Below are 72089 nucleotides of genomic sequence, written 5' to 3'. Positions count from 1 at the left end.
ATTTGAAACAAATACACTAAAAATGTAAAATAAGTCTAATTTAGGTTATATATGTAGTTCTGATTATATTATTTTAGCACTTATTTGTATATTTGGCTTATTTTGTAATTAAATAATACCTGTAAGACACAAAAGAAAGAACACTGGGTATAGAAGCAAACCAGTGTGCTTGTACCATGACATTTCCACTTTTAGCCAAAAAATTTTTATGAGATAACCTCTTTGGTCCTTTCCACCTCTGGCATTTATAGTTTAAAGGTGAGAAGGACCCAGAGTAGGAAGATGCCAGGGTCCCTTGGCTGAACAGAGTAAGACAGGTAACACTTCTCTAAGGGTGACTTCCCTCAGAGAAAAGTCTTGCTGGGCTCTACCCATTCTAACTAGAGGTGTAGACTCCAAATTCTGCCAAAGATATACAAAAAACTAAGATACTTTAATTGCACTTTCCTTGCAAGGCCTAAGAAGCTGGTTCTCTAAATATTTTATTATAAAAATAGAAACCAGGGACAAAATAGGGCTGCAAGTCCTCAGGTCATAGCAACAAAGGTAGAGTCTGGAGTTTTGCTACCATTAGAGGATTTTTCTTTTTTCTAGTGTTTCTTCCACTTGTGGCAGCTGATTTAGACTCAGCTCGCTGTTTAGACTCAAAGCTCCTCTGAGATCACTATCTTAGTCCATGCACCTCTCAGTAAAGCTCACGTAGGGTCAGAATATCCAGTTCTTTCTGGCCTACTCCAGAGAACCTGATTCAATCAGTCTATGGGGATATCCAGAAGCAGTATTTTTTTAAGTTCCCAGGTGGTTCTAATGTGCAGCCAGAGTTGAGAAGCTAGTTGAAGAGTGAGCTGGATGAGAGAATGCCCCACATCTTTGTTACCAAATAGAACATTCCCCGGGGCCATCCCTAAATGGAATACTTTCCAATACATTTCCTGTCTCAGCTTCTCTTTGGTAATTTTGTTTTGCCACCACCTTGAGTGACAGATTAGGAGAGTTGCTACTCCAAAGATCACGGTCCTGAGATGTGTAACTGTCCCTTTTTCTGGCTTCTCCACCAGAACAGCAAAATATACTCAAGGTACCTTCAGATGGGAGTGAATCTCAGGATATTACCACCAACTAGCTGTATTACTCTAAACAAGTAGTGGCCTCTCTAAGCCTCAGTTTCTTTATTTGTAACACAAGAGAGTTAGACTACATCACTGGTTTATGTACTGTGTCCTGAGAAGCTATGGCATTCTGTGGAGTAGGTCTCTGCCAGAGAGGTTGTTTTGAAAAGTTGCTGGATCAAATGATTCAGAAGATCTTTCCTAGAACAAACATTCAACAATTCTAAATACTACAAGAACAGATTTTCCAAAGTCTACCATAACCCACATGCTTTGAAACTTGTTGAAGATCAGATTTACCAATCTTGGATTAAAACAGATATTACCAACTATTTGCAAGGCAAATTCAGTGCACAGACCTGTTTTGTTTTTGCCTGAAAAGTACTTTTTTCTTTCCTTGATATCCTTTTTTAAACTTTCCAAATTTGAAGTGTAAGGCAATTCTGAACCTGCACAGATCAGAGGTGTATGGCTCAATGAACTATCACGTCGTAAACACACCTTTTCAACCACCACTCTGGGTAAGTTACAGAACAGTATCACCATTTCAGAGGCTCTCCCTCATAACTCTATTTAATCATTCCCTCCTTTCTCTTCTTCAAAGATAACCACTATCTTAACTTCTTACATTATAGATTGATTTTGCCTCTTTTAACTTATATAAAAGAAATAATGTAGTATATAGTTTTGGAGTTTGTCTCTTTTGTTCAGTATTACAGTAGTTAATTTTATTTATGGCTTTGCATGTATCTATAGTTTATTAATTTTTACTTCTAAATGGTATTCCATTATTAGAATATATCACAATTTATTAATATTTCTATTGATAGATATTTTATTTGATTCTGTTATTTGACTAGTATGACTAATGATCCTATAAATGTTCTTGTAAATATCTGGGGAGTCACACACCTACCCACTTTTGTTTTTATAACACAGGATAAAAGTGTTTGGTCATAAGGTATGGGTAGTGATGGCAGTATATGTCCATAAATTACTTGACCTTTCTCCCTTCAAAAGAGGGTGCTTAAATTAGTGACCCTCAAGTGTAGGCTGGACTTAGTGACTCACTTCTCACAAATGGAACAGCAGAAATGACAGTACAGTACTTCTGAGACTGGGTCATAAAAGGTATCATAGCTTCTTCCTTGCCCACTCTGGAGGAAGCCAGCTGCAGTATCATGAGGAGACTCAGGCAGTCCAATGGAGAGGTCCACTGCCAATAATCACGTGAGTCAGCCATCTTGGAAGGAACTTCTCTAGCTGCAGTCAAGCTTTCAGAAGAGCTGACACCTTGACTACAAACTCATGAGATATCCTGACCCAAAAACCATACAGCTAACCTACTTTAAAATTCCAGACCCATGGAAAGAGTCAGAGAACATGTTTATTGTTTTAAGCCACTAAAACAGTATTGCTGTTATGCAATAATAGATTACCAGTACAGTAAGTATATGTTCAACCTTAGTAGAAGATGCCAAAGATTTTTCCAAACTTACCTACAAACCACCAGTGCATGAAAGTTGTAGTTGTTCCACGTCCTTGGTGATAATTGGAATCAATAGTCTTTTCAATTATAACTCTACTGGTGGGCATGTAATGGTGTTACACTGTAGTTTAATTTACATTTCCCTGATGAGGAATGAAGTTGAGCACTTTTTCATATGTTTATTGGCCTTTGTGACTTTTAGATATCCTTTTTTATGGCTTTGGTGGAATCTTTTGCTAATTTTTCTATTTAGTTTTCTATTTGTTTTTGATTTGTAGGTGTTTCTTATGTATCCTGGATATGGTCTTTTTTGTGGTTATATAGATTAAATATATCTCTCAAATTGTGACTTGCCTTTTTGCTCTCTTAATAATATTGTTTAATGAACAGATAATTTTATTATTTTTTTAATGAAGTTTATCAATCGTTTACTTTAATGCCCATATGGTTTTAGTGTCTTATTTAAGAAATACTTGCCTTCCATAAAGTCATTAAGATATTCTCAATAATCTCCAATCAGCATCATATTTTGCTTTTTACATTTATATCTACAATCTTTACATTTAGATCAGTCCACACAGAACTTAGTGTGAAGTAGGGAGTTAAGTTCCATTTTTTTTCATATGAATTTCCAATTGAATAGGCCCAGTTGTTGAAAATTCCTTTCCCCATTGCTTAGCTTTTCCTGCTCAGTTTCAGCTTTTCCAAAATCAAGCATCCATACATGTGTATATCTAATTCTGGATTCTATGTTTCCTTCTTTGGTCTATTTATTTGCCTACCCTTATGTCAATACCACACTCTTTTAATGATCATAGCTGTATGACAAGTCTTGATATCCACTAGAACAAGTTCTTCCACTTCATTTTCTTAAGAACAACTTGACTATTCTTAGACCCTTGCATTTCACAAACATTTTAGAATCAGCTTGCTAATTTACAAAAACTCTGCTAGGATCTTAACTGAGATTACCTTACCCCAGTAGATCAATTTTTAGGAAATGGCCATTTTTATATTAGTGAGCCTTCCAATTTATGAACTTAGTGTCTACCTCCATTTATTTTTGTATTCTTCAATCTCCATTTTTTTTAGTCTTTTGGGTGGAAATGTCACACATTTTCACAAGGTTTGTTTCTAGGTGTCAATATAGATTGATAGTACATTGCATCATTTAAAGGTTTTTTTATTTTCTATTGTTTGTGCTGGTATATAGACATTCAGGTGATTTTGTACACTGACCTTGTATTCAGCAAACTTGTGTGTATGGCTATTTTTGCTGAGTACCAGAAATAGTCTATGAGAAATTATAGAGATTAACTCTGATTTCACCTCAGAGATGTAAAGAGCTGTAAAGAGAGCTCTTCCTGCCCTTATAACAAGAAAATTCTGGACAAACTGCAAACTCATGAAGCTTCTTGAACGCTTCAGAGAATGATGTCCCAGGACAAAAATGTAAACCAAAACTGGGGGACAGACAAGCTCCAAATGGAAAAATAGGACCAGAGCATTTGATTACCTGGGACAGATACCTCCAAGTTACCAATATAAACCAGTGATAAGAATCAGCTAGAAAATCGTGCTAACTTGCTGAGATTGGACTAGTGTGATACAGTGAAGCCTCTGACAGTGCACACCTTCTTGCAGGGCTTTCCTGTGAGAATTTCACAGAGAGTTCACAAGCAAAACTGGAGAAAATCCTGAGAAAATTTTCCTCACAGGGATAGCTGGCTGAGAGGGACTGGGACTCCGCTGCTCCCCCTCTATCCTCTCTCCCCTACTGAACAAGAGGCTTAATCTGCAGGGATAACGGGAACAAAACTGTATCCTTAGGGCACTGCTGGAAGCCTATAGCCACTGAGGAAGGAAAACAGGAAAAAAAGTTCGCCCCTGGGAGACAGTCAAGAATAGGTTCAAGGAGGAGGGGCAGGAACAGTACTGAAGGCCCAAAAGAAGCAGGTTCACAATGTCTGACTATAACTGAAGCAATTAGAGTGTCAGAGATGCCTTCCTCAGTCCACTCCCACATACCACTCTAATAAGCATCAAGTAAAAATGAGAATGGAATACAGCTAGGAGAGCTGCAAAAGACAGAGTCTTTCTGGGGAGCAGTTTGAAGGGAAGACTCAAAACAAAGCAGAGAGACATGAAGCCAAATGTAAAATAGACACTGAAAGAAACACTCCAGCAAATAGCCTACACATGGCATCACAAGAGAAATCTGAAGCCTATGGTGCACTGAGGCTTGTTAACGTACAGCAACAAATTTCAGACCCAACTGAACTCAAGGCAAAATTGACACAAATCCCCACATTTACTAACAGCCTAGCAGAAGAAAAGGCTTGCTTATCTCTAAGCATAAAACATGTTTGCCTCAGTATCTTTTATCTTATATAACACATCTGACCTTGAACAAAAAATTATGAGGCTGACTCAGTCTGCTCAGGCTGTCAGAACAAAATACCAGAGACTTAAACGGCAGAAGTTAATTTCTCACAGTTCTAGAGACTGGGAAGTCCAAGATCAGGGTGCCTGGTTGGAGTCTGGTGACTGCTTTCTAGGTTCCAGGTGGCTGCCTTCTCACTGCGTCCTCATACCGTACAGAGAGAAAGCGGCAAGCTCACTGGTGTCCCTTCTCTGTGAGCACCAATCCCATCATGAGGGCCCCACCCTCATGACCTAATCACCTCCCAAAGACCTGTCTCCAAATACCATCACACTGGGGATTGGGGCCTCAACACACAAAAACTTCAGGCAGAAGGAATATGATAATAGGTCAGAAAATTAGATACACACAAAAAATGTCAATGGAATAACAGAGTAAATGAAATGGAATAAATGTATAAAAACTAAATGTATTTTTTCCTTAATTTAAATGTGATAAAAGATAACATTGTTTAAAGCAAAATAATAACAATGCATTATATTTATAGCATGTGTAAAACAGATCATAAAAATAGCACAATTACAAAATTTACTGATAAGTTCTTAAACAACTTAAAGAAGGATTTCTTTTTTTTTTTTTTTTTTTTTTTAGGAGAGCAAGGCAGAGGCTTTTATTTAGAAAAAAGGCGAGAGGACAGAGCTCCCGGCTCAGGCCAGGAGGGGACAAGGGAGCCCTAGAAGGATTTCTTTTTAAACTGTAACAAAATTACTCCAGCATGTAAATAGAATAATGACTATAATTTTTGAAGATTTTGAAAAAAGTAATGAAAGATATAGTCTTAACAGACACTAAAAGTATTTGTTATGGACTGAATTGTGTGATTACAAATTTCATATATTGAAACCCTAAATCCCAATGTGACTGTACACCTGACCCTTAAACAAAGTGAGAGTTAGGGGCACTGACCCCCTGCAGTTGAAAATCCGCATATAATAATTGACTCCCCCCAAACTGAACTAACAGCCTACTGGTGACCAGAAGTTTTCCTGATAATATAAACAGTTGATTGACACATATTTTGTATGTCATATGTGTTATATATTATACTCTTATAATAAAGTAAGCTAGAGAAAAGATATTTTTTCAAATTATCACAAATCTCAAAAAAAATTCTCAATATATTTATTGAAAAAATGTATATAAATAGATCTGCAAGGTTTTAATTTGTACTGTTCAAGGGTGAGCTGTATTTGGAGATAAGGCCTTTAAGCAGGTAATTAAGTTTAACTGGGTTCATAAGGGTGAGGCCCTAATCTAATAGGACTGGTGTCCTTTTAAGAAGAGTGAGAGACACCAGTGGTCTCTCTCTTTTCCAACACACACACAGAAGAAAGGCCATGTGAGCATACATTAAAAAGGCAGTTGTCTACAAGCCTGGAAGAGAGGTCTCACCAGAAATCAAGGAACCCAGATAGCACCTTTATCCTGGACATCCCCCCTCCAAAACTTTGAGAAAATATATTTCTGTCATTTAAGCCACCCAGTCTTTAACATTGTTATGGCAGCCTGAGCGCATGAATACAGTACTATAAAACTGTGTTAATTAAAAAAAGCATAGAACACAATCATCTTCAAACTGTACCTTACTTCACACATATGTAAAATTTTAATACATTATTAGGGAAGCTTCACAAATCAATTGAGGAGTGAACCAGAATTAAATGATATTGAAATGACCAATTAAAAATTTGGAAGAGATTTTAGATTTTCAAATCACAGCACTTAGAAAAGTTGATTCAACATGAATTGAAATTACATTCAAAACCATAGTCTCAAAAACTGGAAAAAGAGGTTATTTTTCTAATTGAAAAGATTTTCTCAGCTTAAGAGAAGTGGAAGAAATCACATGAAAAGGTCTACAATTTTTACTACAAAATGTGTAAAACATTTGTATTTCAAAAAATGTTTTTAATGTAAACATGGAAAAACAAAATGTAAAAGTCAATGTCTTTAATATATAAAAAGCATACACAAATTAGTAAGAAGTATATCAGGTAATGAAAGTCATAAAAAGACAATTCATAAAAGAGAAAATTTTCCTCACCTGTGAAATTGATTAACTTTCATTTTGGTCATGAAAGCATAACTTGATACAATCCTTTTGAATATCAGTTTGGCAAAAGGATGTATTCATGTCTATATTTCCCTGTAACTCTAGTTCTGGAAATGTATCTCTTCCTGCAGTGGCTTTAAATACTCCTGTTCACACATTTTTCAATACTCCTGCCTTAAAAAGATGGTATCTAATGCTTCTCCCATGGAATATGGTCTAGACTTAGTGGCTTGCTTCTAATGAAAAGTAGGATGGCCAGTTTGTAACTTTGGAGAATAGATCATAAAATGCAATGTAGTTTAATCTCTTTTTCTTGGATAATTTCTTCTAGGGGGTGGGGTTAGGTACCAAGTTCTAAGAAGTACAGAGGATGAGGAACTGAGGACTCCTGCCAACAGCCAGCAAGAAACAGAGGTCTCCAGTGAGCAACAATCTGAGTGAGCCGCCTTGAGGCAGCTCTTCTTGCTCCAGTCCTTCAGAGGACCACATAGAGCCCATGCTGACATCTCGACTGTAAGCTCATGAGAGTCCCTGAGTCAGAATCACCAACTAAGTCTCTCCAGAACCCCTGACCTACAGAAACTGAAATAAAAAGTGTCTTTTAAAATTGTGGTGTTATATACTATTATGTTCCCCTGGTATTCATATGATGAAGCACTAACCCTCAACATGACTATATTTGGAGATAGGGCCTTTAAAGAGATAAGTAAGGTTCAACAGTATCATAAAAGTGTGGCCCTAATCCAATAGGACTACTGTCCTTATAAGAAAAGGAAGAGGCATCAGGGGTGAGCATACACAGAAGAAGGGCCATGTGAAGACACAGTAAAATCATAGTCATTTGCAAGCCAAGAGAAGCCTCAAGAGAAACCAAACCTCTCAATACCTTGAACTGTGAGAAAATTAATTCCTGCTGCTCGCCACCCAATCTGTGGCATATTGTTATGGTAACAATATATACATAACATAAAATTTACCATATTTAGCCATTTTTATTTACAATTCTTTGGTATTCACATTCTCATTTTTGTGCAACCATCACCATCATCTTCAGAACTCTTTAATCTTTCCTAACTGCAACTGTGTACCCGTTAAACACTAAATCCCCATGCTGCCCTTCCACCAGCCTCCGGCAATCACCATTCTACTGTATGTCTCTATGAATCTGACTCTTCTAGGAACCTCATATAGAATGATCATATGTACCCTTTTTTGACTGGCTTATTTTAATTATCATCATATCTTAAAGGTTCATCCATGTTGTAGCACATGTCAAAGTTTCCTTTCTTCTTAATCTGAATAATATTCCATTGCATTTGTATTCCACATTTTGATTATCCACTCATCCATCAATGGTCATTTGGGTTGCTCTAATTTATTGTGAATGATGCTATGAACATGGGGGCAGAAATATCTCTTCAAGACTGTTTTAATTCTTTTGAGTATATACCCAGAGTGGAATTTCTGGATTATAAAAACATTTTATGTATAATTTTTTTGAAGAAATGCCATACCTACAGCTATGCCATTTTATATTCCTACTAGCAATACATAAGGGTGCCAATTTCTCTGCAACCTCACCAATACTTGTTATTTTCTGGGGGGACAACTTTTTTTCTTTTTTGATAATAGCCACCCTAATGGCTGTAAAGTGGTATCTCACTGTAGTTTTAATTTGGATTTACCTAATTATTAGTTATGCTGAGTATCTTTTAATGTGCTTGCCACTTGTACATCTTCTTTGGAGAAATGCTTAATCAAATCCTTTGCACATTTTTGAATTGGGTTGTTTGGTTTTGTTGTTGATGAGTTTGCTAAATATTCTAGATATAATCCCTTATCAGATATATGATTTGAAAATGTTTTCTTCCATTCTGTGGATGGCTTTTTTACTCTACTCAGTTGTCTTTTCATGCACAACATTTAACATTTTCATGATGTCCAATTTGTATATTTTTTTCCTTTGTTGCCTGTACCTTTGGTGTCATATCTAAGAAATCATTGCCGAATTCAATGTCATAAAGATTTTGCCCTATGTTTTCTTCTAAGAGTTTTAGAGTTTCAGGTCTTACATTTAGGTCTTTGGTCCATTTTGAGTTAATTTTTAGATATGGTGTTAGGTAAAGGTTGAATTTCGGTCTTTTGCATGTGAACTTTCAGTTTTTCCCAGCCACTTGTTGAAAAGCTGTCCTTTCTCCATTGAATGGTACTGACACCTTTGTCAAAAATCATTTGACCATTTATATGAGGGTTTATTCCTGGGCTCTCTATTTTATTCCATTATTGTGTATGCCTGCCTTCATGCCAGTACTAAACAGCTCTGATTACTATAGCTTTGTAGTAAGTTTTAAAATGAGGAAGTATAAGTACTTCGTTGTTGTTCTTTTTCAAGATTGTTTGGGCTATTTCAAGACTCCATATGAATTTTAAGATTTTTTTTTATTTCTGTAAAAAAATGTCATTGAGATTTTTGTGGATTACAATTAATAGGCAGATCACTTTGGATGGTATTGATATCTTAATACTAAACCTTCCAATCCATGAATACGGGATATATTTCCATTTATTTATTTCTTCTTTAATCTCTTTAAGGAATATTTTGTAGTTCTCCTTGTACAAATCTTTCACCTTTGTTAAATTAATTTCCAAGTACTTAATTATTTTTGATGCTATTGTAAATGTAATTGTTCTTGTAATTTCCTTTAAATTAAAACATTTCCCAAGGTTTATTGAGGTAAAATTGTCAACAAAAATTGTATGTATTTAGATTGTAAAAAGTGATTTTTTAAATGTGTACAACATGATGATTTAATATACATATACATTGTGAAATGATTAGCACATTCAAGTTAATTAACACATTCACCACCTCACAGTTACTTTCTTTCATGATGATGAGAACACTTTTAACATATACTCTCTTAGTATATTTCAACTGTTCACAGTATTAACTGTAATTACCATGCTGTACATTACATACCCAGAATTTACTCATCTTATAACTGAAAATTTATACCCTTTGACCAGTATCTCTGAATTTCTCCTATCCTCCAGTCCTTGGCAACCAGTGTTCTACTCTCTGGTTCTAGGAGTTTGAAGTTTTTAGATTCCACATATAAGTGAAATCATACAGCATTTACCTTCTGTGTCTGATTTATTTGACTAAACATAATGTCTTCTATGTTGTCACCAATGGCAGGATTTCCTGCTTTTTTTATGGCTGAAAAATATTTCATTTTATGTATTTTTATATCTCATTTTCTTCAATGTGTTTAATGTCATTTAATTCACTCATTAATTATGGACATTTAGGTCATTTCCATATTTTGTCTATTATGAATAAACAGAGTGCAATTATAAAAAGAGTGCTACAATAAACAGAGTGCAGTTATCTCTTAGAGATACTGATTTCATTTCCTTTGTATCTCCAGAAGTGAGATTGCTGGATCACTTCAGTTTTATTTTTAATTTTTTGAGGCACCTCCATACTCTTTTTTATAATGGCCGTATTAATTTGCATTTCCAACAACAGTGACTAAGAATTCCCTTTTCTCCACATCATTTTGAACACTTGTTATTTTTTGTCTTTTTTTCTATATAACAGCCATTCTGACAGGTATGAGGCTTTATCTCATTGTGGTTTTGATTTGCATTTCTGTGATGATTAGTGATGCTGAGCACCCTTTCATTTACTTGTTGGCCATTTCTATGTCTTCTTTGAAAAAATATCTCTCCAGGTCCTTTGTCCATTTTTTAATCAGGTGTTTTGTGTTTTTTTTTTTTTGCTATTGGGTTATATAAGTTCCTTATATATTTTGGATAGCAACTTTTTATAAAATATATGGTTTGCAAATATTCTCTCTTATTCCATAGATTGCCTTTTCATTTTGTTGATTGTTTGCTTTGTTGCACAGAAACTCTTTAGTTGGATATGGTCCCACTTGTTTATTTTTGCTTTTGTTGCCTGTGTTTTTGGTGTCATATTCAAAAACCACTGCCATGACCAATGTTAAGGAACTTAATACACATCTTTTTTTTAAGGAGTATTACAGTTTCAGGTCTTACATTCAAGTGTTTAATCCATTGCAAGTTAATTTTTGTGTGTGTCATAAGGATCTGATTTCATTTTTTCTATGTGGAGATCCAGTTTTCCCAACATCATTTCTTCATCATCATGAAGAGACTATCATTTCCACACTGTGTATTCTTGGTGCCCTTGTCAAATATTTGTTGACCATATATGTGTGGGTTTATTTCTATGTTCTCTATTCTATTCCACTGATCTGTTTATTCATTTCTGTACCAGAAACATCCTGTTTGGATTACTATAGTTTTGTAGTATAATTTGAAATCAGGAAGTGTGATACCTCCATCTTTGTTTCTTTCTCAAAATTACTTTGGCTGTTTGGGGTCTTTTATAATTACACACCAATTTTAAGATTTGGTGAGAGTGGGCATCTTTGTCTTCCTGATCTTAGAGGAAAAGCATTCAGCTTTTCACTGCTGAGTATGTTAGCTATGGGCTTGTCGTATACGGTCTTTATTATGTTATGGTACATTTCTTGTATACTAATTTGTCTAGAATTCTATTTTTTTAATCAAGAAAGGATGCCAAATTTTGTCAGATGCTTTTACTGCATCTATTTAGATGACCTGTATTTATCCTTCATTCTGTTAATGTGATAAGTTATCATTCATCCTGTTTATTGAATTATCCTTGCACCCCAGGAATAAATTCCATGTGATCATGGTGTATGACCTATTTAATGTGCTGCTGAATTTGGTTTGCTAACATTTTGTTAAGGATTTTTCCATCTATGTTCATCAGGAATACCAGCCTGTAATTGTCATGTCTTGCAGTGTCCTTAACTGGATTTGCAATGAAGGTAAGGCTGGCCTCACAAAATGAGTTTGGAATTGTTTCTTAATTTTTTTAAAGAGTTTGAGGAGGAGTGACATTAATTCCTCTTAAATGTTTGGTAGAACTCATCTGTGAATCCATCAGGTCCTATGATTTTGTTTGTTTGCCTGAGAGGTCTTTAATTACTTCTGTGGCCGTCTAGCCTCCAAAGTTACTGATGAGAAATACTGTAATTTATTACAAGTGATCCTTGGTATATGGCAAGTCACTTCTCTCCTGCTGCTTTCAAGATTCTCTGTCTTTAGTTCTCAGAAGTTTCATTACATGTCTCAGTTTGAGTCTGCTTGGCTTTGTCTTACTTGGAGTTTATTGAGCTTCTTGAATGTTCACATGCAAGTCTTTCACCAAATTTGTAAAGTTTTCTCTTTGCCCCTTTCTTTCTTTCTCTCTCTCTCTCTCTCTCTCTCTCTCTCTCTCTCTCTCTCTCTCTCTCTCTCTCTCTCTCTCCTCCTTATGGGATTCCCACTATGAGAATGTTGGTGGATATGATGATGTCTCATGGTATCCATAGTCTCTGACCATTTTTCTTCAATCTTTTTTTCCTTTCTGTTCCTCAGACACAATAATTTCCTTTGTCACATTTTAAAGTTCACTGATTTTTTTCATCTGCCTGCTCAAATTTTCCTTTGGTTCCCTCTATTGTATTTTTCATTTCGGTTATTATATTTTTCATCTCTAGAATTTCTTTTGGGTTTCTTTTTAGGTTTTCTATCTCTTTACTGAAATTTCCATTTTGTTCATACATTATTTTATTGACTTCTTCCACATCTTCAATTCCTTGAGCACCTTTAGTACAGATGTTTTAAGATCTTTTCTAGTAGATATGCCATCAAGTCTTTATGAGAGTTTCTGTTGGTTTATTTTTTTCCTTTCAATGGGCTATACTTTCCCATTTATTTGTATACCTTGTGATGTTTTGTTGTAAAATGGATATTTCAATCTAATAATGTAGTAACTTTGAAAATCAGGTTATCCACCTTCTCTAGTGTTTTCTAATTTTTTTATTTGATTGTTGTAGGCTATCTCTGTGCCAAGGACCAGACTGAGATATAAACTTAAGGTCTTCTCAGGTCTTTTCTGAGACTGTTCCTTTCCCTGGGCATGCATGGTCACTTTCTAAATTTCACCATATATGCAATGAATATCCTTGTCTTTAATGTCTGGCTCCATAAAAAAGGAAAAAGAAAAAATGAAGCGAAAAGGAGCACACCAGCTCTTTTAAATCCCCCACAAGTCACTTCTGCTTGGGCGGGGCTGCTTATAAAGGTGGGATCAGGTGCAACAAAAATGGCTGCCCATCTCTTTGTCTGCACTTATGTATCAGAAGAAGCAATCAGGGATCAGAGCATAGTTTCCAGATACTTGGAGGACAAGATATTTTTTGGCCCACCCTGACTCCTGCAAGTATCTCCAGGAACATGTGCACAACTTCCTGCAGTGAAGCAGGGAGTGGAGGATGGGTAGCTGCTAACTGTGCTAAGGGCTCAAATTGACTGAAATTACCACAGTTTATAGTCCAAGCCTTCCCCTGAAACTGAAACTCCAGAGTTCCAAAAAGGTCACATCAGACAGATTCTGCCAGTGCAATTGTCTAGGTGGGAAGACAGATTCCTAGTGTTTCCTACTCTGCAACGGCCCCAGAATCCTTTCTATCACCTGTTATTTTCAAACATCATTAAAAATAATGTAGGTAATTTATTTCTAGTAATTCTTAAACTTTTGGTATTCTAAACTGATTTACAATTGTTTAGCCTTATTTCTATGTGTTTAACTGGCTTTCAAGCTCACCATGTTTTTCAATCATAGCTTCTTCATTCTTAGGCTTTTAAAATAAATTTTAATTCATTTTTTACTATTCTGGAGCATCTCTTTAAGTAATTTATTTAGGAATGTTATCTCGGTGATGGTATTTTTGTTGTTCTTGGTTTTTCTGTCTGCTTGGTAGTATAGTTCTATTGACTTCACACCTAATTGGCATTTTATTGGGGCAGAGAATGCTACCTCAAAACTCTATACATATTGTCCTGTGGTTTTCTGACATTTAGGGTTGAGTAAGAAGCCAAGTTGGTTTATCTTTCTCTGCAGTCATCCTACATTTTCATTTGATTTTAGTTTTCGTTGTCTTTGGAATTTAAAATGCTCACAGTGATTTATCCAGATTAAAATCCATTTCTTACAATTTTTTTTGACAGTTGGAACCCTGTGAGTTCCTTAATAGTACCCTCCTTAATCATGTGCAGAATTTTCTTTAATTCTTATAATAGTTTCTGCTTGATAAATTTTGTTCCTCTCTAAGTACAGCTCTAAATTTTAGTCCTTATTTTTCTCAAGCTTCTATTTCAAGAACCTTCTCTGACCAATTTAACCTTTGGTTATAGAAGGAATGAAGTAATAAAAGCAGTAGTTTTCATTTGCTCTTCTTGGTCATACAGCTCTCACAGGAGGACATCCCCACGTCCCCAGAGGTCAGTGAAATCCTCCATCATTTTGGTAGTGGAAATCACAGGGGAAGACCACTCCCAATCTACATCCATAACAAATCACACTTTTTACCATCTTACCAAAATCTGTAGAACGTTCTTTCATAGATGCAAAGATTTTCTGCTCTTTTTAATTATATTATTTCCTAGGTTTTTCACGGGAATTTCAAGAGGGGAATTTTTAGTCAGCCTCCTCTTGATGTCATGTCTGGAACTCAAGTCACTAAATTAGTTTTTAAAAATATATTTAGACCTAGGCCAACACATTCAAGTGGAAGGAAAGGGTTAAATTTCTTCCACAAGTGTTGGCAAAATCTGTAGAAAAAAAAGAGGAACAGCCTTTATTAAAGAAAGTTACAGGATATGCAGTCATTGACGAGGAAGGCTCTCACAGACGTAGAAGTGTTGCTCCTCCTTTCACTGTAGCGTGGAAAATCACAGACAGACAAGCAGGGTCATCCCAAGACATTAGCCCAACAGCAAAAGCAGCCAAGATGGATTTCAGATGGTGAGTGATCGTTCTTATTATTCTCGGAAGGCAGTTATGCGTTAAGTGACCTCAGTGGCAGTCTGAAGTTGAGGATGGTGGTCTGTTTTCTGTCCTTTCTGCCCAAGAATGCTTATATGTATTAAAGGCATATTTATGCAGAAGCCAAATGCAGAATTACCTGGGAGAAAGAGTGGTTGTTGCTGTGAAAGGTTAACTAAAGTCTGGAAGCCATTTTCCCCTTCTTGAAGCATCTACTCTAGATTGATTCCATTGCTCCTGAATAGCGAAGTTTTGAAAAAAATTTATACCAAAGACATTTGACTGCCATACAAAGGTGAGAATTATTTGAGGTGCCAAAAAATGTACTGGCTGTTGTTTTTTTTAAGTGATGAATTTTTATTTTTTAAATTAATTTTTCTATATTTAAATGTTGTGGTTGTTGATTTTAAGAGTCAGAAAAATGTTAAATGTCTCTATAAGTATTACAAATAATAGGGAGTAAATTTTGTGTATTCCAGGTCAGTTTGGCCTAGGGATGGGGAATGAGATGAGAAGGTAGAAGGACAGAAGCCAAGGAAAAGGAAAAGGAAGAAAAGGTATAAGAAAATGCAGAACCCAGAAAATGAGTCACCCACAAACAGGCCATGGGAGATTCTGAGCAGAGTGAGGTAGTGGAAAGGGGCAGAGTAATTCAATTAGTTCCCGGGTATTACACACACACGATATGCTGTGTACCTTATGAGTGTTATCTCACTGAATTTTAATCTTCGCCATGGTTCTCGGACAGATAATACCATATTTCTTTTTTGTAGATGAGATAACTGTGCCTTGAAGAGGTTAAATAACTTGTTGAGGTCACCGTGCTCATAAGGACTAGAAAGAACTAAAATCTTTCTTGCCCCTTTGCTCTGCACCGCAAGGTCTCTCCTTGTGTGGCAGGCCCCAGGGTGGTGATTTACTGAAAGAAGTCACACCCACCCTTCTCTTGGATGGTGGCAGCTAGGGGTCCGTCATTATTCATCACTATTCTTTCAAAATCTCAGTAATACCCATTAGCCAGTGCTCAATGGGAAACAGCTTTGCTGCTTTTATTTCAGAAGATTAGATTAATTTCCAAGTAAAGATTCTTTTCCCTTCCAGTGGAATTTTGAAATGTTACACATGTATGAAAAAAACTTCAGAATTTATAATTTTTGTGGAGCCCTAGGGGTGCTACCATTAAACTATGCTAACCCTGTCTACAGATGTCTACAGAACCACAATGTATATTGTATATTGTTCTTATTGAAATTTTCCTTGGTTCATGCACCCTGAAAACTGATCACAAGCAGGAAATTTTAAAATTTAAATGGCCAGTAAATAATATTTAGTCTCATCAGAAATAAAACACATGCATATTAAAATAGGAAAATATCACTTTTCTTTTATCAAAGTGGCAAATCTTTTTTTTTAAAGCAAGCAAGAATCCTGCATGTTTCCAAAGATGGCAGAATATCTATATCCTTATTATCTACTGATGGTAATAATATAACCTTTCTGGACAATAATCTGGTGATACATATCAAAAGCCCTTAAAATGTAGATGCCATTTAACCAACCAGTTCAACATTTAGGGGTTTGTTGTAAGGACATATAGTATATGATTGTCAAGTTTTAGTGATATAGATATTTTTCTTGCCATTGTTTCTAATAGGGGAAATCTTAGAAAGAACTTAAATGTCTAATAATAGATAATTGGTTCATAATGGAATACCAGACAGTCATTAGAAACTTTATTGTAGAAAAATCATTAACATGCTTAGCTTAAGGCAAAAAAGCAGAATGCACAGTGCTACTACATATCTATATGATACCTATACACACACAAATGATTTTTATCCTCTACTTTGTGCTTTTGAACTTGGAAACATATGCGGGCAAAGAAATAAAGCTAGGTATTTAAGAAAAAGAAACCAATAGCTGGCTTCCCTCAGAAAAGCAGACATCTGTTTAGCGGATGTGATTGCTCATCATTAGTGGAATTCCATTTTTAGGGCTTTGGCCCTTTGTGTTTAACCTTTTTGTCTCTCGAGCCTTCTTCAAAATATACTCATTCTACTCATAACTCACAGGACCCTAATAGGCTCGTTTCCATAGAATGTTCTACGTGGAAGAGTTCAGAACACTCGTTTCCTTATTTTATGGATGTGATGGCATAGCTCTAGAGTGAACTGCATAGTGGGAGGAAGAACAGTACGGGGGTTCAGCAACTATGCTTTGGAACCAGAGGACTGGGGTCTTAATCCCAGCTTCTCCCACTTTCTAGCTGTGTTTCCTTGGACAAGTTGTGTTAATAGTTGTGATCCTTCATTTCTTATCTGTGTAATGGGGATAATTGTGATATGACGTAAGGTGGTAGTGAGATTTTAATGAGATAATCCATCTAAAGAGCTTAGAACTTTGCTCTGATAAGTACTCAGTGATTATTGTTATTAGTTGTTTTTATTACCATTACTGTTAAGATTAAGAAATAGAGGGGAAGTGATTTGTCTAGGACTACATAACTACTCGATGGCAATGTTAGGACTAGAATTCAGGAATACTTTTTCCCCAGAACTATGTAGCAGCCTCGAGACTAGCAGAACAACCCTGGTCTGGGCATCCCAAGGGAGCTGACCTGAAATGAGCAGAGCTCAAGGACAAGGCCAGCCACTTCCAGCGAGTGACTCTAAGCACGACAGGAAACCAAATGCTGTGAAGGAGGGTGAAGCTAAGGGAGCTGAGGGCCAAACTAGGCGCGTGGATGAGGCCAGGGGCAAAGAGCTTGTGCCGCAGATGAGAAGTGACTCAGGGACCCTGCTGAGGCTTTTACACACTGTCAGCTGGGAGCTCCATAGGGGTTCAGTGTAGTTGGGAGGCTCAAGGCCTGGGTGAGAAAATAGACAAATGAGGTGCCTGGGGGAATTGCAAGTATAGCTGAGAGAAGATGCCTCAAAGGTATAAAGAATACAGAAACTGGGAGGGACCTGTAAAGGAGCCCTTGGAGCCCAGGCGTCCAGTTGTGATTATCCTGAAGTCACAGCCTAAATTTAAAGAATCAGCAACAAAGATATGATAAAATTTACTTAAAAAATTCCTCTGAGAGCAGAATGCAGAAATGATTTGGGGTGACAAAGAGATCATTTGGGACACTATTGGAATAATCCAAGCAGAGGTGTTGAGGACATGAAGCCAGGGTGGTTATGATGGGATCAGAGAGGAGAGAGTGTATTTAGGAAATGTTTAAGTACTAGAATTGATAGGATTTGGTTTCGGACAGATACAGAGCTTGCAAGGAAAGATCTAAGTACACAGTGGCAACTTTCACAAAATGGGGAATATAGGAAGTAGACTGGGTTTGGGCCAGGGAGAAAGAGAGGATAGAAGGTGAATTCATTTTTTGACATATTGAATTTGAGATCCTGTGGAAAAGCTGGGTGGTGATGTCCAAGTAGACAAGTAGATATACAAGTGCAAATCTCAAGAAAGAGGTATGGGCTGAAGTAAACATTAAGTCTTCAGCATAAGTTCTGGTGACAGCTGGAAATCTCTAGTAAGATCACTAGGGAGCAGGGATGGTGGAGTGAAAAGAAGCCAAGGATGGAACCTGGACAACTTTGACATTTAAGGAGAGTGGTAAGGATGAAGAATCCACAGTAGCCACCAAGGAGGGACTAGAAACATTGGAGCCAAGCGGGAGAAGGGTGACACCACAGCAACCAAGGGAGGAGAGAGAGACGACGAAGAAGAGGATGTTGTCTGTGGAGAGACAAGATGTGGTTACTAGACTTCTGCACTGAGCACATGAAATACGACAGAAGACGTGACTCCAGGGACTAAGTGTTAAGGGTTGAATTGTATCCGCCCAAATTTATATGTTGAAGTCTTATCCCCTAGTATTTGGAGGTAGAATCTTTACAGAGAAAAGCAAGTTAAAATGAGGTCACTAGGGTGGGCGCTTTCCCAAGATGACTGGTGTACTTGTAAGGAAGAGGAAATGTGGACACAGAAACATGCATAGAGAGATGATGTGAAGGAACATGGAGAAGACATGTTTCTCAAGTCAAACCAAGGAGAGAGGCCTAGAGCAGATCCTTGACCCTTCTCTCACAGCCTGCTGACATCTTCAGTTTGGACTTAAGCCTTCCAGAACTGTGAGAGAATAAATGTCTGTTGTTTAAGCCACTTTGTGGTACTTTGTTGCTACAGCCCTAGCCTCATACACTTGGTGAGGGTGCATACTACCTTGTGCACATATGGCCAGAGAAAGAAGCTGTGAGTAAGTCATCAGAGAGGTGGTGGTGGGGAACCAAAAAGGATTAGGTCACCTAAACTAAAAGGAGAAAAACATTTACAGAGCAGGGCATAGGCACAGTGTCGAATTCCGAAGAAAGGTGAAGTAGGAGAATGTCTGAAAATGTCAGTCCAAAGGCTGCAGTGACCTTTGCAGCGCACTCCCAGTTGAGTAAAGGGAGTAAATCCCACAGAGCTGAGAACATGGAGACAGCAGATAGGGCATTCTGCAAAATATTTGGTGGTGAAAGGGGACCTCTTCTCTGGGTCAAACTCGCCAAGGCTGTCTGTGAGGAGCCATGTGGAAACAACGTAGGGTCGAGCCAGCCAGACCTGGAGTCTTTCCTCCTCTGCTTTAATAGCTAAACTTCTTTGTCCACCCCTAACTGATTCGGGAAGGATTTCAGGAAGAAAGGATTTTTGCAGCTGTCATTTTACATGTTAGGGTTTTGGTACTGACACAGATTCCATTTGTTAAGACATAAGGAAGTGTTCTTTGAGGCTTTTCAGAGATGAAGCCTGTGGTGAATCTTGTGATGTAAAGAAAACAAGTCCAAGTGGAATTCTGGGGTCACTTAGAATTTACGTCAATAAGCAGAAACAAAAAATATGTTAGAATTGGAATAGAGAAGTATTAAAGCATTTTCTTAGAAAGCTTTGAAGTCAACATGTATTTAAGTTTTATTTTTTATAATATCAGGGATATTATTGGCCAAACAATCCAAATGTCAGAGTTCTATATTATTGGGGATAAATTAATCAGATTTGACTATACTATAAGATTTCATTAAAATTAAAAAGAATGAACATTTTATTAAGAAAACCAATTAATCTATACCAACCAGAAACTAACCATGGAGTAAAGTCTTAGATAAATAAATAACCAAAAGATAAACCTAGATCATCATCCCCATCTTACAACTATTTTCAACCAACTAAACAATAAATCTTTAACAAGAACCTGATAATTTTAAGCCACTGTGGAGAATAAAGAGGAAATTAATTTTATTTTTCACTTGGGAACATGTATTTATTTATTTATTTTTAAGGTATCATTGATATACACTCTTATGAAGGTTTCACAAGAAAAACAATGTGGTTATTACATTCACCTCCATTATCGAGTTCCCCCCATACCCCATTGCAGTCACTGCCCATCAGTGTAGTAAGATGCCATAGAGCCCCTATTTGTCTTCTCTGAGCTACACTGTCTTCCCCGTGACCCCACACACACCATGTGCACCAATCATGATACCCCAAGGAAATGTAATTTTTATAGTCTAATTGAGAATAGAAACCAACAATTATGACATGACAAAAGCAGTCCAATAAAGTTAATAATTAAGTGATTTTTGAAAGATAAATATAGACGACAAAAACTGTTCTTTCTCACTAGCTACTGAAATGACATTTCAAACACCAATGAGTTATTTTCATTTATCAGGTTAAACAGTAAACAAACAAATTATTCAATTAGAGAATGGGCAAAAGATATAGAAAGATATTTCCCCAGAGAAGATATTTAGATGACAAGCAGGCACATGAAAAGATGCTCAACATCATTAGCCATTATGGGAATGAAAATTAAAATCTCAGTGAGATAACACTACACACCTATCAGAATGGCTAACATAAAAAATACTAGTAATACCAAATGCCAGCAGGATGCCGAGAAACTAGATCACTCATACATTGCTGTTGGGAATGTACAATGGTATAGTCACTCTGGAAAACAGTTTGGCAGTTTCTTATTAAACTAAACAGACTCTTATTTATGGCCCAGCAACTGCATTCTTGGGCACTGATCCCAGAGAAATGAAAACTTATGTTCACACAAAAACCTGTACATGATTATTCATACTAACTTTATTCACAATAGTCAAAAACTTGGGGGGAAAAATGTCCTTCAGTGGGTGAGTGGAAACTGTAGGACATATATACCATGGAATACTACACATCAATAAAAGAAAATAACTATTGATACACACAAAAACATGGATGAATCTCCAGGGAATCATGCTAACTGCAAATGCCAATCTCAGAATGTTTCCCACTTATGATTCCATTTATATGACATTCTTGATAGAACAAAATCATAGAGACAAGAGAGCAGACTGGAGGCTGCCACTGTTAAGGCTGTTGGAGAAAGGAGGAGGTAGGCAGCTACCAAGGGATAGCGCAAGGGAACCTTGTGGTCATAGAACAGTTCTGTGTCTCAATAATTGCATGAATCTTTGCATAGAAACACACACAGATGAGTCCACATAAAACTGGTGAAATGTAAATAAGCTCTGTGGATTATACCAATGTCAAGGTCCCAGTTTTGACATTGTACTGCAGTTATGCAAGACATTACCATTGGGGGAAACTGGATGATGGGTACAAAGGACCTCCCTATACATTTCTTTCAACTTCATTTCAATTCTAACTAATTTCAAAATAGTTTAAACAGTAACTTTTTAAAGAAACCCCAAAATGCTCATCTTCACTAAATATTACAGAAATGCCAATGCAAACTCCAGTGAGATATTTCAATTGATCAAATTAACAAGTTTTATTATGTTAAGGATTGAGAATAATAATGCTAACAAATGTACATGAAGAATGGTACTTTCATATGTTATTGGTTATGGGATTATGAATGGCTATACCTTTCTGGAAAGCAATTTGTCAACTGTATAAAGAGTCTTTAAAATGCTTACACAACACACACCTCCTCGCCGAGGTTGCCCACACTCCCCTTTCTTGGAGTGTGTACTTTGCCTTAAATAAAGTCTTCTCGCTGCTCAAAAAAAAAAAAGAAAAAAAAATGCTTACACAAGCGAACACCCATTCTGGCCACTGCCTGTTTCTCTGTGTTCCTAGTAATTTTTCAGTTGATTCAGCACCTTTGTACCAGGCACTGTGCTACACATTAAAAATGCACCAAATGAACAAATATGATTTATATTCATAAGGAGTCCAGTTTAGTGGTAAATATACCAAACGTAATTTTTTTTTTAACAACAGTGAAGTGTGAGAGGTTGCACAGGAGCACACAAGCAGCTGTTTTCCATTTATCTGTAGGCAGTATTGCATCTTGAGTAAGCACACAGAGTTTTGAGTCAGTTGGGCTGGTGTCAAATAATAAGTAGTAAGCAGTTCTGTACTTACTAGCAGTATCATCTTGGGGAAGCTATCCAGCAACCTGAACTTCAGGGCCTTCATCTGTAAAATGTAGCTACTGGTATGGAATCAATGCCATGAGGTTTATAAGAATTTATAATAGATGTGAAATCTTGTGGAAAAAAATATTTTAGGCTTCACATTCTTTTTTAGAATCTATTATTTCCCATAGTTTACGAAGTCTTAAATGTCATTAGTTCTACCTTTCATGATTCAGTTCTAGCAAATGGATTCTTATCTGTAACCCAGAAATGGCTGTAGTAGTCCTCCTAATTATAGATACAAAAAGCGCAGGCTCAGTGCAAGTGAGTGAAGTGAAAGACAAGCAATAAAGCCTAAAATATACGTTACATAAGGGAGGATGCCAAAAACATTACAATAAAATTCTGTCCTATAATTGGCATCATGTGGGTGTCTTCATGAAGTTGTATGCGAGACTCCCTTTTTAGCCTTCTGGTCTTCAAATATGTTATTTCACCATTAGGGATCTAGATACTTAAATAATAAGAAACCTCAAAACAAATTGGTGCACGGAAATGTTTATTACAGTGTTATTTAACACAATGAAAAATAAGAACCGACCTAAATTTTTCATAGTAGGTGAAGGTTAACTAAATTAAAAATGAAGTTGATGATGACTTTTTAATGATAGAAGAAAACACAAGGCTATGAAATTATAAAGAAAAGAATGCATAGAAATAAGACGGCAAGCAAATATGTCAAAATAGTCACAGTTGTTACCTCAAGACTGGCGGGATTTTTTTCTTTGAGGGTTATTGCTAAATCTACAGTCAATTTACATTGCTCTGCTAAGCAGGATGAAATCAAGTTAAAAAGTTGAAAAATAATCTAGTGGTGCAGTACAGGCTGTAAGTCAGGATGGCAAACTTAAAATGCCCATGGAGACCTCCAGATAACAGAAGTGAGTGATGCAGGCCTGTGGTTTATTAAACCGTCATGACGTCTGAACAGTGGAAGCTGCATTACACCAGTAGACAAGCCCCATCTTCCATTCTGTTGTTATGTGTGTGGGAGTATAATCGAGTACAACCTAGTCTACTTTTTAAAAAGAGGTCAGAAACCTTATAGGTGACACCTCCTGATTTTTACATAATAACTCAATGTCTAGTTTGGCCCAAGTCACCAGTTTTTACCTCTGACCTTTAAGTACAACAGAGGTTCAGAGGAGAATAAGATCATTGTGGATGGAGTGGTTTAGGAGTGTATTATATTCCAGGTTATAATGGATCAGGGCTAGAAAGGAGGAGGCTGGGATGTTTTTTTATTAATGTATTCAATAAAGTTTTATTGGATGTTGAGAAAATGAATATGAATCAAATAGAGATCCCATGTAGAAGCTACTGAGAGAAGAGGTTTCTCCATAGCTAACATTTCTCACCATAAAACAGGCCCTGTGGGGTGCTGTGTTATACCATCATTAATCCTCACAACTCCAGGAGGTGGGTACTATTATTATCCCCCATTTTCCACAAGTGAACATGGAGTCCTAGAGATGTCAAATAACTTGCCCAGGTCTCATAACTGGTAATAGAGCCAGGATTCCAGACCCCAGTCTGATTCTAGACCAAAGCTTTAAACAAGGATACCTCAGATTATGGGAGATCTGGGGAGGAAGAAATGACTCTTAGCAGCAAGCAAGATTTACAGATGAAGTATTGAAACTCGGAGAGAGCTATGTTGGGTCTGGGTGCACAATAAGCTCAGCAACCATGATGAAGGTAAGAGCTGGGGAGCCAGTGGTCTGTGGCAAAGATTGACAACTAAAGGCTGGGAGACCAAAACTGGCATACAGACAGACAGTAGTCCTTAAAATTTTTAAAATACATATAATTAGTAAAAAATCTGGAGATTTCACCTAAATTTGGATTTCCAGCTCCTCTGGGAAATCCGCATACCTAGTAACACTGGGCCCACATTCCCATAAGGTAATGACTGGTGAATCTGGCAGAGGCTGCTTCACTTCTTATTGGGTATAAGCTCTTCTTTCCCACGTGGCTTGTTTTGCTCATTTACATGACCTGCCAAGACCCTGAAGCCACTTGACTCTACAAGCCTTCGTCTAGAAAGTGAGGCATCAGCAGATGGGAGAGAATAACCAAAAGGAACAAGGCAGGTGAGAGCTGGAATATGGAAGCCAAGTGTGTTTGGAAGTGTGGGCCCAGCAAGACATTTCCCTAAGGACGCCAGATCCTCAGGCAGGGGCCGTTTACCTTCCGCCCTTCTGACTGCGTTGGAAATGGCCCCAAGATCTTTGCTTGAGGGTTGGCAGGAAGTGAATTGAGGGGAGAGGGGAATTTGATTAAGGCCTTAATGGAGAAGGTAGAAATTTGAGGGCCATGGAGAATTTAGACAGCAGGGAGTAGAAAAGTTACTGTGTCTTGGCTCACCCAACATTCTAGTTCCAAGAGAATTCTCTGGTTTGTTAAGTGTTCATGGTTGCTGGGGAAAGGGTCAGAAAAAAGGAAAACAAATCCAAATTCAGTCTCTTTAATGCCTCTAGTTGTATTTTCACACAATTAGGCAGAGTGATCCCTTTACAAAGGGCTATTGATCTGAGGGGTCAATTGATGTCTGGGGGACCTTCGGAAAAACATTTCCTCTAAATTAAAGGAATTTGGGACACTTTACTCACTTCTCGATGCCTCAGTTTCTTCATCTGTTGTACAGTTTAATAGTTTCCAATTTCCAAAAGGTAAAGATTAACTGAGGAAATGGAGGAGTGTGAAGTGCATGGCTCGGGAGGTAGGAAGCGCCGGACAAGCAGGGACAGGCTGGGAACTTCACAGAGGTGTCGTCCCTGAATCCTTACAGGGACCATGTGAATTAGCTATTACTTTACCCACTGGGGGAAAAAATGAGGAAATTGAGGTTTAACAGGTTTAGTTACTTATTCAAGGTCACATAATTAGTAAGAGGCAGAGTAGACTTACTCAAAAAGTGCCAAACCACACTGAAAAAGTACACTGACAGCTATCTGACATTCTTATGATAGTTATGTAGCATTATGTGCTAGAAATTAAAATAGGTTCAATTCTATATTCTACTAAAATGTTGAGGTCATCAGCTGTGTGTCCCTGAGCAAGTGGCCTACCCTCTCTGAAACTCAGTTTCCTCATCTATAAAATTTTGTATGTTTACTATCTAGATTAAACAAAGTGATGCATTTAAGGTACTTAGCAGAATACCTAGCTTATAAGCAATTACTTAACAGCTATTAAGTTTAATAACATTTACTGGACCTGTTACTGTGCTAAGTACCAGGAATACAAAGGGGACTGTAACAGGTTCCCTGTACTTACAGAACTCAGGACACAAGAGCCATATGAAAAGTGAAATTTTAACACAATGAAGAAACTGTGATAAAGGAAGAATCAACAATGGAATCTGAGAGGGAGGATGATACAGATATGATAAAAAGAGGAGGGAAGGCAGGCAGAAAAGCTTTCAAATGTGAACTGCAGAGTGATCTGGATCTCAAAGGAAGAGCAGAGTTTTGCAGAAAGGGAAGTCAGGAAGGGCACCTCAGACAGAAGGAACAGCTTGTGCAAAGGCAAAGAGGACACAAGTCCTGAAAGGATCTGGGAGGGTCAGGGAATAGCAAACGGTTGAAGTGTGAGTAGAGGCTAAGTGACATGGGTCGACTGATAAAAGCGGAACAGAAGTTAAATTCAGGCTGTGAAGGGCCTTGTGTGTCCTGCGAAGAGGTGTGACCGCGAGCCCAGGAGGAACAGGGAACAAGTCTTTAAAGCAAGGAAGTTTCATAATCAGATTTTTTTTGACAAAGGAAAATGATAGGGTAAAGAAGAGAGAAAGGGAAGCCGCCAGAAGGCTGTTGCAGCCATTCAGTCAAGAGGTGGCAAGGACCCCAGAACTAGCTGCCTATAAATTGGAAGTGGGTGGTGAGGAAGAGGAAGCGAAGGGTGACATAAACACAATGTGTGCTATCCAAGGTATGAAAATGGCTTGGGCCTTTCTTATTTACCACAGTCATCCCAAAGGACCAAAACAAAAACAGAGTCCCTCTTTTAAAAATAATCTCTTTTGTTTGTATGCAAATGAGTCATGCATAGTGAAAATGCAACTCAAGTGTGATGACAAATGTAATATTTTGTCTCCATTGCACGAAATGCAAATAGCAAATTACAAATGCTGTCTTTCTTAAAAATGCCAACTTGTCACATTAAAACAGCAGCCAACCAATGCAAGGCTTATTTGAGATTATTTTCCATTTTAAACCAAGTTGAGGAAAGCAATGGAAGGCACTCTTAAAAAGAGGCCGTCCCTTACTCACATTGCTGAAGAGTAGGAAGAACGACGTTTGTTTGACTGGAAAATTTCTTTCAAATAGAAGCACCTCTGTGTGAACGTGGACCTTTAGAATCTTCCAGATAAAGGTGTGAAGAAGGAGCTGCAAAAATTATACCTCTATGGTTCTGCACATCTAATTTGAAAATTGTAAATCAAGGGTGATAGATGCATATTTTAAGCATTCACAGAAGTCTTCTGCACATTGCTTTTGGTTTTAAAGATGCCACAGGGAAGTGAGCCTATGGGTGTGAAATGCCTCCCCCCTCAATTCTGTTGTGAAATGGAAGCTTTAAAAAATCCACTGGTTTTTTTTTTCCAACAAGCTTAGTCATATTAGCTGTGTTCTGTATGCCCCAATCTATTTCATTTTTACCTTGTAGTGCACATTTTATTTATACTCTTATATAAATATTTTGCATAAAAAGGTGCTTTCCCAGATCTTCATGCTTCCCTAAATTTGAAATATGCTGCCATTTGTTAAAATGTGTTAGTTCTGTTATGTATTATATTCCTTCCTCTGCACAAATAGGAAAAATATATGGACTAAACTCTCCAAGCAACTTTTACATTTCATTTAGAATATTACATAATTTTATTTCTTCTGAGATTGTAAAGAAAATGTCAAATCTCAGATGTTTTGTGAAAGCAATGACAGTTTCTCAGAATGTGTAAGTGCCTACCTTCAATTAAGCAAATGAGCCACTTTAAATTCTGAGTTTGGGTTTAATATTCCCAGGTCACACTAAAGATTGAAAGGGTATTAAGTTTGGAATCAGATATTAATTTTATTGAATTCTGAGAAGTACTATCACCAATGTTGGTAGTTTATTGGTATCAATTTTTAAACATGTGTGTATTTCATTCATCTTGGAAAGAGTTCATGTGCTTTCGTTGTTTGTTAACTAATAGGCCGTCTCTTGTGTAAACTATCAGAGGAAGTCCTGAGATTGTCAGATTATGCTGTAAACCTTCCTGAATAGATAGAATATAGACTTATTAAATTAGAAGTTAAGGATCACTTAATCTATCCTTCCCTCAAGTGAGTTCTCGCTACCCTACCATCCATGACTGATAGTCATGCAGACCCCAGGACGATTTAAAATAAGAACTGAAGAAGAACCAGTAACTCTTGGAGTAGCCTATTCCTGAGACAGAGGGCTTGGGGAAATTTTTCTTAATTGTGACCTCTCTGACCTTGTTAGAATCTACCTGGTATGCTTAAGATGTATTTAATGCCTAGGACATTATACATAACTGAAGTTGTTTATGCTGAAAATCACTTGGTGGCAAGTACCTTAACATTATTAGATTGGTGTAGGTCTCCTGAACTCACCCGCAGCTCTGGGAGGGCAGGCACCCTCTGCTTTTGCTCACCTAGGATCCCAGGACCAGCCCAGGGCCTGAACTTATTCAGAGCTGGTTAACCATCTGTTGAATGAACGAAAGCAAACTAGGAAGTAAAAATGCCCAATAGTGCAGTTACTTCTGTAGACTTTAAGATATTATTGGAAAATGGGAAATACTACTGCCATACAAAGATGGGTCAGAACAAAGGTTAAGCATACAGAATGTGTGTGTGTGTGTGTGTGTGTGTGTGTGTGTGTGTGTGTGTGTGTGTGTGTGTGTGGTAGAGTCTCTGGTTACAACCAATTGCTGTGGATGCCCAGGCACCACCCCCAAAGTTCTGCCCAGCACCTTTCAGGAGGTGATGGTACACGAGACAGGCAGGCATGGCGAAAGGGGTGCTCAGGATGTGGTCTTGCTATTGTAGGTCTCTAGTGTCTGTGGAGTGAGCTGTGAGTCCCTCAGTTCCCCAAATTGTAGTCCTTGTCTGGCTTAGCCTTGTTTCCTGACCTGGGGGCCAGTTCCCCAGCGATGCGCCTAGTTCCACGGGGAGAAATAATGAAGTGTCTCCACCTACCACACTGTAGATATCACACTTCCCAGAGACTCCTGATTTCCAGAAGCCCCACCCCACTCTGCCGCAGCTCCAGCCAGTCCACCGATCTCTCTCAAACCCTGGGGGTGAGATGGCTGGCTCCTCACCTGCAAGGCTTGTTGTCGCTAGCCTGAGCTCTACCCAGCCCTGCCTTCCTCACCTTCCCCACTCAGCCAACTGCTGTAGGTACAGCTTATCTGAAGGCCACACCATCTCAGTACATCAGGACTTTTTCTAGAAAGCATGCCTCCTGCTGCTTATCCTTTAGACAATTTTTCCTTAGCCTACCTTATACTATCTGCTAAGTGATCTTCAATCCAAATAAATGTATTTTGCTGCTGAAGTTCAGGTATGTTTTATTAAGTCACCATGTGACATTAAGAGAAGGTGCAGACAATAATTTTTTGTACTCACTTGACAGAATCTTGAAAATAACTCTTGTTGTGCCTTGCCTTTCTGACTTCTCCTTAGAGGACTTCTAGGCAAAAGTGTGTTACTGGGTCCTAGAGTCTGTATTCAGAAGTTGATCGAATACAAGTAAAGAAACATACATATTGCCTCTTGTGTAGCATGCATGAATGATGGGTGTGAATTTGCATCATGAGAAAGTGAATAAAAGAAATTACCCCCCAGGCATCTAGGGAGACTGAACCAAGCCAGCTGAGGACATAAAGGGAGCCTGCGCTAGAGGCTATAAGGAAGGGTCTCTCCCTAAATTGGCAACCCACTTGTAGGGTATAAATACTGAGGCTGTAAAAATTTGGCTCAGACAAAGGAAAAAGTCAACTTCTAATGCTTAATTGTATAAAATTTGCTTTTAAGCATAGGTCAAGATTGTATCTCCCCCTCAAAGAAAAAAGAAACTTTTCTACATTTCTAAGAATGTTCCTCCTGAAACATGGAACTGAAAGCTATTTTTTATTGATCTGGCCCTTAGAAAACAATGGGGCTTTTTCTTTAATTCACCTAAGGAACAGACATAAAAATCTATAGTTCTGCGCCAGAAAGATGCAGAAAATGTCCATATAGAAGGTATAAATAAAAAATTGGAGATTTTTCACAGTAACGTTTTATGTATGACATTTAATTACAAGCGTGCAACATGAAGAAGTGAACCTTTGAACTGTGAAATTGATGCTAATTTTCCTACCCACTAGTCTAGAAGCCCTCTAAAATGTCGCATCATTAATTTAGTTGCTTTACCAGGAATCAGCGCATGTGGTAAATGTGTGTGTGCATGTGTTTTAAAGTACCAGATTTTATTTTTACAACAGCTTTAGATTTATAGAAAAATTAAGCAGATGATACAGAGAACTCCTGTATACCTGCTCCCCTCTTATCATCTTACATCAGTGTGGTAAATTTGTTACAACTAATAAATCAATACTGACACATTATTACTAGCTAAAATTCATACTTACATTGTTTCCCTCCTTGCTTTCTACAGTTTGATGGGTTTTAACAAGTTTATAAGAACGGATATCCACCATTACAGTATCATACAGAACAGTTTCATGGCCTAAAAATCCCATGTTCTACCTATTCATCCCTCCTCATGTGCCCTAGCAACCACTGATCTTTTTTACTATCTCCATGGTTTGACCTTTTCAAGGATGTGATCTAGGTGGAATCATATATAGGTATGTGAAAGAGTCTCAAGTCTCTAGTCTGTCCTGGTTGCCATTAGCAACCTCACTAAGTAACCCACAGTGGTCTGTGAAGTCTGGCAGCTCTCTGCCCCCTGTGCCACAGTAGGGAATGAGATTGTCTACAGAGGCTGGGCCCCCTGAGTCAAGGGCACTGCCTCCCTCGGTATGAGCCATCATCCCTGAGGTTGTTCACCCCCTGGAAGCACTGAAAGTGAGGGGGTTGTGTTTGGGTTCCACTACTGATGGGATCCACATACCTCTTCCCTTCCCTCCCTTCCTCTTGCATTTCAAAAGCACTCTCTTTTTTCTCTCCCCTCTGAGACACACCTATATTGTCTCTTCCATGAGCTTTCACAAAAGTCTAGAAGTGCCTTTGACTTCAAGTCTCTTATGCTTTCTCCCCTGCAAAAATCTCTGTGACAAGAAAGCTCCAAAAACAAATGCTAATTAACATTTCAATAAATAATGCTACAATTATTTGCGGAAACTATTTTGTCCTATAGTGGAACCACCACCACCACTTCCACCTGGAATGCTTTTAAGATTGCCTCTTGACCACGGCCACAGGAAGCCATTTATCTAGAGCAACAATTCAGCTAAGTGTGTTTGGATGTTTCTAAAGCCCACAGGTTTCTAGCTTTGCCTCCTACAGTAGATCCTAACTATGTGGTCCCAGGGGACTATATCTTGGGCAAAGCTGAGCAAGGACATCAGCAAGGTGACTGTTCCCACCCAGCTACCATCTGCAGCCACTCCCCTCCTGCTGCTTTTCCTTGTAGCCTGGGCCTCCACAGATCTGAGAACATCCGGGAGTGGGGCAGTGGAGGAAGCAGCCCCACACAGAAAGCAGCTTTCTGAGGTTGATATCCACTTCCTCCTCACTAAACGCAAAGAGCTGATCTTCATTCTGCTCAGCCTCCTCTCAGCAGGTGGGATTGTTGACCACCATCACTGTTGGCTCCTCTTCATCCTTGGCTCTGATGACCCTTGTGCATGGCCTCCTTATTATATGTTCAGTGGCACAAGACTGGGAGGGACAGCTAATATACTGGATGACTATATGGGATTCAGAGTAATTTTGATTGCCTGAATCTGACCCCAAACACTGACATACAAACAAGATGGGGCCAGGGGGCCATCTACCTTGACATGTGAGAAAAAGAAAAAAAATTCATGGTCAGCCAACCTCCAGTGCAACTGCTTACAGGCTGATTTGATCTCTGACTCGTTAATGAAAGTTATCTGGTCACTGCCCACTCCACTCTGTGAGCCTGCCTGCAAGGAGGTGTGTTAACAAACTCAGGGAGATGGTTGCCAGTGGGAGACCCAAGTTACCTAGGGTTCTTCAGACCACCTCATATGAGAAAGAGTTGAGGACACTGGTAGTATTTAGCTGAGAGAAGAAAACTATTAAGGAAATTTTAAAAATCTGCTTCCAACTGTTTGGGGAGATTTTTAATAACAGAATAAAAAACAAATATTCTGATAGTTCTAGAAAACATGTCAGGGACAACTAGATGGTAATTATGGGGCTGGGGAGTTAGGGGTGAGAGATTTGGGATTATTACAAAGAAGACTTTTCTTGTATAACTGTTTTATCAGACAGTGAGTTTTCAAAAAGCAAAGACTGGACATTCATCTGTCAGAGAGGACATCAAGGGGGCCTTTGCCTGGGTAAGAGCTTGGAATGACTGCTGAGCTCCCTTAAACAACCCTGCAAGTCTAAGTCACAGAGTAAGAGAATTCCATGACACCATATTGTCCTTTATTTCTGCTGCCTGCCTCACTACTTGTCTCCCTTTACTTCTTTGTTACAGTGTTTGAGGAGGCTGCTCAAACAGGAACTGAAGTAAGTAAGTGAGAGAAGCAATACGGAAAAGAGAAAACAATAAAGAACCTACTATATGCCAGGATCTGCAGCAGGCACCATAAAGATGTCCTTCTATTTTAATCCTCACAACAACCTTATGAGATCATTAGCATTATTTCTATAAGGAAACCAAGGCTCAGAGAGGTTAACTAACTTCTCCAAGAGAACACAGGTATAAACTAATGGACCTGGAGTTTGAACACAGGCCTCTGTGATGTGTTATTTTTACTCATCCTTTATTTATGGCAAATAATACTGTTTGAAAAAATTTCTTATTGTTGACATAAAGATTCTCTTTTAAATAAATTTACTTAAAGCAAGTTTAAAAGTAGTACAGATTTTACATGGATATGAGGTTAGAGTCACTGAAGTTTGGGAAATACTATTCCAAATATTTTGATAACAGGACTTTCCAATTTAGTCTGTCTTTTATTTCAACTGCTAAGTACAAGAAAAAGCAGGAAACTTGAAAACTAAATAGAATGTGAATTAATTCTCCTGTGCTCTGATAAGTGGGTGATTTTATGTGTTACAATAAGGAAACCAAATGGACCCATTCAAATAAAAAAGCTATATGATTGTAAAATCCAGAGGAAAACCCCAGGTGGGGCCTATCCAAATAAAGGATGAAGTTTCCAAGGTATGCACGTGGAATGGCTGAGGGGAAGTGAAGGCCCGGTGAGTCAGGGCTCAGGACCCACAGAGGAGCCCTATGGGTTTAATGGGCCCTGGATGGAAGGTGAAGGGGTTTACAGACCTGTTTGGGAATGAATGAGCATCACCTTTGCAGTGACAGAAGGAAGATCTCTGTGGAAAGGTCAAAGTGAGAACTGGAAAGTCCAGAAGGAAAACAGGAAGGTGATAATGAAGACGAAATAGGCACATGGCATTCTCTACACCAGTTGATTTACATGCAAGATTGCATTTGTTTTTCACAACAATGCAGCATAGAAGCTATTACAATACTAATCACATTTTACAGGTGAGAAGACTGAAACTGGGAGATACTCAATAACTTGCCAGCTTCCAGTGTCAAGCCAGGATTTGACCTTGGGCCACCAGTTCTGAAGCCCCACTACTTTCCCTGCACCAGCATCCTTTGGTGGGTCTCCTCAGTCAGGGCAATACAACCTTCACTTCATCACTTTTAATTTCTGCAGCCCTGCAGGGCACAGCTAGCTCCAAGACTGTGGGGGTGGCATGCTCAGAAGAGCCTGCCTCTCTCTTGAGCTCAAATGCTGCAGACTCAGAGGCACGTACATACCCCCCACATTGAGCACAGGGCTTAGCAGGGCCTGATCAGGCCAAAAAAAGAAGCCATGCACTTGGGGCAGGAGTATATATGTGAAGCCCATCCCTGCCTAAGCGCTGAAAGGTTTGGGAAGATCCCTTTGGCATTTACAAACCTTTCACACTTCTGGGTGTGACTTGTCCCCCAAACTCCAGAGGACCACCCATTTCCAGGAATATCAGGCAGAGGTAACAGCAACATTCTAGATTAGGGCAATTAGGATTAGATTAGAATAATTTGAAAATAAGGGCTATGTATGTTCATCAGTGCTAACAGGATGCAGGGAGAGGTATTCAGTAACTGATGTGCAGGGAGGTGAGAGGGGAAACACCCTGTCTTTTGGCGCATTCTGATTGAGGGTGGTCTGCTATCGCCCCACCAAGCCAGACACATAGTGCCTGCCCAGGAAAACATTTTTTGAACTGGACTGAATGTTTACCGATGGACCTCAAAGGCTGCACCCCTGGATTTTTGTCAGGGAATGTGTCTCTGTCCTATTTGTGGTGGGGGCTGTCTTTGGGGGGTTTCCTGAGGGCTTTACATTCACTCACTCTCCGACACTGCATCTGTAGTCATTTCCATCAGTGGAAATGCCCACCTGTCAGCAGAAGTTATCTGGAACCAGTGAGAGCACTGCTGCTGTCTGCGGTGGTGTTTCTCTCTCACCAGTTCCCCTTTCGGCACTTGAGTTCTAGCCTCAGCCCTGACATTCTTTCTTTCTCTACAAGGAGTGTTAGGAAGTATGGGGAGCTCACAAAGGCTCTTCTTCATCTTTTCTTAATGCCTCGCTTCCGTGTTCCTCGGGAATGCCGCTGGGCTTATGCATCTGGTCTCTGGGAGCTGCTGCGGATGGGCATGTGTGACAGGTATGTTCTTATGAAACTCATATGCCTGAGGAGTGTGGTCAAAAGATAAAGCTGCATCTGGGCCAGGTGTTCAGTGGTGGGGCTGATGGCTGGCAAGGGAGTGGGTTAGAAGGAGTGTGGAGTACATTCGTAAAACCTTTGGCCATCCGGCTGGATTCTCAGAGTGGCTACATTGGAGGTGGGACGATACAGAAATATGTTTCTACCAGCCAGATCCCCTTGACTGCGTTGATGAGCTAAGAGAAAGAACAGGCAGCAAATAGAAGGGGCCACTTACCAAAGAATCAGCAGCCACTCTTGGCCCTGGAGTGTTGGGGGCTCCAGTAACTCCAGGAGGAGCTGCTCCAAGGCTGCTGGCCCTGCCTGAGCCCCTGTGCCAGTGGGAAGTCCAGAGGGTGGGGGCAAAACCCACAGTCTGCAGTGGCCCCTTTTTTCTTACTTGGCCTTTCCCTTCTGTCCAGAAACTTTTCCCCATTTCTTCCCATCTAAGTGCTCCATCCCAGTATTGGCCCCTCCTGGCACCAGAGACCAATAGCTCATTTGGGAAGAAATAAGTTTTAGGTCAAAATAGAGCCCAGGCAGTGGTTTATCGTGTTCTGTATACCATGAACATATTTGCATTTTGCAAATAGGCTTAAAATAGTGCCTCCACTAATAGTTAAGGTTCTGGAGAGACAGGTGAAAATAATTTTTGGCTAAGGGAACTTCTCACTTCCCTCAAATTGTAATAACTAAGGACATGGCCTATTCCTCTTATGTGCAACTTCAATCTTGGGACTAAGGCTCTGGACTAAAATAAGTCTATTTAATTATGTGCACAAGTTTATAGTTCTGTATTAGATCTTCTGTTCACTGCTGCAGGCACCATTAATGCTATGTATGTGCACTGTCCTGTGTATGATGGAAGCTTTCATGAATATTCATTCATGTGTTCTGATGTATAAATCTCTGTTCAATCATGTGTGCTATGTGCTTACTATATCCCAGTCACTGGGTTTTTTACAGGGATCATCAAAGACATGGTTCCTACACTAGAATCTTCTAGCCTAGTAGAAAAACAGTATTAAGTAGTCACACTAATAATGACCATATAGCAAGTGCTTTGGAGGGAAGGAAGTGGTTCTTTGTGATTGTGCTCAGTATTTAATAGCTATGTCTTTGAGCTTGATATTTTGGTTACTCTCAAATCCCTGGATATTAGATGTCCCCTCCTGGAGGGGGTGGGGATTGGAGGTTATGGAGCTGAGGCTAGGGTGGGAAGAGAAAAACATACAAGATGAAAAGATGAGCCAAGCCAGAATCTTTAGGAGAAAATCAAGGTTCAATACAATGAGTTGGGTTGAATTTAAGAGTCTGGGGCAGGAGATTGAAGCTGTGAAGAGATAGAACTAGAACAATACCTGTCTGAAACAAGCAAGAGGGTAGTGGGGAGGCTCCTGGGAAGTTATCTAGAGTCCAGGCAAGTGCCAACAAGTCACCTTTCATTTTCAGGCAGGTTAGCAGTGTGGGAGGAGCAGGAAGGAAGGATGGGCCGTAGACTGGGAGCACAACCCTGTATTGGATGCAGTCCTCAACTCTAACCTAATATAGACACTTGTTTCCAAACTATACACAGGCTTACCCCCAGGCTGAAGTTTCTGAAATAAACACCATTTTGGATATGTGTATAGGAAGAAAAGCGAGTCTTCGGCGCATCCCATCTCCCTATCAAGATGAGAAACATCCCATTCCCTGTTCTCCCACCTTTCGTGAGCATGATTCCTTTCTGAGTTCCATTACCTATTTAGAAAAATCAACTTGAAGTTAGCTCGTAAAAGCTAAAAACAGAAAAGCATTCCTCCCTTCTAGCCACCATTTGCATTTTCACAGGGGCTTTCAAAAATGCCTCAGCCAAGGGATGAGTAACTGGGGATTCCAAGCACTAGCACAGGGCCAGGAGGCAGACGGGGACAGGGGGACATCCCCTCCAACTGCACCCTTGAAACATTGAAACATGGCCTTGAAGCCTTGCCCTTTCTCTCTTTGACCACTATTCTGGTTCTGAGAGAACAGGAAGGGGCTCCATTAGGGGCCAGGATCAGCATAGATGCCTTTTAGTGAGTCTTGTGTGTGATCTGTGGCAGGTAGAGAGCCCTTGACCAGATGCGCACAGACTCACAGAGAGGTACGTGTCAAATTTTGCAGTATGCTTACCTGTAGGCACTTTTCAGCAATAAGGTTAAAAATGGTTTCCAAGACCATTGATAATTTGAAAAGGGGGTGCTCCTTGACTCAGAAAGATCCAATTCTAGATATGAAGAACCAGGCATCTGTCTTGTACACAAACTTGCTATCGGGAGAATGGAAAGCTAAATGCTATCGCCATGCTGTGCTCCTTCTTTCTTGTGACTGAGGGGAATAGACTCTTATTTTAACACTATGGTTAACCTACAATATCAGGGAGTGAATAAAAGCATCCTTTTCCTCCTATGAATCTGGATAGACATTCCTTCTTTGTAGCTATGTATCTAACAGTTGTTAGTTTAAAACTGAAGTAGAGATCTTTACACTCACCTCATGAGATTATTCATGTTGGTATCAGATTCTCTTGTCAGGCTTTATGAATATTAATTCAGCTGACCAACTGACCAATAGCTGTCTGGTTTATATTTGTGTCATTTGCACATTTGAAAGAAAAAGTAGCCTCTTGCTTTCATTCATGGTTTTACTAAATATGTGAAAGTGAAAAAGTAAAAATCAGAGCCCTGTAGCATCTACCATCTATTAAGTAAGAACAATTTCTGACACTCAGTTGTTGAATGAATCAATCAAATGAATCAATTAGTCAATACTTTGTCCTCATCTCCTATATTTAATCCATCACCATATCCTGTTGATTATAATCCTAAATTGCTTGAATTTATTCACCTCTTGCTACTTCCACCACCACCATGCTGCCCCAAACAGCAATCTTTTTTTCATTTGAGTGACTGCAGTAGCCAACTGATTGGTCTTCCAGCATCTGTTCTGTCCTCCCTACTATCCATTTGGTATACAACAGCCAAAGTCATCTTTTCAAAACACAAACCTGATTATGTCCCTCGTCTAATTCCTTCAGCAGTTCATGTTGATCTCAGAATAAAGACCAAAATCCTTAACTGACCCATAAGAAAGGCATGGTCTGGCCCCCGCTGACCTCTCCAGCCTTGTCTCCCACCTCTCTATTATTTTTAGCCACACCCACCTTCTCTCATGTGCTCTCCTGCCTCAGTGCCTTTGTACATGTGCGTGACCTTCTAGGCTACTTCTTTCACCTACTGAGCACCTATCAAGCCAGTCTGTTTACCTATGGGTGTGTGACCCCAAACTCAGTAGCTTAAAATAGTGACTATTTCTGTTGGGGGTCAGACATTCGAGCAGGTTTCTGAGTGGTTTTTCCTTTCTCCATGGCATCAACTGAGCTGACTTGGTGTTAGCTAGTGAATGGAGTTGATCTGGAGTTGCATTGTCCAACTCGGTAGCCACTAGCCATACTGACTACCAATAACTTGAAATGTAGCTGTCTTGAATGAGATGTGCTGTGAGTGTAAACTACCCAAAAGATTTTGAAGATTTAGTATGGAAAAAAGAATGCAAAATAGCCATTAATAATTTTGATACTGACTACATGTTTGAGATGATAATAATTTAGATATATTGACTAAATCAAATATATTATTAAAATTAACATCACCTATTTCTTTTAAATTTTTAAAGTTCTAATTTTTAATGTGGCTACTAAAAATGTTCAAATTACATATGTGGCTTGCATTATATTTCTATTGGACAGTGCTGATCTAGAGCAAGGATCAGTATTTTTTTTTTAATAAAAGGCCAGATAGAAAATATTTTCAGATTTGCAGATCATACGATCCTGTCCCAGTTACTTATCTCTACCATTGTAATACAGAAGCAGCCATGGACAGTAATTAAATAAATGAGTATGGCTGCATCCCAATAAAACTTTATTTGTAAAAATAGATGGTGGCGAGATTTGGTCTGCAGGTTGCAGTTGGCTGACTTCTGATCTCGAGGATCCAAGATTTTACTCACATATCTGGTGACTTGGTAGAGATGGCTGGAAGGCTGGGCCCAGCTGGGACTGTTGACCCAAATAGCTACACCTGGTCTCTCTGGTGTGGTGGTCTCAGAGCAGCTCTTACCTGGTGGCTCAGCATCCCAGAAAGAGAATTCCAAGAAAGACAGAAGCTGCAAGGTTTCTTATGATTTCACCTCAGAAATCCCAAACATCCTTTCTACTGCATTCTATTGGTCAAATATATCTCTAAGTCCAGCTCAGATTCAAGGACAGGAGAAGAGACTCTACCTCTTCATGGGAGAAGCAGCAAAGAATATGTGTCCATCTTTATTCTACCACATCACTCTTCAAGCCTCTGTTTAGACTACTTCTACTACAGCCTCCCAAAGCACAACGAACCTCTCTGCTGTGGCACTTGTCATTGTTATAATTGTACGTTTATTTGTGTGATTATTTGATCATTATCTTGCTCCTCTACTGAAATGTAAGCAATCACATCAAGAGGAGCTGCTTCTGGGTTTGCTCATCCTTACATTCCCAGCACCTCGTATAAGGCCTGACTCAGTAAGCAAAGGAATGAATGAATGAGTGAATGGTATAAGGGCAGAGATTTTCAGCCAAGTAACTAATATCCATCGCACCTTTGTCCATATTGTCTCAAGCATATCATGAGACATCCTGTCAGAAGCCTTGTTAAAATTCAGATACATTCAATTCCCAACACCTCCTTACTTTGCAGTTCAGATACTTTGTTAGATGGAAATCAGCCTACCCTCTTCCTCCCAGTACCTCACAGGTAATAATAGTTGCTCTAAAGGTATAGCTTCAGGTTTTAGTGCTCTGAGAAGTAATTCATGCCACATGTCACACGAAAGGCAGGCCACGGCCTCAGGCAGCTTGTGTTCCCCTGGGACTTCATTCTCTCCCCCAGCAGACAGTGCAAGGCCAGCATGCCTGGCTTGTCCAGGCACAGTCTGAGCTGGTACAAGGCAAACGGCTGGGCCCTGAGCCTGGGCTAAGGCTGGCCTAGTCCCTCCATGGAGGTTGTGGCGCCTCCTCTTTGCTTGGAGCACAGTTTTTCTCTGTGCCTGGAGGAGGTAAGCATTGACGCCTTCCGGTCCTGGAGTGTGCATTGTAGTTACATGTGGACACTCTTTCTGCTTAAGACTGGGTGAGGGATGAAGGCTTACACATCTTTATATCTCCACAACCTCTGGAAGAAGCCTGACACTGAGTAAATTCCATGAATGTTTGCATGAGAGATGGTCTCAATGAACAACCTTTCATAGACACCAGTAAACTTTTAAGCATTTTTCCTGGTATCCTGATCACTACTAATATTCTAGACTATGTTTCCCTTTTGCTCCCCAATTTCTGCCTTAGTACCCTTTTCTTACTTTCTGTGTCATCATATCTGCACTCCCCTGTCCCACCCCTTTGCTGGCCATGACCCCACATGCCCTCATACTGCCTTTGTCTGAATTAGATCTCACATACTCCTGCAGAACTGAGACACAAAAATCCCTTTTTTACCCCCTCCTTTTTCTGTTCTGAATGTGAACACAGTAAGGTGTGCCTGAAGCTAAGCCCAGGCCAGGAAATGGATGCCCAGTCCAGGGCTGGAGTGGTAAGGAATATTATCTTCCTAATACATAATGGGTGCTCAAGCAGTAATTCTGGAATGAGTGGACACTCAGGACAGGAAGTCCCCTGATGCAAAGGGACACTTTTGGCCCCCTCCAACCCCATCCCAGCCTGTCTCCCTGAGCATCAATCTCTGATTCTAGGAGCCACCATCATACCTGGCCCTGGGGATGTGCCCCAAGAGTGGGTAGGATCGGAATCCTTTCTACTTGTTTCCACAGCATAGCTGAAACTGGCTGGAACTTTCAAAGGAATTACACCAGTGTTAAAAAGAATGCAGCCAAGGCTGCATGGGTTTAAATCTCAACTCTACCATTTACTAGCCAGGTGGCTAGAGCAAGTTCCTTAACCTCTCTGAGACTCCATTTCTCCGTCTGTAACATGAGGGCAACAATTCCCCCTTGTGAGTAACGTTAGTAGCACTAGTCCTTCAGCTGTTGCTCGCTCACCATCTTCGTCAGTCCCTGCAGTGCTCTTCCTTGGTTCTGAAGTGAACCTCCAGCTCCACGGAGGCTACTCATTTCAGGTCTTTGACTGGCTCTCCTACCTACAGACCTTATTCTGCTCAGAGCTGACAGAAGCCTCCTCTCAGGATGCCCCCGTAAATACTTAGGTTCTTTCCTCTTCCATTCCCCTTCTTGCTCGCTCCCTCCAAAAACAAGAGTTTCTGCTTCTCAGGCCCTCTGGAGAAAGCAGTGACTCGTGGTTGTGGTTGAGCGCTCATTCCTGAGGGGGTGGTGACATTTCTGTTCTTCTTCAGAGCCAACAACATTGAAGAAATTGACTTTTTGACCCAACCCACTGTCCTCATACTTACACCATGGCTGGTATTGAAAGAAATTCTTTACATGGTGCCTTTATAGTTTATTATAAAAAAGGATCGTATCAATCTCAAGTATTTAGCACTATATTTGAATAGGACCTCTGACAAACTGAGTGGTGTCCAGTTTGTCCAGGATGGCCTACACTCCCCAGATTAATGCTAGTGAGGCCTAGGACTGTCGTGGCTTAGCTGTGACTGTGAGAAGGGATGGGATCATTGCCCCCAGATCTTGAAGGGCTTCGGCAGAAGTGTGTTGGGCTCGCTTTGGGTAGTTCCAGAGAACACTAGTATTGATGATAGGCAGTTAAGGAGAGGCAGCGTCTCACTCAGGGGAAGAGAGAGTTTCCAAACAGAGAAGTCAAAAACGGTATTGACTTCCTCAGGTTACCCAGGGCTCCTCCCCACTGCGTGAATTACAAGGACCATTTGTCCGAGATTTCCCGGGGCCATAGTGATTTCATCTGATTATTTGAATTAAAGGTTATTTGTTAAATTTATAGCAACATATAATTTGATTTTGTGTTCCTGCCCTATACATCATTCCAGGGGGAATAAACAAAACAAAACTGTGGTCAGGTCAAGCATACTGATTTTTAGTTTGCAAACAATGGGAAATTCCTATATTAAGTGGGAATTCAGATTCAAAGGTCTCCTAGTCCTCAGATGCTATGACAAATAGGATGTTAGTGGTGCTTTTGCATGAGGAAGTGCACAGGAATCAGAGAACTCTCTTTCCAGGCTTTACCACTGAGGGGTGTCAACTTTGGACCAACAGATAATTCCCAAGCTCTAAAACCAATTGAAATCACTGGAAGAGAAGGAGAGAGCAGCTGAGAGTCAGCATGAGGTTCATATGTTGAACACCTACCATATGCTTCAAGCAATTGAATATATTTGCAACTTACTGTCATAAAGCACTAATTCTCAAATTAGTTACTAATTAGCACTAATTTTTAAATAAAAATTATATTTAAATTTTAAAAATATAATTAATTATTAATTAGTACTAATTTTTAAAATAGTTTTAAAATATAAATCAGCACTAATTTTTTAAACATAATTTTTAAATGTAATTCTTTAAATATAAAATACATAACTGTTTTAAGTAAAGGCAAGAGAAATATATAGACAGTACCTGGAACAGGGAATATTATTTTTATATGTTTAAAAAGATGTTCATACTCATAATAAAAGAAATTTATTTTAAAATTACAGTGAGAACCACCTCACAACCATTGGGATGGATATTATAGGAAAAAGCCCCACAGAAAAAGCAAATGTTGGTAGATGTAGAGAAATTGAACTCTTATGCACTGTTAATGGGATATACAATGGTGCAGCTACTATGGAAAACAGTATGGCAGTTCTTCAAAATATGATTTAAAAATAAAGTTTAAAAATAAAATTACCATATGATACAGTAATTTTACTTCTGAGCATATAGTCAGAATAAATGAAAGCAGGGTAGAGATACTATATACCACATTCATAGCATTATTCACAACAGCCAAGGATGAACCTTGAATACATGATGCTAAATGAAATAATAAGCCAACTGCAAAAAGACAAATACTGTATGATTCCACTTATATGAAGTACCTAAAGTAGTTAAATTCATGGATACAGAAGGTGGAGTGGTAGTTTCCAGGAGCTGGTGGGAGGGGAGACTGGCACTTACTGTTTAATAGGTATAAAGTTTAAGGAATACAAGATGGAAAGAGTTGTGGAGATGGATGGTGGTGATGGTTGCACAACAATGTGAATGTATTTAATACCCCTGTACTCTTTTTAAGATGAGTAAGATGGTAAATTTTATATGTATTTTATCACAAAAAATGATTTTAAAAAATTACAATGAGATGTCATTTAACCTTCCCTATTAGTAGAGATCACAAATTAGAAAACTTGTGTTGACAACAGCTATGTGAAAATAATTATGCTGATGTTCTGCTGATGGGAGCAGAAATATGTAATCTTGGGGGAGAACAATTTTTCAATATCTATGAAGATTAAAGTTGCAATAACTCTTTGGCCCTTTGGTCAAGCTATTCTACTTCTGGGAAGATAGCTTACTTTCACGTTTGTGATTTGGTATATAGTAAAGGTTTTTCACTGCAGCTCAAGATTAGAAATACCTAAATGTCAATTGATAAGGGTTAGTAAAATAAATTATTGCCATCTAATAGAATGCAACAGAATAATATGCAAATGTTGGAATGAGGATAATTGGCAAGCGCAGATATGGAACAAAATCTCCTTGGTAGTACTAAGTGTGTAAAGCTCTTTATGGTAGGCTACCATTCATGTTTAAAATGAAAAAAGAATATGGGTCCACGTTTTCATTGATTTTGCCTAAAATACCTGCAAGTAGAGGCAAGAAATATGAAGAGGAAACAGTGGTCACTTCAGTAATGTTTGTGGGGTAAACTAGACAGGGATCAGGGATGGGAGAGATGCTTGCTTTCCACTAAGTATCACCCTTACCTGTTGTTGTTGTTTTTTGTTATCATTAATCTACAATTACATGAAGAACATTATATATACTAGGCTCCCCCCTTCATCAAGTCCCCCCCACAAACCCCATTACAGTCACTGTCCATCAGTGTAGTAAGATGCTGTAGAATCACTACTCATCTTCTCTGTGTTGTACAGCCCTCCCTATGCCACCACCCCCCACGTTATACATGCTAATCGTAAGGCCCCCTTTCTTTTTCCCCACCCTTATCCCTCCCTTCCCACCCATCCTCCCCAGTCCCTTTCCCTTTGGTAACTGTTAGTCCATTCTTGGGTTCTGTGAGTCTGCTGCTGTTTTGTTCCTTCAGTTTTTCTCTGCTCTTATATTCCACATATGAGTGAAATCATTCGGTACTTGTCTTTCTCTGCCTGGCTTATTTCACTGAGCATAATACCCTCTATAGCTCCATCCATGTTGTTGCAAATGGTAGGATTTGTTTTCTTCTTATGGCTGAATGATATTCCATTGTGTATATGTACCACATCTTTATCCATTCATTTACTGATGGACATTTAGGTTGCTTCCATTTCTTGGCTATTGTAAATAGTGCTGCAATAAACACAGGGGTACATCTGTCTTTTTCAAACTGGGCTGCTATGCACATTCAATTTTGAGCACCACAGGGAAACCAAAGGCAAGTTGATTTCTAAACATAAACACTCTCCATTTGCCCAGTCATACCCATTGTATTGGTCAAGGTAAGGAATGCTAGCTACTGCAATAAACCAACCCCAAAAGCTTCATTAACTTAACACAATAAAAGGTTACTTTTTGCTCATGTCACAGTCCAGTATGGATCACTGTGAGGAGGAGAGATCTGCTTTATTCATTTGTTTGGCAAACTATCTTCCTTTCATAGTGAGGCTTTGCCTTCCTCTAGGTGCCTGACTTCTCCTGCGGGTCCCCTGCACCCAGGAAGGCAGGAGGGAAAGAGAGGAGGGCTTAGCCAGGGAGCTGGATGTAACACCTGTCTTTTCTGCCTGCAGTACCATTGACTGGAACCCAGTCACATGGCCCACCTAACTGCAGGGGAGGCTGGGAAATAGGGTCTATCTGTTGAGCTAGGAGGAGGAGGAAGTGGGCTTGGTGAACACATAGTACGGTCTCTGCCACACCCACGGGCCTAAGTGAATCCCAAACTCTACTTGTCACATTTTGGTTTTTGGTTTCACTTCCTAATCAAATTTTATCTTTTCTTTTTTAATTCTAGTACCATGGGACTGAGTGGCACTCTCTGTATGATGGCCCTCCTGCTCTCTGGTAAGAACCTTTTGGCTTTGTAAAGTCCAAGAATCCTTCCACTATCTCCCGATGAGTCTGACTATAAGCTGAGGCCTGAGACTTGGTGGGTTTCACTCACTTTCTATCCAGGGTTGCACAATACCACACACAATAAAAGACTTTACTGGAGAAGAAGGAACATCATGATTGGGAACAGGTATCTCAGCTGATGGCAGGCCCCGCCTGGGAGGGAGCCCTAGGGAGCCCTACCCACCCCTACCCACCCCTCTGTGCACCCTCCTCCACCACCATCCCACACCCGGGGCACTGGATGAACAAGGTAGGACAGACTGGCTTGTCCAGAGGCACCAGGGCTGCCAAAGGAAAAGTCCCTGCTCTAACGCCCCTGAGGTTTATTCCTCTGCTCCGCACATACTCTCTTCTGGTCTTCTCTGCTCCCATTTCTGGCTTTCTCAGGCTTTTAAGAAACAGCTGAAGGGCTTCTCAAAGTCTCCTTGCATTAGGGAGCCGTGGTTTCCATGTCCCCTACCTTGCCTCTCGCCCTCCACTGCCTGCCCCATGAGCCCACCTATAGAACATGTTGCCACTGCTTACCAGGAGCCTCGGGAACCCCAGGCCTGGCATCACCCACTGCAGGGACCTTCAGCTGGCTGCTTTAGTCAGTTTACCGTGATGCCACCAAAGCTGAGCTGCAGGGCTTCTCACTTGCACAAGCCATTCTCAAGGCCCTTCTGAGACCCATGAGGGGCCCTGACACTGTGGGCATGTGTCTTACGCTCTGGTAAAATTTTCAGAAGCCACGTATTTTAACTACAGTAAGTTATGACCACTGTTCCCTTTCCACTGCAGCGTTTGTCTCCACCACACTCTCCTCCCGATGAGTGGTGGCATAGTGGCCATGGGCATTTGGGATTTGGATTCTTTTTCTCGAAAAGCCCCTCCCCCTCCAAAAAAAAAGAGATTTTAGAAGTGCCAGACCTCACAGAACTCGGATCTTCTCTGATCGCTGCTCCTCTCTGAGTTTCAATTTCTTCATCTGTAAACAAGGTTCCTGCCACATGTCCTATGACTAGGAGCCTATCGTTTCCCTGGTCCTACCCCCTCCTGCTGCTCATTGTCCCCACCCTCAGCATTGAGGGGCAGCCACCCAAGTCCTGGTGTGGGGCAGACCGGGAGGGTGAGCTGAACCTACCCCTGTTTCAGCAGCCTGGCCATGAGTTTACCTCCTCCAAATGTTCACAGCCCAGGCCCTTGGCCACTGTCCTCGTGGCTGAGGGGGACTCAGTGCTGCAGAGACTCCCTCAGAATAATGTTGGCTGGGCAGGCCATTTGTGATTGCGTTTTCTGCTAGCAGCTTGGAGCCTGCTGAGTCCGTGAATGTGAGGCCTATGGATGTGCTAACTGATCACTTCACTGACTTAGGTTAAAACAGTAGTTTCCACCTCCCAAGGCCGATGACCTGCTGCCTTAGCTTGTGGGGAGGTAGAAGGTATGTGTGAGTGAGAGCAAGACAAAAAAGGGATAAGAAAAGGCTCTGGTTTCCAGAAGCCATTTCTGTTTCACTGCTTATTTTATTTATGTGATAAATACTGAGATGTGGCACTTACCTTGTGCCAGGTACTATTCTAAGCATTTTGTAAATATTAAGTTAAATATCACAATAACTCTCTGCTTTAGGTCTTATTATGATTCCCCATTTTATAGATGTAGAAACTAAAGCCCAGAGATGTTAAGTAATTTGCCTAATACCAACATAGCTAGTAAGTGGCAGAGCTGGGATTCATGCCCAGCAGTGTAGATGCAGCATCTGTTCACTGAAACTTGACGGTAGGCGGCTTCTCCTAACTCTTGCTACTGAACTACTCATAAGTGGCAGGATTTGTTCCTTGGGGACCCGGACAGGTTGGTGGAAATTGTGCTCAGCCAAGTTCACAAGCCCCCTACCAGAACACCTGACACCTTCCCTGTGGCCAGCACAGCTGTCCCAAGGTGTGGGCCCTGGCCCCACTCATCACAATGACCAGCCCAGCATTTAGGACTTGGGAGAGAAGGAAAAAAATGAAGATTGCTGTGGCAAGCCAGGTACTCAGATCTTCAGGGAATAAGGGGATATCTAGGAAGAAAATGAATAACAACAGCAGTAAGTGATATTGGGTGTTGTAGTCTGGTGGCTTATACTTCAAAGGAGCTGGTTTATGAACATACAATGTTTTACATTTGAAATTTACAATTTACACTATATTTGTTGAAACATATATATATGTTTCATATATATTTAATAGATCATATTCCATATAACATATAGTATATGTTATATATTTTATAAAACATACAGACATTTTATATTTAGCATATAAATAAACATAATTATGTACCTTATATTTATATATAATAGGATACATGGTAAGGATGAAATCAAAGCAAGCTAGTCTTAACAGAAATATCATCTAGGCCATGAAAACTCCTGGAAAACTATCATTGTCCTATAACAGAAACTCTCTTTAATAACTGTTAAAGAAAAAAAATTCAATGACACTTATTAAAGCACAGTAGACTTTATTCAAGGAAGACTTTATTCAAGGGGCAGGGGTGCTATTGAGATAGGCATGGGACTACTGCAAAGGGATTTTACAGTGAGGGAGAGATATGGGGCTCAACTCCAAATAGCAGGGGCAAGTGGGAATTTATAGCCAAGAAGCAGGGTTGTGGGGGGTAGTGTCAGTGGATGGAAGATCACTGAGAGGAAACATCAGGGGTAGGGGGGATTCTGGTTAAACCAGCCTAACAGGATTCTTGCTGAAGACAGGTCAGGGGGACCAGACATCACCCGGAGCCGGGGTGGGGGGTGGGGCGGATAATGAAGCATGAGGAGCCTGACCAAACATTCAAAGGTGATCAGGTAGTGAGGATGGAGGAGTCTGGTTAAACTGACTTAGCAAGGTTCTTCCTAAAACTGGATTTTACAAGGAAGTACACGGATGGGCCTAGGAGTTAGAAGCCTGCCTAAATTTTGTTCAAGCAAAGAATCTTTGTTATGATCTAAAAGATGACATCCTTAAGACCTCCAGATAAATACAAAATTCTTTTTTCTCCAATGGCTCCTTTTCTTTGTTCCATAGTGTCTCCTCACCCTTCTCTTACCATATTAGAGATCAGCTCTAACTGTTGTAGTTCTAGATCGCCTCAGCCACACCTGTGCAGACCCTCTCAGTTATTTTCTACAGATGATTCAGATGATTACTGACTGCAGCAAATGGGGGAACCATTCATTGAGATAGAGGACAGTAAAATCTGAAGGGGAGAATGAGAGCATCTATTGCTATCTAAATAGCAGTATCCATCAGGCAGTTAGATATGGGTATCCAGAACCCCACTGAAAGTTATTCGCTGGAGATAAGCACCTGTGAGTTATTAGCTTATACTTGGCAGAGAAAGAAAACCAGGGCATGGAGAGTAGGGAGAAGATCAAGAGCAAGCACTTGAGATAATCAGGATTTAAGAAGGGATCAGAGAAAATTGACCAGGAGGTCAGGGATTGGAAATGAACAGTCTCAAGAAGGAGAGATGGCCAGCAGCATGACACACAGCAGAGTGGTCAAATAAGATGAGGTCCTAAAAGAGCTCCAGATTTGGTGGGAGGTCACTGACAACCTTTGCCAGGGAAGTTCTGGCAGACAGATGGAGGACAGAGGCTGGGGATGAAGGCAGCAATTGCTACTTACTCTTTCAGGGAGTTGACTTTAAAGAAAGAGAAACTAAAAGAAGAGAGTACTGCTGAAGGAACTTGCTGTGAGGATGGTAGAGGGTAGTAAGCAGGGTGAGCAGTCTAGAGGCCAAGTTAAGTGGGGCAGGAGAGGCCAAGTGGGGCAGGAGACAACAGATTTGTAATGCCACCAGTCCAAACCACTGAATAATTTCCTCCATGAGTGCTCAAACACTGTTGTGAGAACAAGTATCTGGATCAAAGGTAGAGTGTTCTCAGGATGAATTCTGCACAAAGGGGCCAGTTTATTGAAGTCGCTGGCAAGAAAATGATTGAAAAGATACACTGTCTCTATACTATCTAATATGGTAGCCACAAGCAACATGTGGCTATTTAAATTAGTTAAAATTAAATAAGATTAAAAACTCCATTTCTCAGTCACACTAGCTGCATATCAAATGCTCAATGGCTACAGTGGCTGGTGATTACCATGTTGGCCAGCACAGACATAGTAATATTTCCATCACTACAGAGGGTTCTTCTGGAAAATACTGGACTTCAGGGGACTAGACTGGATAAAGCTGAAGTCTTGATCAAGCCAAAGAACAGATGTACGTGGAGTAATAAAGAGCAAATCTCGAAGGCACATAGCTTGTAGACAAGAGACAGGTTTAAGATTCTAGGAGTAGAGCTGTTCTTGGTGATAAGGTTCAGGGTTATATCATGGGGAAGGGGCTGCTGAGGATGCTTGTGAATGAAGATCTTTAAAGTGGAAAGGATCAAAGGACTTTGAGGCAAATTGTTGGTGAGTATATGCATGCTGAACTCACACAGACTGATTATAATAGTTGATTGGAAAGAAAGCCCTTGCATCTGACACCAAAATTCTTGGTAAGCAAGGAAGTAGTGACAAATGATTAGTAGCTAAAAGCGATGAGAGAGGGGGACACCTTAAAAGGGGAAGAAGGTTGCCCAAGGGCCCGGTGAAGTATGATAAAACAAGCAGTGAGGGGAGACAAGTGGGGTCCTTCAGGTAGGGCCAGATGTCAATAAAGCACAACTTTGGGGGAAACATTTGATGGAGAGGTTGAAGATGTAGAAGGTTTATTACAGTGGAATGAGCCATTCAGATGGCCTAGTAAAGCTTTAAAGGAAGTTTAGTAAAAAAAGTAAAATTCATGAGTACAGATAAGCATAGTAACATGAGGAAGAGATGATAATTAAATATATAAAACATACATTTAGGGTAGTGACCAGGGAAGACTCCTGGAAGGCAGGGTCAGAGACCTCAGAAGGTTAGAAGACTAGAAAAAACTATAGTTTTTGTGTGACATTCAAACAGTATATTGCTAAGGAAGTCCTCAAGTATTTGAGGACTTTGAAACAAACCCCCCGAGATGATTACAAAAGGGTCTAGATGGATTCTCGAACGCTAAATGGCTCCTGTCATCACCATAGCAACCAATTATAATGAAACCCAGACCAAAGTGCTGGACAAGGGAGAAAATCTCAATGCTTCCCCACCAGTGGAGTCCAGCAGGTCTGTAGGTGGGTGGCCTAAGATCTGGGGTCATAACAGGGGAGGCCTGAGACCACTTAGGGAAAACAGACCTTAAGCTAAACCTTCACCACATTGTCAGAGAAGGGATTGGCACGTGTAGCTCCAAGTATGTCATGGAAGCCAGTGGCTGGTGAAAACTATGTAGTATAAATTGTGAAATGCTCTCAGTTCCACTCAGAATGGGCTTCAGAGTGATTTCCACCCCAGGGTGAGGAGAGAAGGTTGAGGAGGCACAGATGGAAACAACTGTTTATTATCTTCTCTGTTCCACTCAGGAGGCCTGGATCCTCTACTGCAGCTTCTCTTGTTAAAATGCAGATTCTGACTCAGTAGGCCTGGGGTGGGGCCAGAGATTCTGCATCTGTGACCAGCCAGCAAATACCCACCCACACCCTCATGACACCAATGCCTTTAAAACACAGACCACACTTTCTGTTGGTAGGTGAGGAGGGGCGCAGTTAGAAGGGTGGAAGGAAAAGCCCTTTCAGTCTTTGAGAGAGAGGGCCTGGGTCAGAGAAGTTGGACCAGTCCGTGAGTGGAGAAAGTGGGTGGGAAGGAGAGAAGATACTCGGACGCTCTGGAAAGAAACAACCTTAAATCAAGAAGATAGAAGAAAACAAAGGTGAAATCACTTCCAGGCCCAGAAGGTGCACCTGACTGCTGAGTAATAGTAAAATGCCGACTGTTCATTGGCAGAATTTTCAGCTATGGGTTTGGTTTCTCCCTTAGGTCGTCTGCTCTCTATCAGAGCAAATTAGTGATAAAACCAGAATGAGTTTCCCCAGAGGTAGCTGCTAGAAGCTTTTACAGTAGGTGGTACTCTCACATTATTATCCAGAGTTCAGCAAAGTTGTAGAGCAGGAGCCCCAGGATCCTTGTAAGGTAATTACTGAATACGGTGAATCTTCCTTAGGTTTCCCTTTCACTGTTCTAGGTACCCAGGTAGATCCTCCCACCTTCCTTCAGTGTGAGAATGAATGCATCCTGTACAGATGCTACATTTTATACTTGCAAGCATTTCACAGGGTAATGCAATAGGCAGCGACTCAAACTTGTGCCAGCTCCCGCTGATGCCCAGAGTCCTCTTCCCTTAGAGCTCAAGACCACCACCAACCCCCTTGAGTATGTGTTCTCACTGGCCACTCTCCACACAGTTCAATTTGGCCAAGTGCATGTCACTGTTATTTGTCTTACTCCCTCTCTTAGAAGAGAAACCCATTGATCAGATCAATTTAATTTCTTCTGCCACTATTCAAACAACACCTCAAATGAAACTCCTCTCATCTTTCTCACCAACCTACCTCCCCTTTTCTCCTTAATGTCAACATCCCCTCACTCAAGTCCTGAAGGATGAAGCTTTATTTAGAACCCACCCTAACTTTATCCCTAGGGGGGCATCAAACTTCATATTAACTAACAAATAGCATTTACCCACTAACCCTGCACTTCTCACCCATCACTACTCCATGACCAAGCCTCAAGTAATTCTGTGACCAGGCATAGGTCCTACAAAAATCCTATAATCATTCACATTTAAGGAGTTAGGTGACCTATATCCCTTCCTCTGAACTCTCCCAGCATATCCTCCAGGGGCTGTAGAAATTTCCAGGGGCAGTGCATACTGGGAACCCGTTTGTGGTACCTGGGGTTTCCCCAAAAGCACATCCTCACCTTTCCATCTATGATTCACTTCCAGCATTTCATTCATGTACCTTAAGTGGTCTTTGACCACCACGGTCCCAAAACAACCACCGTATTTGCCCAGTTCTCTTTCTGATCCCTGAAAGAGTCTGGAGAGGTCACTGAGAACAGAGGCCTTGGTTGACTATTTGTGTCATTTCCAAACTGGTTGTGCCATTGGGAGATTGGAGCAGTGGTCATGAGGGAACCTCTGTAAAGGAAACTGCATGAATTTCAAATACATTACTCAATGTGACCCCCAACTACTCAGCATAATGAAAGTAAGGATACCACATGTGTTACCATTATCAGAAAGCTTTCCACTACAGTAGGCCAAAGGGCAAAGGGGCAGGAAGGGGAAAGGAGAGCTCTTGGTGAGGTATAGAAGTAATGGGGCCTGTAAAAGCTACAGTGAAGAGAATCAATATTCAGGCTATAGGAAGGTAATTGAAGGATGAATGAATTGTCTAACTGCTGCTTTTCCCTATTCTGGGATTTAAATTTAAATTCACACAACCATAGTACTAGAAAGATCCATAAAACACTTAGTCCTTCCCTTCATTAAACAGATAAGGAAACTGAGTCTCACAGTGGTTGCATTTTGCATAAGGCCCACTTTTAGTTAACAGCAGAGTGAGGACAGAAGTCTTTCTCCAGATTCCAGCATGTATGCATAATTCCAGACTTCAATATCTAGTTGTTCAGTATCATTACTGATAAGATAACCTGTGGATATTTTATAAGGAGAAATGGAATTGGGGTTTTTTCTTCCCTCTTGTTTCTCCTTCTCCAGTCTCTACATTTCCTTTTTCAGGTGCTGCTTCCATGAAGAGTCAGGCATATTTTGACAAGACTGGAAACCTGCCATGCCACTTCACAAACTCTCAGAACATAAGCCTGGAAGAGCTGGTGGTATTTTGGCAGAAGCAGCATAAGCTGGTTCTGTATGAGCTATACAAAGGCAAAGAGAAACCTGACAATGTTCACCCCAAGTATAAGGGCCGCACAAGCTTTGATCAGGACAATTGGACCCTGAGACTCCACAACCTTCAGATCAAGGACGAAGGCTTGTATCAATGTTTCGTCCATCATCAAGGGCCTAAAGGACTCATTCCCATCTACCAAATGAGTTCTGAGCTGTCAGTGGTTGGTATGTAGTCAACAGCACACTCAGATCTTGGCCTTCTCAGATGAGAATGCAATGAACAGAGAAACACCGGTGGGGGAAGGAAGGGGCCTGCAGACAGAAGGCAGAGGATAGCCATTGCTGCCAAATCCATTTGAAGGGAGTGCAGGCTTTGGGAGTAGGGAGAGGAAAGTCCTTTGCACTTTTCATAGTTTTCTTCTGCAGGGTCAGTAAGAATCTGTTTTGGGGACAAAATAGTGTTAACTGAACAACGGTAATGTGGTTAAGTGAAAACTACTGGCAATTTGGCCATAACTAAGTTTATATAACCAAACAGGTCTCAAATTTCTTTTACATTCATTTTCTCCTTTGGTCTACGATTTCTCACCCAGTAAAATCTTTGCCCAGAGTTCCTAGTGAGGGTGACAGCTGACCCTCCCTAGGGTTTGGTTTTTCCCTTCAACCTCCTGGAAGCTGCTTCTGAGTGGTTTGCTGCCTAACCATGAGCCTGGTACACAGAAGGGAAATACCAATATCCCAAAATTAGCAATACAGCTCCTCTGTTTTTCCAGGCCATGAAAAATGTAAATATCATTACAGATTTTTAAAAATATATAATACAATAAAATTAATTATTTTAATTTTGGTACACAGTTCTGTTAATTTTAACTTATGAATAGATTTACATAATCACTACTATAAACAGGGTATAAAACATTCCCATCTCCCTAAAATAATTTTTTCATGCTATCCCTTTATAATCATACCTTCTCCATATGCATAACCTATTTTGCATCCAACGGTCTCATTTTTGGAGAACATGACAGAAATGAAGCCATCCAGCATGTAACCTTTTAAGATCAGCTTCTTTCATTCAATGAAATGCCTTTGAGATTCATCCAAGTTGTTGCATATGTCAAAAGTCTGTTCCTTGTTTATTGCTGAGTTTATTGCATTCTATTGTTTATCCATTCAACCCATGGAAAGATAATGGGTTGTTTTCAGTTAGTGCTGTGATGAATAAGAGCTGTCATAAACATTCATGTACAAATGTTTGTATGACCATAAATTTTCATTTCTCTAGGGAAGATACCCAGGTGTGGGACTGCTAGATCCACATTAATTTTTAATGAAACCGAAAAAGGCAGATCAACAGCAATTCTGAAACCACAGAGTAAAGGAGAGGCAAAAGTAGAAATAGAATGGAGAGTTGCTCCCTATAAGTCTTGTGTGATTCAAACAAGGCTACAGGGCTTTGGGAACATTTAATCCAGTGCTAAATCAATGTTTTCAAGAATGGCCAGGTATCATTGAGAAACATGATACGTTTTAGGTGGGACACAATCATTTTTTAGAATTTTAACAGTTTCTTATTTATTTTAATGTGTATTGGAAAAACAATAACTATCCAATGTGTGATTTCACAGATATTGCTAGTGAGGCTAAAGTAGGTGGCACCGTGGCAATCCACCTTCCACATTAAGCGCATGCAGAGTGCTTAAGTAGTATGTTGATACAGCAAAATTTGTTAAGTTAGCATGCAAATCACTGAAGTTTTAGAAAACAATACATGAAATTATAAATTAGTATGCAGAGCCTGAAAAACTCCCTAGTTACTGTAGAAGAAGAGCAGAAAGGGCTAGGTGCCAGGGATCCTCAACAGCCATAAAAATTTGAATGGCAAACCAAAGCAAGAGAAGCTCTGTATTTATCAAAGTGATGTATTTTCCCTAACAATGGCTGGGTTTGGCCTTCATTGTATAGTATAAAATGAAGACATCTTGACGGTCATGCCCAAAAGCAGTATTCTGAATTTCTAAATCCAAAATCCCCATCCACTCACCACCAGCATGCTTGAGTTTCTGGAAAATATGGCCCACAGCATGCTAACATCATGAACTCCGTTAGCTCCTGGTGTGACTTTAGCCTCAAATCCTTTCTGCTCTCTTAATCTGGCAAGCTGGAATGTACCCCATGGGACACTTGGGTCCTAAAGTCAGACAACTTCTTCCCTAGACTCTACTCCCTAGAACAATGGCGTCTTTGTGAATCTTTGGTGACTCAGTTTCAGTCCTCCTGTTCCTCAGAGGACACCCCCTTGATTTGGGCAAGCAGGAATTAAGCATGGCCCACAGTTGTCTTCTTGAAAAATAAACGTAGGGCCCTCACCATGGGCAGAGGCCCACACTTTAGGTACCCTGTGCTCCCAGGTATGCCCTCAGTGAGTTCCCAGGTCAGGTATCTAATTGTTTGCTGTTCTTTTCTAGATAACAGCTAAATTTAGACTGATTTCTTTTTTGTGTGTCTCTCTTCTCTTTTCAGCTAACTTCAGTCAACCTGAAATAATGTTAATTTCTAATAGAACAGAAAATTCTGACACCATCATAAATCTGACCTGCTCGTCTATGGAAGGCTACCCAGAACCTAAGGAGATGTATTTTATCCTAGAAAAGGAAAATTCAACTACTAAGTATGATGCTGTCATGAAGAAATCTCAAAATAATATCACAGAACTGTACAGCATTTCTATCAGCTTCTCTTTTACAATACCTTCTGAAACAAACAATGTGAGCATCTACTGTGTCCTGCAGCTGGAGGCAATGGAGACGCAGCTTCTCTCCTCACCTTACAATATAGGTAAAATTGCTTCCCAGGCCTATTTCTTTCATTAGGTATTATAATCAAATGGTTAAGTCAGCTCATCCAATGTCTCCTGCTTGTCAGCAAAGCTCCAACTGGGCCATTTTATGGTACTGTTAAGAAGGACACAGGCAGAGAGCTCCTACTTCATCTGAGTGCTGTAAGGCCCTGGAGGCCATGCACACATGCTGCCCTTCAGGAAATATGTTCTTAGCTCTGAAAATAACAGATTTTGGCCTACCTGTGGATAGAAGATTCTGAAGTTTAAGTCAGAAAGTACAGGATTCCTCCAGATTAGAATTCTTCCTTTCATTAAAGCGCACACACACACACATACACATTTCATGCATACACACAACACTTGTTATGAGTTGGAATGATACAGAGGCAGTGTAGACATAGGGGCAGGGGTGTAAACTAAAAGGTATGACATTATTCTCTGCCCTTGAGGCCCTTCCAATACAATCAGATCTCCATGACGTACACACATAACAAGATTGAATCAGAATCTCAGTTATATCCCATGGAAATACGTGACTAAATTTAAAAAGAAGACTGACTGAAAATCAGTTTTGTAGGCATTCAGATGTAGGCAAATTCCCTGAGGGTCAGGGAAGTCTCCCTAAAGAAAGTGGGACCTTATAACACCTACAAGAAATGAGTGGACTTAGTAAGTGTTGTGAAGAGATGACAGGTGCTCAGACTTGCGGTGGCCTCCTGCACAGGAAGAAAAATTCTGAGACAGCATCCAGGCTTAGAAGGTGAGAGGACCACAGCTGATTAGAGGGGTCTGATGTGATTAGAGGTGGAGGTGGGGGACATCAGGGCTTATGTGTCATGGAGACTCAGGAGCAGAAATTCTTGTGGTGCGTGGGTCATGTAGTATAGGGAAGAGCTGGAGGGAAGCGTTGAAACTGAAGAGTTTCAACAGGAGCTATTGGGAACTTGCCATTTTAAAGTCACAGATGTGCCCTGGAGGAAATGTACCCATGTTTGAGATCCCACTTTTAAGCAGCAGTAATTTTAAGATTCTCTCCTGGAAGAAAGGCCACATGGCTCCTGTCACGGCTTCCACTGGGCCTGACCCCTCCCTGTGACCCGTCTGCCTTCTGCTTGCTTGTCTCTTAGCCAGCACGAGCCCCTTGGTTTGCCCCACCCACCCCCAAATGAAGTCATCCATTGACTACGCCACCCTCTGACTTTGCTGCCACCTTTCTCCTGGTGTCTCGTTGTTCACACATAACTTGGCCTAGGACACATTCTTATGGACAGGCCCTGGGGTTGCTCTCACTGGCCAGCTTTACCAACAGGCCAATCCTCCGTCCTGGTACTGATTTCCTTCTGCTCAGACACCTCTACTCCGGAGAGTCCAGTGAGTGGTGAGGGCACCCAGCCTTGTCCTAGTTGCTTCCACTGCAGCCTGTCTTGGCCTCACAGAAGTCTCTCTCCCAAGCTATCCCTGAAATTCAGTACCTTGTTGGAGCCACCAGCATCCCCACACATGACATGCCCTGGGGCCTCCACCATGACTCCCAGGGCCTGAAAACAAGGAGAGCCTCTTGTCTGTGTGCAGCTTCATCATGCTCACTGTTAGCTTCTCAGCTCCTGCCCAAACCTTCCCAGCTGCCGCCTCAGCTCCAGCTGCCTCAGGAAGATGGCACTCGTTCGGTGTCTCTATGTTATGACTTGATCTGAGAAGGTTAGACCCAAGGAACCTTTGTGGGTATCAAAAGGTAGCAACCTCCATGTTAACAAGTGTAACTCCCTTTAAAGGGAGTGCCGAACAGGCCTAAGGGACATACACGAGGACAGACTCAAAGTGCTGAATACGGCCTGCAATGCCAACAACTCCTTTTCTTAATGTCCCAGGAAAAGGGCATGTGTCCATAAATTGTAGCTAAACTAATGGGAAGTCAGCTGATCCTATTTTCCTGTAGTATGAGATTAACTACAAGAACTGTTCTCATGAATGTCTATAAAGTGGACCTCTCATTTCTAAGCTTCCTTCCAAAGCCTGTTTTTCAACTTCTGAGAAACTTAGGAGTCCCCATGGGAGGAAGTAAGTCCTGACCTCCCAGGAGTTGATCCTGACCCTGGTTCCTCAGGGCATAAAGAGACATTAAAGGTTTTCTAGTGATGTGACATGCTGAAAGCCAGGCTTGAGGAAATCTGCATGATCTGAGTAGAAGAAAACAAACAAACAAAAACTGGAGGTAGGAGGAGGCCTATAAGGAGGCACTTATGTTTGTCCAGGGAGGAGGCGTCTGGAGAGTGACCAGGAGGTGATAGCTGATGGAGGAATTACCACAGGGAACTCCAGGACCTAGGCCTGACTGCACCTGGGGCTGAGGAAGCCAGGTGCTGATCAGATAACTGCATACTCGGAGCCTCGGCATGGCTACCTAACCCAGAGCCCAGAACCCAGGGCGCGCTGACCCTCTCCTTCTAGATGGCACCCCAGCCTCCAGGAAGGGATGGCAGCTCAGTCCAGGCATTCGGCCAGAGGCCTTAGGTAGCTGCTGAGGCCCGGCAACGGGGACTTTCTATGGCCTCATACTGTGGATTTCAAGCTCCTCTGGCAGTAGAGCCCCAGGGAGCTGCCGGCATGTAGATAAAGGGAGCAGCAGTAATTATAAACCTTCTATAATCAACCTTCCTGGCTGATTGAAAACTTGTGGTCATTTCTAGATGCAAAGCCACCCAAGGAACACCACCCCGACAAAGGCCACATCCTCCCGATTGTGGCTCTACTTGTAACACTGGTTGCTGTGTGTGGGATGGTGTTCTTCCTAACACTAAAGAAAAGGAAGAAACAGCAGCCTGACTCCTCTCATGAACATGGTGAGTCAGCGCTTGTCCTCCCCTTGGACACTTGGTAGCTACTTCCCCATCAGCTGCCATCTGGAGCACAGGGGGCTGAGCCCAGCCTGGCAAAAGGTCAGCAAGGAGTTGGAGAAAAGGGTTTTCCCTCAGGGTTTGGAGCCCATATAGATGGGACTCGATGTTGCTCTAGATTTCTAGGAAAGAAAACATTTCTAATCTAAGGTTTACAAATATGCTTCTGGTTTCCAGACAAAGCTGATTATTCCTTGCTTAACCTATCCTACATCGTGAGGGTATTGTGAGATGAAGTAAAAGGGTGAAACATTTATAAGTGTTCATGATTATGGACCTGGTGGTATTTAAGCAGGGGTGCTGGGTGCAGGGTGGGGAGGGTAGAGGACCCTAAGATTTGCCTTTGCATTTCTAAAAGTCTAGGTTTTCCTGAGAAATAAGTTGGATGAATTGTTCCCTACTGGCTTTTTAAAATATTAACTTTTATTGACCACCAAGTATTAATACCCATTACCAAATACACTGAAAATAAAAATCACCTAGAATTCCACCAGTAGGAAAAAAATGATATGCAGACAACATTTTGGTGCATATGTTCCAGATTTTTCTACATGTAAATCTGTGTTATTTTCCTTAAGTGGGATAATATTATAAGGACGTTTTCTCACAATTTGGATAATATCACATGTCCTGTTTCCTAACTTTTTTGTATTAAATTAGCAAGAAAATTTTCAGTGTCACTAAGTATCATTCCATAGCATCATTTTAAGTATCTGCAAGATATTCCATTATGTGGACCTTAATTTGTCTAACCAACTCCGTATTGGTGGGCACTTGGGTTGTTACCATAGTTTTGCTATTGTAAATAGCACTGCACTGTGCAGCCTCCTCATTGACTTCAGTTGTAAAAGTGGCTCTGTGCTTCAGGGGTGCAAAGCAGTCCCAACATATAGTGATCTCATGCCTGTTTGTGATTTGGGCTGATTTGGTCAAAGTTATCAGATAAGGTTGGACTTTATTCTCAGTAACCACCTCCAGTACAAGTCTGGCTGGTACTAATAATCAAGGTGACTTTCTTGCTCACTCATGGTAAAAGCCTAAGATGAGTATTGCTCCTGGTCAGCATCTTATTTGAGATTTCAGTGTACCAATCTATTTTCTAGACAGAGGACATGAGCAGTCACTCATTTCATCCTGCTGTGTTTTAAAAACAGGAAATTGGGGACTGGTTATCCAATTCCAATAAATTAATACAAAGAATATGGTAGAGCCAGGCAAATTGCCAAAGTATGGGGTGTGCTGAGAGACTTCAATGATATAAACGTGTAAAATTCAGAGTCCAGGGTCAGATGTATGGATATGTCATGCTTGTCCAAGCTTTGACTTTTCAAGGTGAGAGTTTTGAGCTTCTCTTTCTTTTAATCTCATTGTCATTTAGAATTAGCTGAATGTGTAAAAGCAACCTTCTTGGGAAGAAACTATTTCCTAAAGCTGATTTCACATTGGAATGATTAGCTTATAAATGAAACAAAGCATGGCTGGAGAAAGAGAATAAGAATATTTCTTCCCCCAAGAGACAATCAGGAAAATTCAGGAGACTAGATAAAGGAATTAAAGTTAAGGTTTGTGAGAGAAGTTGGAAGGGATTTAAGAAGCTGTGCATGTCTATACAAGGTTGTCAAAGTGAGCTTTTGAGTGGTTAAAAGCAGAAGACAACACAAGAACACACACATATATAAGCCCCCAAGAATGTGATAAAGAATAATGGTAGGAAAAGGTTGTATGATCAGGCAGCCACCTATATGGATGAGTTTGGTCAAAGAGAGGAGCCTTGATACCACTGGAAGGAGGGAGATATAAAAAGTAACTATGCCATGTAGATATGAAATGTTTGTAAATCTGGATTCTGTAACTTCAGCAACATCTGCATTGCTTTGTGGATACCTCTGGCATTGTCTGTATGATAGTTTAAATAATGCCCCCAACAAGATGTCTAGCTCCTATGCCCCGGAACCTACATTATCTTACATAGCAAATGGGACTTAGCATATGTGATTAAGGCACTGACCTTAAATTGATGAGATTACCAATCTGATCACAGAGTCAGAGAACCTTTCCAAATTGAGACAAAGATGAAATGGAAGAAGGCGGGGATATCCAAAGCTTGAAACATGCTCAGCCCACCACTTCTGGCTTTAAGATGGAGGAAAGGACCATGAGCCAAGGAATGTGGGTGACCTCTAAAATCTGGGAATGGCCCTCAGCTGAGCACATCAAGGAAATGGGAATCACAGTCCTACAGCCACAAGGAACTAAATGCTGCCAACACACAGACATGGAAGCAGCCATGATCCATCCACAGAGACACAAGCTTACTGATAACCAGTAGGAATTTCTCCAAAACTGGAGCTTCTTCCTAATCTAACGTTAATCCTTTTCTTGGAGGAGATGGCCCTCAAACTACCTACCTTGGTGTCAAGAGTCCTTTACAGTGTTTTTCCAGTAATTATAGTTTTTCAATGCCACAACCATACATATTTACCCTGTTCGGGCTGTTAAATGAATAAAAGGGAAATGCCATGCTTATTCTAGCTGGTTTCTAATCTCTCTTCTCTTTTTTGATTTGTCAAATAGGGCAGATAAGGCATGAGAAATTGTAACACTGAGTTACTGTCTTTTCCCAATCAGAAGTTACCCTATCAGTTTACCCACTGGGGAGAAAGACTAAAATAGCTCCTCCTGAAGTTTTACTTCTTCATTTGTATCTTGTGTGACTGAAACCTGTAATAATCGTGCCCTCCCAACCAACAGTTTTTACAACTTGCCTCCTTCTACCAAACCTAGAAGAATCTCAGCTCTTTTAGGAATGATTTAGTAAAGGGCAAGTATCTTTTCCAAAATAAATCATTTTTAACCACCATTTAAACAGAAACTTTCACAGGGCTTAAGAACTGAAAGTTGGTGATATCATCATGTTTGTCCTTCAAAATTCTGAATTTGTTATCAAATCCAAGAGTTCAGAATTTGCATTCTTACTGTCTACTTTCATTTTAAAATAGAAGCTTTAAAAAAATTTTTCTTTGAAATGGTGATGAATTATCATGGGTATGAAAGGATGACATGGTAGCCCTGTGTTGTCTACAGACATCTGAAATACTGTATTCAGCTGTAAGCACCATTATTTTTTAAGAGAAACTTTGACAGATTTATGAAGTGCCTGGAAGATAAGTCAAATAAGAAATACAATAGCTCAAGTGACTGAGGATGCTTTGCTAGAAAAAAAGCCTTGGAGAGAATACATATGCTCTTTCAAACGTCTGAAGAACTGCCATAGAGTACACAAATTGTACTCCAAAAGGCATCTCAATTGATAAAGGTTATAAGAAGGTATGAGAAACCAAGCATGAGTTTTCTAGTAACTAAAGGTCTTTTACAATTGTATAGAAACCATAGACTTCTTCCTCCCATGAAGGATTAACTGCTACAGGAATGGCCCTCCTGCCATAAACAACTAAAAATCAGACAAAATAGATGAAACTGTTTTCAGACATTGGACAAAAGGCTGCAGAAAACTGCAGTCCTGAGAGAAAGGAAAAGGTGAGATGAACTTGGAGTCAGTTTCCATGCTGCTCTGAAAGCAGGGGGAGCCCTAATACCACAACTAGAAAAAGACATTACAAGAAAAGAAAACTCATATATCCCTTGTGAAGAGAAGCCAAAATCCTTAACAAAATTAGTGACTAAAATCTAGCAATATAGTAAAAGTATGATCCATCATGATCAAGTGGAGTTTATTCCAGGAATATAAGGTAAGTTCAACATCAAAAAATCGAGCAATAAAATTCACCATATTGACAGACTAAAAAGATCAGGACTAAGGCAAGGACATCATTCTCACTGTTTTTGTTTAACATTGTGCTGAAACTTCTAGTCAGGGCAACAAGTCAAGAAAAAAAAAAAGGAAGGAAGGAAGGAAGACATACATATTGGAAGGGAAGAAGTAAAACTGTCTCTTTTTTTCCACTGATAACATAATCAGGTATGTAGAAAAGTGTAAGGAATCCATAAAAAGCTATCAAAACTAATTGAGTGATTTACAGTAGCATCAAATAATACTAAAGGTTTGGGAATAAATCTCAAAAACAAGTACAGGACCTGTATATGGAAAACTAAAAAACATTACTATTGGCAGAAATTAAACTAGACTTAAATAAATGGAGAAATATGCCATGTTCATGGATCAGAAGACTAGATATAATAGCAATCAAAATGCTGGCAGGCTTTTAGGCAGAAATTAAAAAGCAGATTCTAAAAATAATGTGGAAATGCAAAGGGCCTACAATTGCCAACATAATTCTGAAAAATAAGAACAAAGAGGGTTTGTACTACCTAATTTCAAGATTTACTATATGTCTATAGTAATCAAGAGTGTGATACTGGTGAGAGAACTGACATATCAATCAATGCAATAAAATGCAGAGTCAAAAAATAAACTTGCGTGGTCAACTGCTTTTGACAACAGTGCCAAGGTAATTCTATGCAGAAAGGATAGTCTTTTCAACAAATGGTGTTGGGACAATTAGATATCCACATGGAAAATAGGAACCGAGCACACACACAAAAATAGCTTGAAATGGATCATAGACCTAAATATAAGGGCCAAAATTAAAAGACTTTTGAAAGAAAACATAGAGAAAATCCTTGTGACCTGACATTAGGCAAACCTTTAGGCACAAAAGCACAAACCATATCACAAAAAGATAAAATCAATAAAATGGACTTCATCAAAATCTAAAACATTTGCCCTTTGACTGTGTTGAAAAAATTAAAAGTCAAACCACAGACTGGGAGAAAAATGTTGGCAAGATATATCTGATAAAGGACTTATATCCAGATATATAATTATATATTACCACTGAGTGATAAGGAAACAATCTATTTAACCAAAGGCAGGAAGCAAAAGACTTGTCCAGATACTTCACAGAAGAAGACATACAAGTGTCCAGTAAGCACGGTCACACAGTGAGAAGATCATTAGTCATTACGGAAATATGAATTAAAGGTATAATGAGATACAACTACACACCCACTAACATGGCTAAAATTAAAAGGATTGATAAATATCAAGTGCTGGAGAGGATATGAAACAAGTGAAATTCTCATGCATTACTACACAACCCAGCAATCCTGGATATTTACCCATGAAAAATAAAAATATATGTCTGCATGAAGACACACACACAAATGTCCATAGCAACTTTCCTCATAAAACTGAAAACCTGGCATCCTGAATTTTCACCAATTGGTAAACGGATAAATGAATAGTGGTATATTCACACAGTGAAATACTGCTGAGCTGTAGAAAGAAATGGACTACTGGTAACAAGCAATAACATGGCTGAACTTCAAAAAGCCGTATCCTAAGTGAAAGATGCCAGGCACAAAAAGATTACACATTATATGACATTTTAGAAAAAACAAAACTATTATGACATTAAGCAGATCATTGGTTACTAGGGGATGGAGTAAGGGAAGGGGATTGATTGAAGAGGCAGGAGGGAACTTTTGGGGATTATATAAATGTTTTATATCTTGGTTATGGTGGTAGTTACATGATTGCACGCATTTGTTAAACTCATTAAAATCTATACAGAGAATGACTGGATTTTATTGTGAACTTAGGCAAATCTTAGGGCACAGAGAGCACAAACCACATCATAAAAAGATAAAATCAATAATATTGAGGTATTAATTATGCCTCAACAAAGCTGATTATTTTTAAACACACACACAAAAGAGAACTGCCAATGATAAGAAATATTCAAAACCAATTATTGTTGAGAGGATTCCTTTGGTCCCTAAATTCCTCCATGGACACCCAGGTTAACAACCTTTACTCTAAGGCTTTGAGTGGACAATACCACCATCACAGCAGTCAGCCTGGAAGAATTTACATCCCAAGTTGCATCAATATTAAATCCATACCAATAGCAACTCAGCTTTGGGAGGTCTAGCCATCTAGAGATTTCCCACTTAGGCCCATCCATGCAGCATTGCATAATATTTGATATCGCCAGCTGTCTAATCCCTTTAAGCATCATCATCTTCAAGAGTTCCTTTTCCTCCTCCTTCTAAACATTTTTAGAAAAGGACTGGAAACTCTTTTCCAATAACTAAATTTTTAGCAATCACTAAAACTAAATGTGTTACCCTTCCCAGTAGTATTTGTATTTTAGCAAAGAATAGAACTGTAAGTGCAAAACCTATTTCTAACATTAAAATTTAAGGCACAGTAAGCAAAGGAAGGCATTTAATTTTTGAATGCAAGAAGCTCTCAGTTTCCCCAACACTGCATCAAGTAACTGTCTATTCCACATATAAGGCCACAGCAATTTTTCTTGAGTCCTAGGATTTTGGAGTCTTTTCAGATTTTCCCTCTTTTGGTATCTGTGCACAATCCATCTTCTAAGGTTGTTTTAGTCTCTTTCAGAAACCACCAAAATGGGGGAGAAAGAGAATGAGCAGAGTGAAGAGAGGTGAGTCCTGACGCTACAACATTGCTCGAGTTACAGTCCTAGAGGGTCTATAACTTGAATAGGCTTGAGTATGAGGCGCGCTGTGATCTCAGCAAACATAAACTAATGGAGAGGGAGAGGAAACTGAGACTAGTCAGGACCTGGAGGGAAATGTCAGCTATATAAATGGATGGCAGGGCGTCCAATGTACAATGCCCAATCGCTCAGTCATGGCCAAATGAAAACTCCATATCAAAGGGCCTGATGTGGTAAGCATGCACTGCATCTTACTTACCTGGTAACCCCAGTACCTAGCACAGTACCTAGCCAGTGGGTGTCCTATACATGCAGAATGAATAAATGAAAAAGTGAGAAGTGATAACATGTTCCCTTTAGCCTCAGTGTCTGCATCTGCAGTGCTCTCTGCTTCAAATGTTCTGTCACTCACTTCATTCTTCAGACCTTGCCTCAAGTTGCGCTTTCTTAAAAGTCTTCCCAAATGAGATATCAACCTGTTATAGTATCATGTGGATCCCTGTGCTTTTTCTTCATAATATCACATTACACTTACATATTTGTGTGAGTAGCTTATTAAACTCTATAAAATGAACTAAACTAAACTCTATAGAGGACAAAGACCCTGTCAGTTAAGTTCATTATTGTGCTACCAGCACCGAGCACAGAGCATATAGTAGGTGCTCAATACATTTTTTTTTTCCTGTTGTGAAATTGCAGCAGCAGACTTGTTTGAATCTGTAGGAAGTAGTCTTTTTACAATATTAACAATTTTCTGTAGTTATGGTTTTCATGGTGCTTACTGGTTGAGAGATGATAGGACTTATTCATAGAATTTACACTCCAGTGGTTTGATAAATATATATCATGTTGAAAAGGAGTTTCATAGAAAAGTAAACACTGTTCATCAGGCTTTAGTTTCTCTTAAATTCGCTTTTGGCTGAGCAATATTTTAAGTTGCTTGTTTGATTTTTATTTATTTTTTATTTATTTGGCTTTTCCTAGGTCATTTACCTAATCAAATCCAAATAAGAGCAGCACTTAGGCAACCCTAAATATAGCATGAGGGAAATGTGTATATCCTCTTTATACTATCTTTTCTTCACATACTGAGGGCTACAGAGGGCAAAAATATGGTGAGGGGCTTTTTTTTTTAAGAATTCAAATTTTTGGTGTTTTAAAGATTCTGTTTATTTAAAATAAAATAAAATAAAATAAAACAGAACATTTCACCCACTTCTTCCATCTTCCACCTCCTGCCTCTGACAGCCATTAATCTGTTCTCCATATTTATGAGTTTGGTCTTTTTTATTATTATTATTTATTTTTAGATTCCACATATAAGAAAGCATGTATGGTATTTGTCTTTTTCTATTTGACTTAGTTCACTTAGCATAATGTCCACAAGATCCATCCATGCCACAAATGGCAAAATTTTGTTCTTTCTTATGGCTGAATAATATTCCATTATATGTATATATAAATACATTATATATATATATATCACATATATGTATATGCACACATCTGTATTTCTTTATCCTTTCATCCATAGATGGGCAGTTAGGTTGTTTCCATACCTTGGCTACCAGAATAAATATCTGTTGAAATAATGAATATGTGCATGAAGGATACGTGAATATTCCTGGTGATCAGTCCTTCCACAATATAATGCAGTCAGATTGTCTGTACCTCCATCCTCACTGAGGAACTGGGCTTTCAACAGCATCAAGGCTCTGGTCACATAATCATGGGGTCAAAGCAACCCTAGTCACAATCCTGGTCACAGAAAGACAGTCATGACCCCAGCGTGCACAACCCCACAGGGCCCAGCACTTCCTGGACACACCAGCTTCTACGAGTCCACACGGCCCAGGTGGCAAGCCCAGGTGCTGAGAGCTTGCCTGCCTGTCTGCCCCAGCTCAGAGGTAGTCCAGCAGAGAATTAACACAGGGCACAGGCAGGTGCAGACAGTAATAAGGGGTAGTTACTGAAGGAAGCATGGACAGCATATCCCCACCTCTTTGATAGTTTGTCTATCCTTGTGGTTCCTGTAATGGTCCCTATGTTCTGTTTAGTTGTCAAAGTCTAGAAAAGGAAAGTGGCTCTGCTGTGGAATCTCACCCAGTTTTTTCTGTTTCTCCAGAATAGAATACCAGGTGTCTGTAAGATCTGCGGAAGCCCAGAGTGTTGTTAATACGTTGAAGACAGCCTCTGAAGACAAAAGTGCTACAGATTTTTAATTAAACAGTAAAGTCCATGTGACTATCCATTTTTTATATGCTTTCCTTTCCAAGTTTTCAGCTGACCTTTTTCTTGTCTCTCTAAACTTTCCCAGAAGGCAAGAAAATATTACCATTAATAACAGTGGGGGCTCCAGGATGCTCTTTAAGTAAAATAGCCTCCCTCTAATGTCAGTTCTGCTCCATATGCCAGGAACAGATTTTAACTGCTTCTTTCATTTCAGAGCACACATGTGGGCAAAGCCCATCTAACTGGTTTCTGGGTCAGGAATGATGTTTAAGACTAACACCTCCTATTTCAGATTCAGCCTCTTTTCTTAATTTCATAAACTGTGTTTTATGTAGGACCCCCCAATCCCTGGAACAGTGGCTTTTATCTACTCTGAATTCTAAAGAATGCCTAATTGCACCTAATGCCTCCTCCGTCTGGGTGGGAGCTGTGTATTTCATGTTTCTGTCATGTTAATATTTTGAAATATAAAGAAATGTATACTATAGTAATGTAATTACTATGCCCTGAGAAAAGTTCCTCTGCTAAGGAGTTCTTGTCCCTCCATGAGGGTCAGTAAAGAAAGCGGTGGCATAGTGTGCTGACAACATGAGCAAAGCAACTCAAAGTTTGGAAATTAGGATGGATAGAGATGGACCCAGCTTTGGATCCTGGAGCCGTTTCTGTCTGGGCTGTTGCTAATATTGAGGCCCATCTACCTTCCCAACAAGCTATTGTTAAGCCTTAGCAGAGAGCACTGGATAAAGCTAGAGAGCACATGCACTGTGAACCTTACTACTTCTCTTCTTGAAAAAAATGCCCGAGATTTTGGTCTGGGGCAAGTGCGCAAAGGTCAATAGTGAGTTCACAATATTCAGAGGAGAAAAACAGATGCACGCGAATGTCCGGTCTGTCCAGTCCCTCCACAAGCCCTGGGACAAGTGGGCCTTCTGTCCAAATGGACTCAAGATGGACAACAGTTTTCCTGGGGGTCAGTGATGGGTTTTAATGATATCCAAGTTGTTCTGATGTCTCATCTAGCTGGAAGCAGAGCTGGGAGAGAGGGTTATCATCATGATAATGAAATGAATGGAATAGGATTCTTTCAACTAATGGCTGAGAGAGAAAGAGCTGGGATGGAACTAGAGGACCAGGATGCAAACCACCCAGAGTGACGTGGCCTGAAAATGTCCTGAGGAGATGTGGGCTGGCCCAGAGCAGAGCCGGCAGACATGTCTGAGGATTGTCTATACATCATTCTCAATGATAGAGAAACGGCACAGGAGGGCAATATGCTAGGCCAGAAGAAATGAGTTAGGAGACCCTGCCCACTAAGGCAGCATCACTAAGGGATAGAGCACCTCAGTCCAAACCAAAAGAGAACTTCAGGAGGCCACGCCACAGAAATAGTTCTTCTTATTCTGTACAAAGGACCCCACAGGGTTATAGGCCTATAGAGCTTGCTAGTCATGCTCATCCGTGTAACTTTAGCATTTGTGAGTTCTACCCTGCCCCTTTCTTCATTAGGCTGTAAGCATCTTCTTGGTTCCTAACATGTTTTGTACAGATCAGTTCTCAATAAATTTTTATTAAATTGATTAAAAAGTCTCCATGTTCTGCTTCTGCCTCAACCCTTGTAGTCTGATGTTATGCCGTCTGTCCTCCTAGCGTATTTCCTTCCTCTATAGTAGCCCCGTTCAACAGCGACCCTAGCTGGGCACCTCTGACTTATCCAAACCCTCTCCTCTTCACTTCCCCTAACCCCTGTATGAGAAAGGGGCTTTATATGATTCCATATGTTTATCTCAGTAATGAGACACCAAAAAATCAGATAGGAGAGGTTGTTTCTTAGGACACCTGGGAAATTTGGAGTTAAGGAAGAAGTACCTGCTGTTCAGTTTGTAACCTTTTATACTAGATATTTTTTAAATTATGTGTTTGTATGTACATTAAACAAAGCTTAATGTAAAAATATTCTTTGAAAATAACTTGATTATAAAATAAATGCATGTAATGATGCTATATATTTGAAAGTTGCTAAGAGTAGATCTTAAAATTTCTCATCACAAGAAAAAAAATTATAACTCTGTGGGATGATGGATATTAACTTATTGGGGTAATCATTTCATAACTTAAACATATATTATCATGTTTTACAGCTAAAACTAGGAAATATTATATGTCAATTACACACACACATACATGGCATGTGAGAAGAACCGGGGAAATCCTGGAAAAAAGAAAATGGTCTAGGCTCTGTGAGGGCAGGGATGTGTCTAACTTCTTTACCAATGGATCCCAGGCACCTAAGATAATATCTCAAAACTATTTGTTTAAAGATTAAATGAAACATTACTATGCCCTCTGGTGAAAAACATCCCTCCTTTGTATATTAAATTCTCTAGACCTTCTATATATCAAGTCTGGGGAAAAGAAAGCCAAGAAAGGTTGAAAGAGGTCATTGGGTATAACAATAGTACTACCTGACATTAGTGGTATTTACCTTGTGCCAGGATCTCTTCTAAACCTTTAAACTCATTATCCCATTCAATTCTCACAATGTAGGTATTGGGATATTATGCCTATTTTGTTGATGAGGAAATCTAGGCACAGAGGGGTCAAAGTGACATACCCAAGATGACTTAGTAAGTGGCAGAGCTGAGAAAAATTTCAAAAAGCTTCACCCCCTTGTTCATTCCTTTATTTCCCAGCCTCATGTTTCTGGCCATAAGATACAGTGTTGTGGTTGGCAGGAGGTTGTGTGCTTACCCCACTTCTTGCACTACACTATCTCAGCCCTCCAGTATGGTACTTCCAGAGGACCCATCACTGAGTTTTTCAGAAGCCGTTCCATCATCTCATAAGGTCCGAAGTGATGATGATGATAAGGAATGTGACATAACCAGAGAAAATGAGTTTTGATGAATTACTACAATTGCTGCCTCCAACTCTTCCCCCTCTGCTCCTACCACTTGTTCTTTTGCAATCCACCTTCCTCCTTCTGTCATTCTGAAGGCAGTTTCATCTACTCATCGTCCTCACATTTGTTAACCTGAGCTGGGAAGCAAAGAGTCATCTCTGAGTACTGCCCTCTGACCTTTCCCTCAGCACCCACTGCCCACCCCACTGTCCTGCCACATTTGGTCATCACTAGGCCAGGCAAGTATTCGCCCAGCTTTAGCATCTGCCCCTTCCTTTCCCATGCAGGCCCTTACTTCCTCATTACCACCAACTGATCCTAGTCTACTGTTTCTCTTATTCTGCATCCTGTCCAAAAAACCAAAGGAACAAGAAGGTGAACAGTGAAAACAAGGGCTTCCTGTATGGCTTCTCCCTAGCCACACAGAGGCCACTCCAATCTCCAGGTTCTTACATATCTTTCCATAGACACACTATGCCTACAAATAAATGTGCGTGTATATAGTGTGTGCATGCATAACACATATATATAGTGCATGTGTACATACTTATATATGTATACATACACACATACATATGACTGAATATGTGTATGTGTGTATATATGTGTATACACATATATACACACATACACATATTTTTCCCCTTACACTGGCAGACTTGGTTTTATTCTATACCTAAGCAAGTTAACAGCCTAAACATAAGGCTCTTGTTAAAATGATGAGATACCAGTCTTTAGTGTAATCCTTCACATTAAAAACATATTTTTTAATTGTACTGGTTTTCAGTCTCACCCATTTGCCAGCATTATTGTAGATGTTATTATAAAAGAGTTTCCATTGGTTTTCACTATGTCTGCCTGTTCATTCCAGAGGGAAAAATATTTACAATATAGAGTCCTGTACTGTCCTGATATGCAGATTTTTGAACTTGTGCCAATATGAACAAGTTACACCCTAGGTCTGAGAAACAACAGTCACCGTGATCTGGATCTCCTGTTTCTTGCATGTCATATATTTGTCTTTCTTGATTTATTCCCTCACTTTGGTTGTACAAATCCACAAGTAGCTTTCTGAGAAAGGGTATGTGGGAAATAAATTAAATGAGATTTTTAGTATCTGAAAAATCTTTACACTATTCTCCTTCTTAATTGATTTGGCTTGATACAGAATTTTGGTTTAGAAATCACTTCTATTATCTCCAGCTTCCAGTGTTGCTCTCAAAAAATTTATAGATACTCTGACCCTATCTTTTTATGTGAAAGCTTTTGGATCTTCTTTTTATCTACAGTGTTCTTAAATTTTGCAATGAAATGGCTATTCATCCACTGTGATTTGAACTGAGGTGGTGGCCTTTTCTATCTAGAAACTCATGTCCTTCAAGCTAGAAAAATTTTCCTGCATTAGATCATTGACTATTTTTCATCTGTATTGTTCTAATCTCTCATTCTAGGATGATGGATTCCAATGTTGGATCTCCTAACCCAATCCTCCTTATTTTCTTCTTCCTCTCCTCTTTTCCATCTTTTTGTCTTTTGTCCTAGTTTTTAAAGATTTCCTCAATTTTATCTTCCAAACTTACTGTTTTATTTTTTGTTTCTGTTCTCATATTTTAATTTCCAAGAGCTCTTTTTTGTTCTCTGAATGTTTTTTTGTCAAGGAGTCTGTTATTAATGGTCCTAATGTTATCTCTTAACTGTCTGTAGATGTTAATGATGGATTGTTTATTTCTCCTCCCTTGTCTTTGTTCTCTGAGTTATTTCTTTCCATTTGCTTTGGCCTATACCATCCATGTTGCAGAATTCCTCAGGTGTCTGATGATCCCCGACTCCCTATTCATGATAACAAGCAAGGAACTAAACATTTGTTTGGAGAAACAGAGTCTACTGGATGGGGTTGTTAACTTTAGCTTTACAGCAAAGGAACTTATGTAGGCCTTTGTTGGTAAACCATGTTTAGGTCTTTCTCTTGACCGGTGTATTTCCAGTATTTGCCTGTAAGGTGGAAGTCTGGCTGTCAACATTCTTGGAGCCAAGTGAGGTGAAGAGGGTGGGGAGTGCATGTGTGTGTGTTTGCATGCCTGTGTTTCTGTGTGTGTGTAGTAGTAGTGGGAGTCCCTGCAGTCTTTATTCAGTATGCATAAATTTACTTATTCCACATGTTTTCAATATGGTAGCT

The 72089-nt window shown here is 40.0% G+C and overlaps 1 protein-coding gene across 9 annotated transcripts; it reads left to right on the top strand.

Annotated features, from left to right (window-relative positions):
• The first annotated feature begins 14859 nt into the window (after positions 1 to 14859).
• Positions 14860 to 68598, top strand: CD86 (CD86 molecule). Of its 9 annotated transcripts, none has more exons than XM_037013185.2 (8): positions 14860 to 15003; positions 32196 to 32227; positions 44655 to 44704; positions 52445 to 52780; positions 55079 to 55393; positions 58085 to 58237; positions 64722 to 64767; positions 66908 to 68598. In XM_037013185.2, exons 1-8 carry the CDS (start codon positions 15001 to 15003, stop codon positions 67002 to 67004), a joined length of 1032 nt encoding a protein of 343 aa, XP_036869080.1. In that variant the 5' UTR covers positions 14860 to 15000; the 3' UTR covers positions 67005 to 68598. The 9 variants fall into 9 exon arrangements, with proteins under 9 accessions (XP_036869080.1, XP_073087658.1, XP_036869082.1 ...); XM_073231557.1 differs by having other exon boundaries at positions 32196 to 32231; XM_037013187.2 differs by lacking the exon at positions 32196 to 32227.
• Positions 68599 to 72089: the final 3491 nt, after the last annotated feature.

Source organism: Manis javanica, chromosome 3 (assembly GCF_040802235.1).
Source record: "Manis javanica isolate MJ-LG chromosome 3, MJ_LKY, whole genome shotgun sequence".
Taxonomy (NCBI): Eukaryota; Metazoa; Chordata; class Mammalia; order Pholidota; family Manidae; genus Manis; species Manis javanica.
Note: the sequence above shows the minus strand (reverse complement) of the source record. Positions and strands in the feature narration are given on the sequence as shown.

Coding starts and splice junctions, on each gene's coding strand:
- CD86 (XM_037013181.2), top strand. CDS start 34,320: ATGCCTCGCTTCCGTGTTCCTCGGGAATGCCGCTGGGCTTATGCATCT. Junction 58,238..64,721: donor TGACTCCTCTCATGAACATG/GTGAGTCAGCGC, acceptor AGTCTCTTTCAG/AAACCACCAAAATGGGGGAG. Junction 64,768..66,907: donor AATGAGCAGAGTGAAGAGAG/GTGAGTCCTGAC, acceptor CTGTTTCTCCAG/AATAGAATACCAGGTGTCTG.